The following is a 72,089-nucleotide window of genomic DNA, read 5'->3' on the forward strand; positions in this document are numbered from 1 at the left end:
GGTGCACCTGCAGGGCTGTTGCACAGTGGCTCGGCTCCCTGCTCTACAGTGTATTTTGGCTGTGTTTTTGGGTGGGGGTATGAATTCCAGCATAGATCAGAGTGATGAGGTCATATTAGAGAAAAGGGTTGATGGGACAGCTTGCTCTTGCTAATACTTGACACTACTGAAGATGTCTTAGCTCAGAGCGGAATCCTGCAGTTAGATAACTGGAAGGGATCCTAGGAGAGCAGGTATTGATGCTTTCATAACTGCATTTATCAGAAAAGTTTTCTTCCTCTGCAGTAAAGGTCATAAAATGAGACATGCAAGTACCATTACATCTTGTAATTTACACTAGATATTGTAATTTTAGACTGATTTATATTTATTATTTATAGTAAATAGTGCTAGCACCTTCACCTGAGGGCTAGACTTCTCTTCCTATGGGTAGTCTGACTGGAACAAGGAGATTTGAAAAAACATTTTCTCTTTGTATTCCTTTTCCATGTAAAGGAAATGTCTTCAGAATTGGCAATATTTATGTGTTTTTCCTATATCAGAGAATCTAATAAAACAAATAAAAGAAGATATGAAGATATTGCATCAAGCTATAGAATTAGATGGTGCATATACTGGTTTGATATTAAAACATGTTTTCATGACTGAATTTTAGATAAATAAAGAACCATTTTTTATTAATATCAGGTCTTAAAAATTGTCATTAAAACCACAGGCTTGGTGCTCTTTCTTCAGGTTCTGAAGGTAAATGACAACGGCAGATATTCAACTAATTGATTTTGAACTTTAACACCCTGCAGAAACAGCCACTGATAAATTTGTGGAAAAAATAACTCCTGCTTCCTGCTTTAGTTTTATTGGAAAGCAAGAAAGACATGCTTTGCTATAGAGGCATGCAGAATGGTGTGCTCTAAAGATTTTATGAGTTTGAGCTTTGGAATACTGTCTTACTCATGAGTGGTGAAGTCATGAGTAAATCATGGGTGAGATTCCATTCTTCCAGGAAATACAGAAACCTGGTACTCAGCAGTATCTGATGGAATCAGATCCCAGTGCCTTTAGAAATTTTGCCGATCACATGTTCAATATTTACAACACACACTGACACACACATAAATATATTATCAGTCATATATTTATATACAGATATATGAGAATATATGAATGAGCAATCATATATGCTTATATGGTATGCACTTTTAACTGCCTGAATTAATAGAATGTATATCTCTTAATTAACAGAAATGGGTTTGTGTCTATCACATGTTTGAGAGGGGGAAACATATAGACAATATACTATATATTGTTTTATATATTAAATAGATAATATACTATATAACTATATATCATAGAATACAAATATCTATATTATATATCAGGCATATACATATACATGAACCTACATACATTTATGTAGACAGTGTGTATTCTTTTAACTCTCCAGTTTAACAGTTTTGCTCTTAGTGTGAACAGAATGATGTCTTTCAGATATGTGGTAGAAGCACACTTCCTGCATTTAGTGATGGCAAAATGCACATATTCATACGTACATGTACATATGTAAAAATCACCTTAATTATACATATATGTATACATATACATATACATCCACATCCACATCCACATCCACATGCACGCATATATAATATAATTATATATTATAATACAAACGATAATATATAAAAGTATACCTATATGTTACATATATGATAAATAATACATATTGTTTAGCCATTTTAGATTATATACACTATATAGTATAAACAATATGCTATACAGTATATACTGTATGGTGTTGTCATAGGTTAGTACAGTTTATTTTTTGAGTTATAAAAGAATGTAAAATACATACTTATATTACATTACATTACATTATATTATATTATATATAATATAATATATAAATAATATATATTATAGCATAAGTTATAGTATGTGTATTATGTATATGTATTATTATTATACACACATTTGCACGTACGCGTATAGATGCACATGCATACCTACAGTCCCTAAATTGCTTTTAGATACATGTATTTAGAGACTATATATATGCATCCACAGGTGTATCCATATAGAGTGTGCTAAGATTTAGATTAGTTTATATAAATATAGACGTATCTATTTATATGACGGCATATATTACTCTAAGAGAGTAATCTGCAGTTAAAGGAACTCCGCCCGGCTCTGCCTCCACCTGTGCAGCCGCGTTCATCCCCGCAGGTGCTGGGGGGCAGGAGCTGCGGCGGGCGCAGCCCTCGCGGCGGCCGGACCTGGAACCCAGGAGCAGGCTCTCTCGCGGGCGCTGCCCCGTCGGCCGGCCGGACCCGGGGGCGGCGGGGGCGGCTGCGGCGGGGCCGCCCGCAGCTTGGCCCCGCGGGGGCGGCCCCGGGGGCGGCCCGGGGGGAGCGGAGCGCGGCGGGCGGCCGGGACCGGCCCAGTCGCCGGGGAGGAGGCGGGGCCGGCGGGCCGGCGCGGCGGCAGGTGCCCGCGGCGCGGGGATGGTGGCGGCGGCGGCGGCCGGCGCGGGGCTGTAGGGCGGCGCAGCGGGGACGCCATGGGCGGCCGCGGCGGCTCCCCGCGCCCCGCCGCGCCTCTGCGGCCGCTGCCCGCGCTGCTGCCCGTGCTGGCGGCGCTGGCGGCCGGCGCGGCGGAGGCGCGGGCCACCTCGGAAGGGCAGCTGCCCGGCGCCGCGGCGATGGGCACCGGCACCCCTCCGAGCCCCAGCGGCACCGCTTTCGAGGAGACGCGGCTCCACGTCTTCACCCTGGACTACCCCCACGTGCAAATCCCCTTCGAGATCACTCTCTGGATCCTGCTGGCCTCCCTCGCCAAGATCGGTGAGCGGGGCCGCGGGGCGACGCTCCCTCCCCGCCGGTCCCTGGGGCGGTCCGTGCCCGGCGCGGGGGGCGCGGGGCGGACGGAGCGGGGCTGATGCTCCTCCGCCGAGCGGGATGACCGGGCGGGATTTGGCTGGAAGAAGTCGGGGTCCTCGCGGTTAGGAAAGGTGCGGAGGAGAAAAGAGGCCGGTAAAGCCCGGGCTAGGAGGACCGTAAAACCCCGGGTGCGCCCGGTGCATGACTGACTTTTTCTTGATCGCTCTGCTGTCATTTGAGCGCGGTCTTCTTTTTCTTAAAATAACGCCGCGTATAATGACAGTCTCGAAGCAGGACAACGGATCGATGAAAAGCAAATATTTATGAGGGTAGAGTATGCGTCCTCCTTACTCTGCTTTTCCACCATTCACTTACGTCCTGAGAAAAACATAAAAGACGGCACTGTAAGAGTAAGAAAGGGCACCTCTTCCCTCATGTGGAAAACATTTGCATTGCATAGTTGCACTGAGTTTTGTGCAGCTTATATGTCGTGATTTTAGTTAGCGTCTGTATCCCAAACAGAGTACAGCATCGTAATCTAAAGAATGTCAGGTAATGGTGTGCTAGATAGCTATTTAAAATCCAGTAAATCTCTATGAATTACGAATTTTGTATCTTTTTACCTAGAAGATAATGTAAGGAATAAAGCTCTGGGAAGAAAATAAGTAAGTTTACCCACACTACAGTTGTTTCATTCAGAACTCTGACTTTGCAGCACAGATTATCAATAAAAAACCCATCACGTTCATTCTGATAAAACATTTTTATCAAAACTTTTAACCTCCACTTGTGACATTTAAATAGATTGTGTCCCAATCTGGGTAGTGATCAGGTAATTAGGATTCTGAAAAAACCAAAAATTTGTACTCACCTCCTGCCCTGTATAACACTGTAGATGGAGCTTGACCCAAGTAACTTGGTCTGCTGCCATTACATCCTGCAGAAATACTGTGTTGCCGGCATCAGGCTTGCATCCTGATGCATGTGTCTTCATGCATTAAAGGTGCATGCTTAGTCCTAAGTATGCATTTAGGTGTTTGCAGAATCAGGACAGAGTTCAAATATATTACACTCAAATATATTGTGAACTGTAATAACCAAGATATAGGGAGTTTGGTAGAGAATTTAGCCTGTAGAATATTGAGAATTACTCTGGCTTCTGAGTTTAGATAAAGCAAAAAACTCTTGAATAAGCTAAAACTATTGAAAAACTTTCTTTTTTATTAAAGGTTTTTATTAAAAGGGAAGACATTTGAAACATGCAAATACACATACAGACACAAAAATATATAATTTCTTTAAATCTATGCATTCTAACCATCATGGCATTTTGCTAGTACATAGGCATCTAAAAAGTTTTTTTTTTTTAAAAAAAAGTTGCCTGACTGATTTATTTTTCCAGTCTGATTTTAGTAAGTAAGCAAGCAAGCAGCATAAGTGAAGAAAAACACATCTAATTTTAAAATCCTTTCAGTTACACCAAATGAATGCAAGGGTGGCTAATCTAGGGCATGCTGTTGTCAGTGTGTGTGCACGGAGCAATGAGGGCCAGATCCAGGAGTGGCCCTAGGTGTGGCAGTGCTCAGCTTCACCACACCTATCTGCAGGCACCCTGACTCCAGGACTGGAATTAGGAACATCCAGTTCTTGCTCCTGGAGCTCTGTCTGTGCTTCCTTATCCAGTGAGTGCATCAGGTAAACCTTCCCAGGTCAGGCTCCCATCGCTCCTAAATAACATTCCGCATCAAATTTTCACTGGTTTATGCCTTCTTTTCTCTTGAAGGCAGCCCAGACAGGGAGTTTTGAACCACCAAGATACCTAAAGAATGCTCTGCCATGTTCTGCTGGTTACTAGGAGTGTTTCGATTCCAGAGGATGGAGATGGGTTTCCCAGCCCACCTCACTGCCTGTGGCTCTGAGAGGGGCCCTCTGAGAGTGGAGGCTCTCTGATGCATTCCTCTCCTCATCATTTCCTGCTGGGCAGCACAGGCATCTTGCCCCTGACATGCCAGGCAGCGCGAAATCCACCTCGAGACTCCCGCACTGCCCAGGAAACTTCAGTGCTTAATCTGGCATCACAAATTCCTTTCTGGGGCTAGGCACTGAATGCTTACATTTGGCACTGCCGAGTATCAAACCTTTATGAGCAGATCCCTAAGGTCTTTTCAGCTGTGAGGAGCTCAGAAGATAGGGTCTTGTGTAATAGCAGCTCTCTCAGTGTGTGAAAGATCCCAAGGAATACTCAACTGCAGCACTGAGTTATGAATCTCTTAACAAATATATTTCACAGAAGTGCAGTTCACCAGAGCTGAAATGTTCCAACGTTTGCTAATTTATATAGTGAATTTGCCTGAAGGGTTTGTCTGATCCTGCCTGTGATCATGTCACTGTAAGCTTGGTTTAGAGGGAGCAAGAAAGGCAGCATAAGAAAGGAAAGCCTGAGGCTGTCAAGCAGAACTTGAACATTTTGACAAAATATATTTTCACAAGAACATTAGGAACATGGTGCTTTTTATTCCGGTATAGGACACGAGCACAATTTGAAACCTAATAAATTGCCCTGAATGGAATTATTTTATGACTGCCTCTACCTACTTCTTATTTTGTGTGTTGATACCAGAGGTATGTTACTCACATGCTGATGGACTCCATGAGTATATTGGATAGGACCATTGCACCTGAATATGCTGGAGTCTCTAAGCAGTGATACTAGTCTACATACTCCCCAGTTTTGCTTAATTTTTATGCTATGAAACCTACAAAATATTCTGTAACTGATCCAGATTCCTGATATTTCTATGTTTAATCACAAATGTGCAATGGGAAGTGCTTCTTCTGGCAACTGAGCTTTATACCCTTCCAACCCTGCTCTCCTGAAAGAAGGTTTAGGCTCTTCAGAGGTACGCATCTCAGTGGCATTTCCAGCATCAGAAAGCACTGGAATTCCCCCCCCAAAAAGGAGGAAACTGGGATTCTAAGGGTTTTAATCTTGAAATATGAACTTGACTTTAGATAAGTGTCCTACTGACATTTTTGCCATGATATATGGAGGATGCTTACTCAATAAACACCTTCCCTGCTGTTGGAGCTGAGTTGCTGCATAACCTGAAGCCCAAGAACACGGTCAGAGTAGAGGAAGGTAGCTGAAGTCTTGCATTCAGTATGAAAGCCTGAGTGTTCCTGTACTGCAGGGGATCTCCTCCCAGGATAATCCTGACCCTGTGGCTGTGAATCCATCAGAGCAGGGAAGATGTCCCTCATTGGGCAGGGCATCTGCCACTGACTTGATAGGCACTGCATTCTAAATCCTCACTCCCTGCCTTCAGATCAGGAGCCATAGCCTGTCCCTTAGCACCCTTGAATATTTTTCAAGTAGGCAGGAAGTCTTCCAGGAGTTTTGATGCTGTTTACATGAATAAAAAGCATTTTTAACTTAGTGGGAGGCTTTCCATTACCTTTAAGAATGAGGTGGAATCCCAGATCTCTGAGAGGCTATGAACTTTCCAGAGTGAATTGTAAAAAAAGAAAAGAATTTTAGAAGATTTTTTTTTTTAATTGACAGTAGGCATGTCAATGCCATTATATTATGACTGCTTGGGATTTTTTTTTTTGTTTTTGTCAAATGCTGCATTTACAAGATTTCCCTTCTCTTGAATTTTTGTTGAGGAAATGATTTAAAATTTACTTTTGAAGGGTTTAAAAAAAACTTTTGGCAAAACCCACTTACTCAGGGGAAACTTCCTGACTATTGTATTGGAATTGTATTTCTTCCACTGAAGAAATGAAGATGAATCATAAAATGTTTATGTGGAAACAGCTGAAAGAAGAAGAGTCAAGTCTCCAACTGCAAATTCTTGATTTTTGCAGGATCATTACCTGTTCTGCCAAAATAGGTCATTGGCAATTCTGGTTTTGAAGAATGGCAATGAATTTGGCAGTCCTTCTACTCAGTCACATAGTCTGTGTTTCTAATTATTTAAAGCGGTCTGTGTTCATTCAAAAAGGGAATGCTTGAAGAAAAGAGCTGCTTGCTTTTAAAAATAGCTTTAGTAGTTACAGAATATGTAAGTAAAAAGTACATAGATTAAAACAACTTTGGTTTTGCTCCCTCTTAACCATTTGGTTTTCCTAATTATAAGTTCAGGCTTTCTTGTAATTGGTAAAGAAGAATCCAAGGTGAAGGGAAGATTAACAAAATAGGTGTTACAAGACACATAACCCTGAAACTGGGAAACTGGATGTAAACTATAGCAAGATTGCAGTAATTTAACTGTTTCGACTACAGGTGTGATTTTTACTGAAATAGTTTTACTGAAATAGACGCCCGTTATTACCACACCCAGTGTTTCCGTGCAGCTCGCATTTAAAATAATTAAAATGCTTTTTAGTTAGGCAGGGATTGTGGGATCTTGTGGGTGTGGATCAATTTCTATATAATTATATGGGCCAAATATAGATAAGGAGGAGTCTGGAAAAGATTGGCGTCGCTGGGACCTGGAATGTGACCTTGGTGCATGAGGTTGATCATTCCATTAGATTGGCCAGACTAAGCTCCTTCAAAACTTTTCCCATTACCAGAATTATCCTTAAAACAGCCAACTTCTATATGTAATTGGAATCTTTAAATCAAAACTACATGGCTTTGAGAGTTTTAGAAGGCTAGGTAACATTCAACTTCTAAGTCCTCATTCAGAACCTTTAAAAATTAATTTCTTCAGTACTTTGCAGATTTTTATGAGAGAATCCTGACTTTTCTACAATTCATATGATACAGAAAAATTAACATTATAATACAGGGTACAACTTATTGTCACTATATGGAAAACATGTCTATTCTTATGAAATTAATTTGGAGGCCCCTCTAAAAATAATAATTATATCTGTAAATGCTTCCTCCTGGTGGTAAGGGAAGTGATCGTGGGTGACTGGGTGGAGGTCACATGTGCTAGTTCCCCTCACTAGCTTTGAGACTCTAAAAGTAAAAATTAAATTAAAGTACTCTTTAAACTCCTTTGTGAAGCTGTCCAGAGAGGAAGCAGTGGTTAGTATGATGTTTTTTTTCCCTCTATCTAGATGTAATCTACCCTAGAGAAGTGTTTGGATTGTGTTTCTGGAGGATTCCATATTTAAAAAAAAACAACCCACAGTTTCACAGAGAACCCTTGCACACAGTTGCTCCATCCAGCCTAGCTGTTGAGTGGAATGTCTAGCTATTAATTTGTCTCTCCACCAAATCAGTTGAATTGACTATGCTAACCAACATATTTGCCTTGATCCATTGTGGATGTCCAGTTCAGTCTTTGCAATGAAAATCAATTTGCTATTTGTTTAGTATAGAACTGACAATAACAGAATCCAGAATAATCTTATGGGTTTTGTACGAGTAACCATTTCCCTTTCTTCTGTTTGAATTTTCTTTGAAGGCTTTCATCTCTATCACAAGTTGCCCTCAATAGTACCTGAAAGCTGTCTCCTTATTCTGGTTGGATTGCTTCTTGGTGGGATTATTTTTGGAGCAGAGGAGAAGTCCCCACCTGTAATGAACAGTGATGTGTTTTTCTTGTATCTGTTACCGCCTATTGTACTCGACGCTGGATATTTTATGCCAACTCGTCTGTTCTTTGAGAACTTTGGTACCATATTCTGGTATGCTGTGGTGGGCACGCTCTGGAATGCCATCGGCATTGGGATTTCCCTGTATGGAATTTGCCAGATCAGTGCATTCGGTTTGACTGATATCACTTTGCTGCAGAATTTGCTCTTTGGCAGCCTCATTTCAGCTGTGGATCCTGTGGCTGTGCTAGCCGTTTTTGAAAATATCCATGTCAATGAGCAGCTTTATATCCTGGTGTTTGGAGAGTCTTTGCTGAATGATGCTATAACTGTGGTAAGTTACTTGATGAATGATTAATTGATAAAAATGGTGAATTGTTGTTTACATGCCACTCCATTGTATCTCTTTGTATCTGGTTATTATAGTTTGCTACTAGATGGAAGTCAAGGAGTGCTAGTGTGTCTATCTAATTGTTTAAACTTTAGATTTAGAAACCACAGTTGTCTTACTATGTGAGAGTAAGGGTAGCATATTTACAGTAGGGTTTTTACTACTGATCACTCTAGTTTCTGTATCTTTGTAATTCTCTTCTGTAATCTGAAACTGTAGGTTTTCCTCACCTGCAGAAATGTTGCTGGACAGGAAAGGGAAAGGGCCAGTGTGCAGTGTTGTAGTGTGTTAATGGGGAGGATGGCAAATCAGGGAGATGGCACAGGACCTTGCTGAGGTTAACTTTTTTGCATATGCCTACCCACTTAGAACTGCCCTGAAACCACCAATACGTGTATCCCAGGCTACAGATGAGTTATGACAGCCACCTGGAGGCAATAATTTCTAATCATTAACTAGCTGAACTGGGGTTGTGGTGCTGACCTGAGGACAGCAAGTTCCATTTTTCCCCCCAGTGTCCCTCATTTGCACCTGATGACTCTGTCTGGGGCATTACTCCCATTTATCCACGCCTTGAAATCCTGCCCATGCCAACCATGTCCAGCAAGCTTCCTGTTTTGTGAGACGTAGAAGTCCAGTTTTTCATATGCGGGAAGGATCAGAAAGATTCATGAACTGGGTCTGCACTTTCCTGTCTCTGTCTTCTTATTCCACTCCCATTCTATGCAAAATTGTCCTGTTTTCCCCTTTTCTTGGACTTTGCCTTAGGTATTTTTCACTTTTCATGGACTTTCTGCCTCCCTCACATACATATGTCATAATTTATTCTGAGCCTTGATATCGATAAATTCTTCTGTGTCTGTGGGAATCCTATATTATTTTTTCACTTATACTGCATGCTTTACCTGAATCTGTTGCTATCCAGTCAGCTGAATCACGTCTCCTCTTACAGGCTTGCCTTAAAGCCTAGCTTTTCTCATTAGCTTACAGCTGGAACTGCCTGACAATGCTAAACCGGTACTTTAATCCAGTCCTGTAAATAAATAGGTGTACATACTGAGTTGCAAAAGGCTTAGGAGTTCAGCCATGGCGGGGTCTGTCGCTAGTCTCTCTAATGGCCACTCGTGTGACAGATGCCTATTCATACAATTTGGTTTTTTTTCTGGGGGAAAAGGATCTGGTTATTTAGAACTTGTTGTTTGGTGGATTTTTCCAACCAAAATCACTTTTCTCAATGACAAAGTCAGTCACTGGGGCAGCAGTTAATACAACATGATTTGCTAGGAAAACTCTGAATCCTGATCAAAGGCATATTCATATGGCAAATTTCCCTGAACAACCATTTCTATAGGGGCTGGCATGACAATTCAATGCAGGCATCATTATTGCCTTCTCTGGAGGTTTCCTTATGGCCTGCCTCCCCAGATGCCCTAACAGAGGGAAGATAATCTAAGGAGTCTCTAGGGACAGTCCAGTAATGCACTGGCCTTACATATATTTATGAAGGAGTGAAAGGAACGTAGAGCACCTTTGGTCTTACTTGCTATCGCTTAAAGGTAGCATTTGGACAGAGATCAAGTTGTTGCTAATGGTTCCTTGTTATGTTTTTGCACACCTGCAATCATGTGATTATACGTAAAATGTGACCCAGGCCATCACATGGATTCTTGGGGCTGCCCTTAGAGGACCTTGCCTTCCCTACCTGCAGCAGATGCTGCTGGAGCAGCCCTTGCCAGGCTCCTCAGCCCTGTGCTTGGAGGAGGTGATGTCTTGTACTCTCCCTTCCTCTGTTTAATGGAGAGCTGACAAGACCAGCAGAGCTCAGAAGCTTTCAGCTTTCGTCTTCTGGAGCCCTTGAGTCCCACCTGCCCTGGCAGGATCCTTCGGTGGGATGTAGGGATGAAGTAGGAAGGGAGTTGAATGTAGGTTGGCCATCCATGGAGGCTGCCTAATTCTTATGGCCACTGCAATATCAGAAAACCAGGGGCTACGCAGATAGGCAGTGCATAAGAGAGTGGCTTTATCAAATGTGCTTCTATTAGAATAGCAGTGTCATCTATGCTTTCCTTTCCAGACAACATATTCCCACACCTTCATTTTGTATACAAAGAAAGCCACGTTTTCTCAGGAGTATCAGTCCTGCTGCATTTTTCAGGTGGTCTTCCATGCCTAATAGCTTTTTGCGATATGTCTGTGCATCTGAATGTTCTTTTTCGCCCACTGGTGGAATTTTGGAACTTGAATTTGGCAGAGGACAATGTTTGACAATTGGATTCTTGATCAGAGCTGATGCTTTATCTAAAATCTGAGTCAGACATAATGAGCAAGGTGATAATAAACGATAAGATTGCAGCTGAGTGTTAGCAGTTCAAACTCCAACTCTTGGCTTAAAATCAGAAAGAAGGAGCCAGTGTCATTATAATAATATTATTTCCATGTTAGAAAACATTACAGCAGTATTTTTGTATTCTGTATCTCCTGAAAACATTATTTTAGAGTGCTTTAATGTAATTTTAGAATTAAAAACCAAATAACTGAGAGCTGATGAAAATAAGCAATTAAAGTTTCAGAGATACTCTGAGACATGATTAAAAAATGATCAGTGACTGATATTATTTGGTGAGACCTTCAGTGAGTTTAGCTGAAGGCTATTGAGTAAATGAAAATCTTGAACTTCAAAAAATCCCCCTGTTCTCACATCAAATGCACTAAAAATGTGACCGGATGCACGTGGAAGTTAAGAGAAAGCTCAGTAAAACTGAACTGCTGCAGAGTAAAAGGGAAGCAAACCTGATTTTGATCTCATTTGCAACAGTGTAAATAAAACACAATAGGAATGAGGTTAAAATCCTGTTCACGACGTTCCATGGTTATAGCTGCTGCCTTAACCATGGCTGAGGTACAAAGAAGAAAGTTGTTTTTCTTCTTCCAAATAATTTATGGCATAAGACTTAAGATTTATAAGGATGTCTCCATGTGAAGCAGCAGGCTCCATTCTATTTGCAGGGTGAATACTTTGCTGTAACATGAAGTGACATTATGGAAAGGCTTGGATAGATCAAAATTCTCTGCTTCTTTACAAGAACCTTACAGCTCTCTTACTTCAGAGATTTAGCCTTATATATATTTATATAGTTACTTTTTAAAATATAAGAAATGCTACTTAAAACTCCAAATAAATAAAATAATCAGCTTCCCTAATATGTACCAAGAGAGTATTCTGCCAGGTCAAATTCTGTAAGTGTCTTCAGAGAAAAACACAACTCTGGGATCATCCCAAGTTTCAACAAGTGACTCAGGGAAACTCTTTGTGCACAACATGAGTCAACAGTATTCTTCAGTCTGTGATTAATGGAGTCCTGGGAGTCTGTGGGATGAGAGGTCCACTGTAAAGTGACCAGCAAAGGCACTCCTACTCTCAGTAGGTTTAATTTTGGTATACTTCTCTCCATGCAAATCCATAAGGTCTGCAAATCAAAACAGATGGAAAAACTGTGGAGCATATGACATTGCTTTCTTGTTTGGCACAGTACATAGTAACAAGGAATGGGGAAAAAAGGCTGGAAGTCTGCTTCAGAGCAGTAAGGGGTTTGTCCAGGTGAAAAAGGACACTTCTCCCAAGTGGACTCATCCTGAGAGCATCATTGCCACCAAATAAATAGTTCATGATCCTGCTCTTACTGTGTTTGCTGCTTTGTAATGAAAATTACTGGTGACCATTCTGGGTTTGATTTAACCTTCTATTTTCATGCTGGCTCTGGAATGTATTTTCTCTTTTCTATTTCACTTCTTTCCTTTCACTTAGCCCAAAGGACCCACAATAAGCCACCTCTTTGCATTTAACTTTTAGTTCTGTAAGACTTACCCAGTTTTGACTAAGAGAGGCTTAACAGCTTGTGTTCTGTCCTGTGAGAGAGAACAAGACTGCAAACATGAGAAATCCTTCCACAGCCACTACTCAAACACCTACTTTGTTGGCACAAAGCAAATACTGATAAAACATTGTTCTCTCAAATAGAAACCTGTTTGGTGTGCTGAGAAGTCCAGAAAGAAAGCAGAGATTTAACTCCTGTGAGCTGTCTAAGATGAATGGTCTTCACTGGCTTAGTCTGTGAGCCCACTGGGATAGGAATAGGTGCCTGTGACCGAAGTTAGCTCTGTACAAGGGGACAGTGTAGGCACCCTGGTACTGCAGGACTGGGAGCATGCATGCCACACCAGGGAGTGGTTAAGTCTCCCAACTGAATCTGATGATGGGGCAACCCTCTAAAGTTTCTTTAAGAGTAACTGATTCCACTGGTTTCTGTTTTGGAGAAACTAAAATACTAGATATTAGAGAAATGTGGACTTTAGGTCGTTCTGTTTCCTGTATAAAACAAAACGGGTCTCTGGCTAAGAAAATGTCTTAATCCCATTGATCTGGTTTGTTTTGGAGGATGGTTATAAATACTTTGAAAATTGAACTGGGTAAACACATGGCAACAGGTTTTTTAATGGCAATGAAATCCAAATCTCTAGAAATACTTGACATTTTGAACAGTCTTTAAACCATTGGATTCCTAATGGTCAATAATTTTGAGAAAGAGCACTGGCTTAATGAACACCATGTTTCTTTTACTCCTTGAGGTGGTCACTGTCCATCCCCAGCTGCCTCTACGTCCCCTTATACCCCAGCACTTTAGATGAATCCATGGTCTAGTTCAGTACTCTACCTCTCAGTGTCATGTAGATCAAACAGATTTGAAAATAACCTGATTTTTCACTGGTTAGGAAACTTTTTTTTTTTTCTTTCCTCCTTCTGTTTTATTTCTGTTAGTCTGGGGAAAATCTGAAATGGACATTTGTGGTGAAATTAGAAGATCTTTGAATAAATAATTTTAAAGAAGAATTAGATAGATTTATGCTCCTGGCCCCCAGAGTGGCACAGATTAAGAAATCTGTCCCATTTGCAAAAATGAGAGTAATTATATATATCTATCTTTGTGTATCTCCCTGGTATATATGGATGAAAAATAATATGCCAGACATAAATAACAGCATATGTAAAAAGCAAATTCAAGGTAGATAGAGAAATTCAAAGTTAAACATTTAAGCAGAAGAACATAATGACATGAAGGGAAATTAGGAATAGTTCAAAAAGATAATGTGCTTTCTTTTTCCTCATAGGTCCTGTACAATTTGTTCAAGTCTTTCTGCCAGATGCGCACAATTAAGGTTATTGACATATTCGCTGGGATTGCTAACTTCTTTATAGTGGGGATCGGTGGAGTATTGATTGGAATCCTTTTGGGATTTGTAGCAGCCTTTACCACCCGTTTCACCCATAAAATCCGAGTGATTGAGCCACTCTTTGTCTTCCTGTACAGTTACTTGTCATACATAACTGCTGAAATGTTTCATCTGTCGGGCATCATGGCGTAAGTATCCCAAACTTCAGTAATCATAGCATCCAAGTAAGAATGCCAAAGGAAATTGGAGAGAGGATCAGATTTTGCAAACCTTGCCATGTGGCATTGTTCCACGGTGCATGGCAGAGTTGCTGGCTTGAGGATTTCCGGCCTCTTCCCTCCCGCTTCCACCCCATTCTCTCAGCTTGCCACTGCACCAGCTGTGTCACTAAAACTGCTCATGGCATCACATCATAAGCCATATCTTTGAAACGTTCCAAGTTAAAAATATTCACTTGTATTTTCAGTGGGCTTATTTTTAACCCAGGTCACTTTGGTGACCTGTGTCCTGATGTGACCCTTCAACTAGGCATAGGGCGTGGATGAGGAGTGGCCCACGGTGATGTAGGGGCAATGGTGGCAGGGAGGGAGTGGCAGTGGTAGCAGGGAACTTCACGAGCTGCCTTCACTTTTGATGCCAATATATTGTGAAACCGTGTTTAACAGTTAGTGGTGTGAGCAGCCAGCAAGTACCATTCAATGCAGACAATGTATATATCATTAAGGCAAACTTCTGCTGGGTTTCAGGCACAATGAGGATTGGGTGAATGTAAAATTTGCAGTCCAATGGTAATGTAATCCTATAGTTTAGTATCTTGATACGTGTGCCTGTGTGTTACAGTGTTTTCTGTATACATCCTTACGTATAAAATAATATTTTTCTTTCCACTTCCAACAGATAGAAGTATTTTCACTTCTGGTTTTCCACTCCTTGTCTTCAGTAAAAAAAAGAGCACAGCCTCTCTCTTCACTTTGTTTATACTGTAACAATTTCAACATTAAAAAGATCCTCGATGACATTTGATATAATTAAATGTTTTGCTCTGGTTCCAAGTAATATTTTTAAAGTCAACTTTCCTGAAAGACTTTTTGTTGTTCTAGTGGCAAATGTGAGTCATTCAGGCATGGGGAGCAGAGCTTTTTGTGTAAGCTCAGATGTTACTGCTGAGTGTCACTAATACTCGATAATACCTCATCTGATTATTATCTTCTAGGCAACTGAAGATAGGTTTAATATCATAGGCATGCCAGTATAAGCTTTTCTGAGGCTGGGAAGCAATTTACAAGGAAACTTACAGGTGATGATTTCAGTAGTATAAAAATAGGAATATGCCATGAAACCACAGAAGTTGGAAGTTTAATGTAAGTAAAGAGCTAAAGATTGCATGGGTTTCTTTCTCTGATATGAGCCTAAATAAAGCAACATATGCATCCACTTTGACCGAGTTCATAAATGTGCCATCTCTTTTCATAGCTTCTATTCATAGCATTTGTGTGGTTTCTAGTTTCCTCCACCTCTTAAGCCAAATGTCCTTGACATCCTATGATCAAATACTTAAAGGGTTTCTAAACCAAAAACGTGTGGCTAAACTGTACATGGAAAAAATTGTGGCAGTGTTTATGAAAATACTGATTTGGACCTGCTGCACCCAGGACACGATGGAAAGGGCATGGTGGGTCTGCTGGTGGGTCAGGGGACCCACCACATGCCAGTGCCTGCCGCCAGCCCACCAGTGCCTCCCACAGCACTAACAACCTATTCATTTTCGTTTGTGCAGTGGCCCCTGAATGGGTGCAGAACAGAGGAGGAAACACAAAGTATTTTTGCTCTCAAAGAGCACGATAGAAAATGAGTTATCTTTAAAATGTTCTGGCTGTTTTTGTCTCTGAGCATACTTTGTAATAGCTGACAGAACTGTGTACAGCAGTAACTTCCCAGCTGGGACAGAAGGGCTCTCTGCTGCCCTGTAGGGGCTCAGCTGCTATAAGCCATAAAGCTTGTCCCCGCTCAGCACTGCTGCTGACAGCCTTGGAGCTCCTGCAATCTCTGCATCCTCTTGGAGAAAATCTACCCTGTTCTTGTCACATTTCTTTGGCCTTTGAACTACAGAAAGTAAATTGCTCTGTGTCACAGTGCAGAAACACACACTGGTGTTGAGTTCCCTGTCGTTTTCTGCAGCGACTGACGCACGTACAGACTGCTTGGGGCTGATTTAAAAGTCAGCCCTCCTCTGAGCAGGTAGTTGGAGCAAATGACTTTGGAATGTCCCTTACAACCGAGATTGTTTATTTATTATTTGCTTCTGTGGCTATTTACAGTTCAGCCTAATTGCCTGGTCTCTCCTTTTCCACCCATATCCACATGAGTCTGTTAAACTCCCGATTCTTTCATAACCAGGTTTATAAAGATACTCCGTGAGACCTTGTGGTTACATGCTGTACCATACTTCAGGGGAAGGACGTGAGCAGGAACGTACAGTGTTCCCAAATAAATAAGATACTTACACAGATTGCCTCATTCCTGGGCAAGTAGGAATTCACTGGCAGAGGGATAGAAGGGAATGAAAGGCATTTGTCCCTCTTCTGATAAGTTTGTGTACTAATTCTAAGGACAAATGATTCTTGAGATGTCCGTATATAACCCCTGCACCAGGTTACTTGGCTGAAATAGTGAAGGGACTGAACCATGTCCCTGTGAGCTGCAGTGAGAAAATCCTCGTCAGAAGGAGAGGAAAGAGTTTCTACTGTAACTAGAGCTGGGCATGAATGAGGATCACAGATGTAAAACATACAGGTCCAAATCTGAACTTTATTTGCTTGCTTCGATTTCTAATTATAAGGCTGCATTTTCTGCTTACTAATGTCTCATAAAGGCTGTGAAGCAGCCTTTAATTTTTTTTTTTTTTTTTTTTTTAAACAATGAATTAGCAGGCTGAAAGGAGCAAACATTGAAACTACTGTAAATTTAGTAGGTCAAGGAAACTTGAGGATTGAACCCAGTGGCCTAGTTTATTGCCGTCCTGACAGAAACAGTACTGTTTATACAGTGAGACTTTTATTCTTCAGAAGTACAGAATGTTGCAGGTTAATTGCAATGAAGTGCTTTTCCCTTCCCCTTCTTGACCAGGGCAACTGCTCAGGTCACAGAATTGGAAGCCAGAATTAGTGTATGTGGATAAGAAATGTAAAATAAAACACATCAAGCTTTGGCTTTGATTATTGTCACAGTGAAAACTCAGTTTGTGAATAGCTTATTATAATAATGTACATAAAATCATGCATAAAGGCATTGATTTTATATTAAATTCTAACACTATATCCCCACACAATTTTCAAATGAAGGAGACTTCAACAATTTTTTCTAATGTAAATAAATAATTTAAAAAGATACCTGATTCAAAGTGAGCAGTGATTAGCTGTGGAATATTACTCACCTCAAGAGTAACTTTTCATATGCATCTCTCATAATATTGAACCAACTCCTCAACTGCTTGACACATTGAATGAATGCAAAACGTGACTGAAAATAAGAGTGTTTTCCCTTTAAATTCTAGTAGTTAAGCATGGTAGGTGTTTTAAGTTACAGCTTGCAAGGATTCTGATTAATCTGGTGACAGATTCTTATCAGACATCTATTTACAGTGTCTCCATTACCTCAGGTTCCAAAAACAAGCCATGTCCAGAGCATGATTCCTTGCCCCCCATGCTGCAGGGCTTTCCTAAATTACTATAATCCTGAAAATGATTTATTTTAAGAAGGTAATAAATAGTAGTGCATGTTTCGTTGTGCCTTTGATGCAGACCTGACAGCCCTAATGCTTCAGGGCACTAAGCTGCTGCTTTGGGACCCTAAAATGACTGTGGGCCTAGAAATGGCTGTTTCCCAGCCCACCCACTGCCTTCTTGCTCTGTTGCACTTGCTGCCCCTGGCCTTGCCAGCTCCACTGAGTGTGCCAGGGCTGGAGTAGCTGGGCTGCATCAGACTTGTTACACATGTGCAGATAAGCAGTGTACACACAGGAGAGCAGTCACAACCCACGGCATCGCCTGAGGTCTCTGTCGCTGTGTCAGTGCAGTGAAGAGCTGGTTTTCCACTCAGTACGAGACTCTTGGAGGGTCAAAGTGTAAAATAGATTTGAGAAGATCTGTGCATGTACTTCTGATCATCAGAACTGTGTGCAAACTGAGGAACCTGGGAGTGTTTGACAGCTTCTGGGCTTGAGTGTATGTCCTGACCAAGTAGCTGCTTGTCAGGACAAAATCCATGTGTGTGCCAGGTACTCTCCCGCTTCCTTGCTCGGGCACATAATGTGGGATCTGTTGTAAGACCCCAGTCTGGGCAAATGTAAGATCAGAACAAGGAGGAAAGCTGTGAAATGCATCATCAGTTTGTCAGTATTGGCCAAAAAGTCAGGACCTCTGTTATCCTAACCACATATTCAAACTAGAAATGTTACCTTAACTACTGAGTGTTTCAGGGAGAAAGCTTGTATGCTTATGAAATCTACATTGTATCTTCCACAGTGGACCCTGTGTAACCAGGATGAGCTCTGCTTCCCAGGCAGCATGCTACTTGTGGATCACATAGGATCTTTCTGTTCAGGACCATGGTGAAATCAGCTGACAGTGAGGAGAGGGCTGACAATTACATCGATGCTAAATATAGGTGGGGGGTCTGGGGTAGTCTTAGTGAGGCTTTCCTCCTTCTTAGACTTGCAGTTTACTTAGGGTTGGAGCTAGTCTTTGCATGTCAATGGACATCTTATTTTGATCCTTCTCCATCACCAAGTATAGGTGGACAAAAATGCTGGGTGAAGACCAGGTTAGGTGCACAATTCTGCCTGTATTTGTGAGACACAATCTGCCCCATCAGGCTGCATCTGTGCCCATATCACCTCTTCTTCCTCAGGTTTTATTCACTCACATACATTCAGGGCCTCTGCTGCTTGTGAGAGGTTAACAGAGTACACTGTGTCCTCCTCTGTGTCCACATGTCCAGGCTTGTTCCTCAGAAGTATTGTTGCCCAGCCACTTTGGGGATGTAGATGTGGCTCCATGTAAGAGAACAAAACTTCTGGACAAACTAACTTTAAATAATCAGGAGAAATGTGTTCAGTCTGCCAGTAGCTACAACCTGAGATGCTGCTACAGACTCCCTCCTGCAAAATGCAAAGTTCACTGTATTGAAGGTCCTTTTTGAAGTAACTGCTGCCTCTGGGATTCCTCCTTCTTTGACAATTTTTTTTTAAAATCCCTTATTTAGAGGAAAGAACCCAGATGTGTATTCATAATATCAGTGAGTTTTTTCTAGCTCTGCCCTAGTCTGCCTTTTCATTTACATTCACATTCAGGGATGTTTGGTTCAGAGAGGTTCAGAGATGGGGCTCTTGGCTTATCGGCAGGACATGCTTAACAGAAGAGTGTCTGCAGTGAAATCTCCACAAAACTTGGGAGATTTCAAGAGAAATTTTCATCAAGAGATGCTAGCAAACCTGCACTCTTTCCCCATGAGAGAGGGAAGTGTAGAGATTCCAGTATGAAGAAATATCCCCTACATTAGCAAATAATTGTATCTGAAAACCTGGTGTAACTGGAATAAATAACTGTTACAAGTTGGCTATACTCAGAAAGACAGTGTAAATACATCTCTCTTTCTTTGTTTAGATTTAGTGTGCAAGGTTTGACTGAGAACCCATACATGGGTGTGTATAATGTTTTTAACTGGGAAATCAGAGCAGATGTTGTTGCCCTAGACAGTAAAATCAGGAAGACAGCTGTTGCACAATGTATCTTTTCTTAGTTGTCCTCCCTGATAATTATTAGTCACCTCAGACTGTCCTTCCCTACACTGAGACACTCTGCTAACTATCCTTAAACTGGTAAATGTGTAGCTGAGTGGTCCTCAGCCATCCCTGTACTGTGGACAGCCACACTGAGGAAGTGATGTACAACCAGTAATGCCATTCCTTGCTTTTCCTGAGGATTAACAAACTCTGTTTACTAGCACAGAAAATGGACTTGTAAATGCAGTTACAGTCATTGCTTTCTTTTCTCTCGTGTATCAGCTGAGATACTTGTTTCGTTCATTTGTAGAAGCTTTAAATGTGCAGCAGCACCTGTGTGGTTTCTGGTGGTGTTTTTCTCCTATTCACCCCTGTGTGCAGGCAGATCAGGCTTAACCTGGTGAAGGATGACAAATTGTCTGTAGCCTTGCTGCTTACTTTGTTGGAAAGAAGAGCTGGCTACTGTCACTGCCATTGAGGTGGGGCAGCTGCTGGTAGAGAAGGAGGAAAGTTCTGCCTTGCCCCAGGATATGCAGTTGTCCTATCTGATGTCTCTCAGCAGCAAAAGATGAAGCAACTCCTGTTTTCCAAGGCTGTTCCTGTCTCTCGTCATCTCTGCCCTTTTCAAAACAGAGTTGGAGTGACCCCTGCACAGATCATGTGCATTTAGCATGTGAAAAAACTCTCCATACACTGATATCGTCTCAAAAACCTCCCCACTGCAGGGAAAAAAAAAAAAAAAAAGGTGCCCAAAATTGTAGGTTCACCAAGCCTGTAAATTTGAGATTGGTTATGGAATAAGTTGTGCTTTGCATTTTAAAGAGAACTATGGAAGATGAATAATATTATATACATATAACAGATGCTAAAAGTATATATATAAAGCCAATGAAATATGGGATAACGTTTGCCTTTCAGGATTACAGCTTGTGCCATGACCATGAATAAATACGTGGAGGAAAATGTTTCTCAGAAATCCTACACAACGATAAAATATTTCATGAAGATGCTGAGCAGTGTCAGTGAGACTTTAATCTTCATCTTCATGGGTGTGTCTACAGTTGGGAAGAACCATGAGTGGAACTGGGCCTTTGTTAGCTTCACCCTCCTCTTCTGTTTAATCTGGAGGGCACTGGGTAAGCAAGTCTCAGACTATGGGTCAGTATTCTTTGCAGGTGAAATGTTTTATCTCTTGTCAAGTAGAAAATGCCAAAACTTAGACAGAGACCCATCAGTTTGTAGAATGGTTTTTGTATTAGTGATATGCCCTATATCACAAGGTCAGCTTCCACCTTTCCCTAAAATGGAACCTAAAAATCAGTTTTGCCCTGATCCTGCTCACCTAAAGTGAGAGGCAGTCTGCTTGTTAATCACAATATATGTTTTTATGTAAATATCCATTTACAAATAAACAAATTGTACTAAAAAGAATTAGCAGTCATACAGCAGTTAAAAAGATTGCAGGGGGGATTTGTTTGTTTGTGGGTGTTTTCTTTTGGTTGTTGTTTTTTTCCTTTGTTTTTAGATTTGTTTTGTTTTGGTTTTAATTTATGTTTACTAGCTTTGAGGTTTTCACAGTCATTGACATAAATAGTTTCAAACCAGGAAATGCTGTGATTCAAGTGTAAAGAAAAACTCCTGTAAGAAATGATCCCTCTTGAATTTACAGTACTAGATCTTTGTTCTTTTACCTGGAGAGCTAAGTGCAGAGCAGGCTGGTAGGTCTTAAACCTGCTCATCTCCCCAGCTTCATCTCTAATGATTCAGTCCCTGTATGTGTAAAGGTGGGTCATGCTCTAATCTGTAACCTTACGTCCAGCCCCCAAGTCTCTTTCCAGAGCAGAAACCTGGACTATTTTCCTACTGCACCTGCAACCCCACAGTCAATACTTTATGCTGAAAAGCAGCCAAACAGCCTGATTGCCACCCAGCTCCTGCTCTCTGTCCTTGCTCCCTTCACACCTGCCTTTTTACCTTTACTCCAATCTGCCACATCCCTGGAACCTTTCTCCAAGGTGTACCAGCATGCACTGGCATCATCTTCCCCCATCCCCAGTCCTGCATCCTTCCTGTCTGTGTGGGTAAAACTGAGCGAACAGGAGTTGGCAGAGTTCAAAGCACAGATTGATGGAGGGGACAAACGGGTTTTCAAAATCACCTCAAATTCTGTTAAAAAGCAATCAGGAGTCTTGGTCTATATTGACACAAAGAATTATTGCTGTTCTAGAGGTGTAGACAGCAGACAGCTGTCTTGTGGACATCTATTAGTTGCTTCAGGTCCTTAATCCAGCTGACCTGAGGTGTTTAGCTCACTAAATATGTTCCAAATGATGTTCCTTAGGCTTTTTAATTTAATATTATGGAAATTCAAGCTGCTAAGTAATGTTTCATTTCTTCAATAATACATATTGAAGAAGCAAATAAAAGGTAAGAAGCAAATAGAAGTGTTTTTTAGCAAATATTAGCATCATGGGCTAGTTCTGTGTAATTTAAGTTTCCTTTTTTCCCCTCCTCTCTGTATTTGTGTGTTTTTTTTCCCCTCAGGTGTTTTTGTTCTGACTCAGATCATTAATGTATTCCGGACAATACCTCTCACTTTTAAGGACCAATTTATTATCGCCTATGGAGGTCTCCGAGGAGCAATTTGTTTTTCACTTGTATTTCTGCTTCCTCCTGCTGTGTTTCCCAGGAAGAAATTGTTCATCACTGCTGTTATCGTGGTGATATTCTTTACTGTTTTCATTCAGGTAGTACTGAATTTCTTCTCTTGAACATCTTCTTTCTCAGGCAGGTTGTAAATAAACCATGGGTAGAAAAACAAAAGTTCTGACTTACTGTAAGGAACATACTTGCAGGTACTCGCCATAGTCATAGTAGAAAAAATGCTATGCATACCACAGGCAGGTAGCAAAAGCATGCCAGGTATTAAATACTTATGCTAACAAATAAGTAGCATTAAGTATTTAAGACTGGTGAGGTTGGAGTAGAGACAAAAGATAATCTGGGTACAGCTTCAGCGCTAGTTCCTTTTTGTAGAACGTTTAAATTTGTTTGTTTTCTCAGGAGTTCAGTGTTAGATATAGTGCACAGTGAGCTAAAGACCCTGAGTGCCCAGACAGGTGAACTGGAGTCTGGGTGTTAGGAAGCGATGCTGCAAACCAGCTGGATGTCTCTAAAAAAGCACCAGGTATGTTACAGGACATGAAGAACTTGTGTCTGATGACCACCTTGCCATGGAGACCTGGTCAAGGGCAACCAAGGGACTGAAACCTGCAAAATGTAGAGGAGGCCAAGCCCATCAAGTAAACATATCAGACTAGTCATTATCTAGAGCAGTGAGAGAGATGTGAGTGGCTATTAATGAAATTTCAAGTCTGTGAAAAAAAAAAAATAGAACTTTGTTACTCTGCCTTTTACCGGGATAAAGGTGCTGTGGGAAGCAAGTGTCTGAGCTCATGCTTGGGAAAAGGGGCAAGGTGGAGGTCAGTTAGTTGACTTTAACTGTGAAAACTAATTTTGAAAGACTAATTTTGAAGGAATAATTTAAAATATGGAGATAAGTGGAATGTGCTATGAGATGCAATGTGATTTATTATCATTCTTTCATAAGTCTATTTTCTAGAGTAATCTCATTTAACTGGACTATTGTAAAATATTTGGGGAGGGGGCTACAGGGGAGCTTGTTAGTGTAACTACTCATTAAACTGAGGTTTAGACTGACATTAGGATCACTGTAAAATGAATGAGGAATGAGCTTACAGTTCCTCCTTTAAATGGAAATAGAAGCAAATTGTTCTGTGGGAGAGAAAGGATCTCTGGGGGTCTCTAGTCCAACCCTGTGCTCAAAGCAAGGCCACCCTCAAGTTAGATCCTGTTACTCAGGGCCATGTCAAGCTGAGTTCTGAATATATTGATGGAGATACCCCAGCCTCTCTGGGCACCTGCCCTGGCCAGATAATAGGCTGATGAGATATTATTAAAAGAATTCCTCAGGGATAAGTTAATGCACGTGTTAATTGACCATGGCACATAAATGTAGGAGCTTTTGTTGCTGATGTTTCTTGATGACAGATTTTGCAAAGTGTTCTCAGGGTGACAGTGAGATAGAATATCTTGTAGAAAGAACTGAGGGCCAATATGAAAGGAACAGAATGAAATTGAGCAGTAATGTGTGCAAACATGTTCTTGCAAGGAATTTCTCTTGTGCAATGGGAACCTTTGATTTGGAAAAAAATAGGGAAAAAAGATGCAGGTGTACTAGTTGGTAATGGGGTAGATTTTAAGTCAACAATACAGTGGGGAGAAAAGAAAGGCAAATCTGATCTTGGGACACCCTGAGACAGGTATTTCCATTAGAGCATGGTGGCATGTTCTGGAGTGATCACAGGACTGGTAAGCCTGTTGTGTGAAAGGAGACCAGGATGCCTTGGCCTTAGCAAGATGAAGGAGAAGAGGGACTATAATTACTGTTTATATGAGGGAGTGAACACTGTTTAAACTAAAAAGACAAATGTTGGCACAAGAGCAAAGTGGTACACAGTGACCATGATGCAATTAAGAAGCAGCTTTCTAATTATCAGAACAATAAGGTTCAAGATGAGTGTTCCATTATGAGCAATGGGGCAAAGAAACCTAACGACTTTTAAGATAAAGCTTGATTCATTTACGAAAAGAAATGTGACCTGGATGTCTGGGATAGGAGGGACTGATCTCGACACCACAGGAGATTCATTCCTCTCCCCAGTGCCAATGTGTCTGTACAAGTACACAAATTATCTTAATTCTTCCACAAATAATTGTTGAAAACCATTATATCATTCAGGGATAGGCAAAACTTTTTGTTCTTTCTCTGAGAATGGTCAGGCAAGGATACATATTTACAAAAAACTCTTAGTTTCATGATCTTAGATATCAATAATAGTACTGCTTACATATCTTTGAATACCTATTTGGGAAGTAATCACTAAAAAAAGAAGACTTTACATGTTCATTTTGAAATTACAGGGAATCAGTTTATTAATTCATGTTTTTCTAACACATAACAAAATTGAAAAAAATGTTTAAAATTACTATGGATGGGATAGGTGATGTATTCCTGATAGGTCCTATTAAGCTGACCCTCTTGGAGCTCTCAGTTCTAGGGTGCCACTTTCTTCCCCCTGTGGCATTAATGGAGAACTTCATAGCTAAGTGCAAAACCTGCTAATCAAAAGAATGAATTCACTTTTATAATTATTATGTTCTTTTTTCCTTCACAGGGAATAACAATTCGCCCACTAGTGGAGTTTCTTGATGTCAAAAGGTCAAATAAAAAGCAGCCTGCTGTCAGTGAAGAGATTTATAACAGGGTATGTTGCAGCCTCAGTATCACGGGTGAAACCCTGGTAGAGATGAAATTCCTAGTCATGTTCACACAGACAAGCATTCAGCATCAGTATTACGGAGAGGTTGTACTAGGTTTCTTTTTGATAACTGTTATAAGCACAATAATTGTAAAACTTACATTTAACTTTTGGCAATTACCGAAATTATTGTTACGTATCGTTATTTTGGAATCTCTCGCTTTCTTAATTGTTCAGATCTAGAAGTAAATTAACTTTCTGTAGTTTATTTCACACATGAGATACATGTTATTTTATAGTTTGGCTGCATCAGGAAACCTCTGGCTTTATTTAATTACATTATACTGCATTTGATTTAATCTAACTAAGCCAATGCAAGCTTCTCTTAAACACACTCTTAAACTTACTTAACTCTTACATCATCAGCCTCTTTATGGAAATATGCTTGGTACATGTGTGTTTCCAGTTGTTACATGTTACTAGCCATACATTTTCTTGAACGTCTCCTTGCAGCATACCTGAGGCAAGTGGTTTGAAATTTCAAAAGTGAGGAATAGTAAGGGCCACATTTAGGAAAGAAGCCAGTCTAGAAAAGAAGTCTGTCCTTTTAGAGCTTATCCTTTGGACATGTCTACCAGGGTTTTTCCCTGAGACGGAGAGACCCCTACGATAGTTCCCGAACTAAAAGCAAACATGCTGCCTCTGGGATCAAGTGAGACCTTAGCTGAACAGGTTCAGTTTTTCATAATTGATAATAGACTCAGGAAGAGTGTGTTTCTAATATTAGGTGGACAGGATGCTTTAAGATGATACAAATTCCTAAAATAGGAGCTCAGGACCTAATGCTGGCTCTCAGTTCTGCCTGTGCATCCTGAGGGGCTGGTGCTGATGTAGGGAGCTTCTGTCCACTGAGATTCTCTTCTCCACAAAGTCATACTTGCCTCACTGTCAGGCCTGGGTAAGTTCCAGGCATAGCAGCGAGTGGTTAGGGAATTTAAAATAAATGAAAATATGGGAAAAAAACCTTTATTTCAGGCAGGAGCTGAGGAAGCTGGACATCGAAGAAATTAGCAACTGTGCTTTTGTGGCTGTGAGATAAGGAAGATTCAGGGGGAAAGAAACAGATTCTGTCTTTGAGCTTGGTTTGGACTGCTTTTAGTAGAACTGAAGCATTGTCTTGAGTTGTGACTAGATGTTCCTGTTTTAAAGTAAAGTGGAAACTAATAATGTCTAATGTTTTCCTTTAGTTCTTTGATCACGTGAAGACTGGAATTGAAGATGTGTGTGGACACTGGGGTCACAACTTTTGGAGAGATAAGTAAGAGTGGCACTTGAAACTCTGTTAAACAGGAGAGGCTGAAATGGCTCTGCAGCAACAAACAAAGGCTGTTTGGCATCATATTTAGTTTTCAGCATTTATTCTTGAAAGTGTAGGGTTGTTTTTAGAACATGTGGGTTTCAAAGGGGAAGAAGCAAAACAATGTCTTTTACTAAACCACAAGCAAGTAGAATAGAATCTCTAGCTGGGAAGAAAGGCAGCCCTCTGATCCCAGGGTGAAGTATGGTACCTTCTGAGGGTGCATGTTTCTGAGTGTTGCAGAGCATTTCCTGTATGTCTGCAGAGCCTTTCATCCCACCCAGCTGTCTTCCTGCACACTGTATTTCTTAGGGCAGTTAAGTGATGGGTTAGTTTCCCATTTGATGGTAAACATACAAAAGCTATTGGATTTCTTCTAGAAAAGATCAAAGCAGAAGCTGGCATGAGATACATGAGAGATCCTAATGGCAGGCAGCTCCACAGTTCTTGATGGTATTACTTAAGACTTAGTATCACTTAAGAAGATTACCCCTGGCAATACCTGAATAATTCTTTTTTTTTTTTTTACTTTATCTGCTGAGTCATCATTATCCACATTAGGCTGGATCTAATTCCTTTTACGCCCAAATTCTTTAGGTCCAAAGAATGGGCGCTGCTCATCACCCTCTAGTCTCTGCTCCAAGAAGAATTTAAGTGTTTTATATAAAGAGAGAATAGCACCAGCAGGAATGGTGGGAGAGGCTTCTCCAAATGACTTGGGGACAACACAGTGAGGACACTTTTCCTGATAGATGTGTGACATGGGTAAAGCTTTTCTCAGCCTGGTTCTCCTCCAGACTATTCAAGATCTTTAATGAAAAGATTGCAGAGCAAAGGAGAGTCCCACCTCTTCGTGACCTTCACACCCAAATTCAAGAATAATTTCAGAATGTGTGGAGGGCAAAATATTTTCCGACGAGCAAAATCAACACCAGCTGTAATCCATATTTTTTCACAAAGCATCCAAGAGGGTGCAGTTGCTTAAGAGAAAGGAAGAACTTCTAAAGTTTTATAAAAGCAGGCTAAAATTTCAAAGAAAAAGCAGTTGATGAAAATGTTGGCCTTTTAGTTGTTATTACAGTAAATATTTAATGTTCTCTTTGTCTTGATGAAAACAGAGAATTAAAAATAATATTTTCTAATAACATAGAATACCTAAAAGTTCAAAGTTGCTTCTAGGGAGACTGCCCATTAACACATTAACAAAAACACAGCTTAAGACTCTATCTGAGGTAAAGTTGAAATTGACCCTTTCTTAGGTTACTCAGCATTAGGTTGTTAACATGAATAGACACATTCCCAGACAATAAAGTCCTTTAAAATTTCATTAACTGCAATATATTGGCTTTCCTTACCTATGCACAGCAAAAATTAACTGGTTGGGCTGGTTTGCCTCATGTACAGGTTTAAAAAGTTCGACAATAAATACCTGCGAAGACTTCTAATCCGTGAGAACCAGCCCAAATCCAGCATTGTTTCTTTATACAAGAAGCTAGAAATCAAGCATGCTATTGAGATGGCGGAGAGTGGAATGATAAGCAAGGTCCCATCATCGGTGTCTCTCAGGTAAGCAAGCGATGCCGGCATGGCCAAGCATCTCAGCTGGGTCACACAATTTATTTGACAGCCCAGACTGTAGGCGGGATAATCACTTTGACTTAGGATATTTTGTGTCCTAATGTCACCAGAACAGTAAGAGGACAGTGAGAGGATGTGAAACAAGAGCCTTTTGCCTGTAGGCTCACCTGAAATGCCGTGTTCTTCCGGGGTGTGCAGTTTTACTGGGACAGCTGCCCACTGGAACATCGATCTGCCGTAGAGTGGAGGTGGACGTGGACATGTGCCTGCCTGTCTGCTGAGAATAGCTACAAGGATAGCCTGAGGGGCATTCTGAACAGTACCTAAAGACTGTCATTTTTATCACATTTTGTGTCTTACCGCCGATTCAAATGAAATCAAGATTTCTTTTCTACGTGTTACATTTTCGCCTATTACTTGGTTGTTTTGGAATGTTGTTTCTACCTCTAACAAAGGAAATAATTCAAATGTTATTCCTGACCATAAAAATAAAAACATCCTCTCTCTCTCTCCTTCCCTCTCTCTGTCTCCCCCTCTAAAATTTTCATTTTTTTTCATTCTTCCACAGTGACTATCATGAAGGAAAGATAAAGCCTCTTTCTCCCACTGAAATGGAAAACATGCGAGAAATATTAACAAAGAATCTCTACCAAATACGACATCGAGTAAGGATGAACTTTTGCCTACATAAATATCCCACTGCTCTTCTAATATACTGATTATCTTCCTAACACATCTTTGAGCTAGTACATCTGCTCTATCATATAATAACAAATAATGCTCTTACTTACTTCTGTTGCCTTGAATCCATATCCTGTCATATGTACGGTAGCATATTCACATTCCTTTGTGTACTTGATCTTACACTATTGATAAGGCTTAATATTTTTGTCTTATTACCTCTGACGTACCTACAGTAATAAAGTAGGATTGTAGGTGCCAATTCAACCCAACACTGTCTACTTGTATCAGTATATTGCTCACTTCATGATATGGGATTAGATTTCATATTTGCCTCCAGTTATAAAGTTGTTTCTATTAAGACCAGAGATGATGAACTGAAAAAATAGTGAAATAAAAGCAAAAGGACATTTCACATTTATCCTCCTGTGGCTAAGTAGTTTGAATGCCTGAGCCCTTGGAAAACATTCAAAAATTGAGCAAGCTTCAGCTTGTTGGAAGTAAAAATGACTTACCTCTAGGGGACTCATCACTTTCAAATATGTGTCCTCTACTGACATACTGACCAAGCCACTAAAGTATGGGGGTAAACACAGTATTAAGCCAGCTTCTCCCATTTTGTCTTTCATTATAAATATCAGCAGGTTAAAAAAAATAAATGAACCAAAACCAACAAAAAAAAAACAAACAACAACAAACCAGGTGGTTGTGAAGCAGATGAATAAAAACATTCTCAGCGTAATTATTGTTCTTGCTCTTAATCATCTGCAATACAATCCTGTTCATGAGGATTTATGATGCTTATTAAAGCAAAAAGCCTGTTTTTCCCTGTTCATATAGCCCAACACATTTGACATCATGCTTTCCAGGCTGTGATCACTGCTTTTATATTTCAGACAATGTCCTACAACCGACATAGCCTGGCTGCAGATGCAAGTGAAAAGCAGGCCAAAGAAATTCTGATCCGTCGCCGGCACAGCCTTAGGGAGAGCCTGAGGAAAACAAACAGCCTGTCAAGAGAAAGACCGGTACTTGCTTTTTTTTTTTTTTTTTTTTAATTTTTTTTGGTATGTTCTTTTTTTTTTTAATTTAAATTTTTAATTGAAAGCAGCTCTTTGTAGCTAACTGTCGTGCAGAAAAACAATCTTCTGACATGCAGGGAAAAATCCTGAATTTGGAAGACAACTGCACATGTAATATCACACATACACATGTGAGCCCCTTAAGGTTGATACCTTCAGCAAAGCTTCAGTCTTGTAGAATGTGACATGGGAGTGGGATCTGCTGCCATAATTTTACCTCAGAGAAGCTGGACAGGCTCTGTACACAATGTAGTTATGGTCAGTATTCTCCATCAGTATTTTGATGAAGTGTGGATGATTAAAGGTTAAAAATTACTTTGAGATAGAAAAGCTACTTACAATAAGCTCCAAAATATAGGAGAGTACTTTTGACCACATCAGTCAAAGCAAGCTCTTCACTTGAAAAATACTGTATGCTCTTTAGTATTCATAAAATGTAGTCAGGCCTTCAGATTTTGACACCAGTTAGGAAAACTCCTTCCACTTGAAAGGATTGCAGTGGCATGGTAATATTTGGGTCTCTGAGGCAATCCTGCAATTGTAAACTTTCAACCATATTGGAATGGAACACGGTAATTAGGCAGGAGAACTGATCCTTTGGGTCATATGAGGTATCAAGGAAATTAACCATCCTGTGAATATGTATTTTCATGTTACAGGAATACTTAGTGGCTGTTGTCTTCACTGATACAGTTGTCCTTCAGCAGTTGAGGCTGGAATAATGTCTCCAAAAGGGCTGTGTCTCATAGGTGATCATTACCAGTCCTACTGTGGTCTTAATTATGACAATAAGACTGTTCCTGAATGATATTTTTTCCTCTCAGCTGCAGTTACACATTATCTTTTTTCATACAGTTAAATTATTTACTGTGTGAAATAGTGAGGAGACTCAGCAGAACTTTTGGGGCAGGGAGAGAAAAAGGATGTCTGATAACTTTTTAAAACACACTGGCTATAATTTTAAGAATAATTATCTTTGGATAAATCCTCCACAGAGGGAAGAGGAGAAAGAGAAAAAAATAAAAATCCAAAGAGGAAAAATCTCTAAGGGAAAATAAATTTCCTTTCAAGTTCCCTTTGAGTTTGCCACAAGTAATGGTATGAGCAGAGGAGAGCTGGTAGACTGTAAAGATTTTAAAAATCTTTGTAGCAAACGCAAGAAAGGATGTACTTGAGAAATTTTGGAATTTAAAAAAAAAAAGTAATTGTCCTTCAAAGTACCTCTTAGGTTCCAGGAAGTATGAAGTATGGTCTGTTCCCATGTTCCCAGAGCCTTTAAATCTTAGTCTGGGGAAAACAAGGATTTTATGCCCTGAACTGGTAAATGATCATGCTGGTGCCTAACTTCCTCATCAACTTCAGTGTGACTAGTCAACTGTATAAAGTCATTTATATGTATAAAGCGCTTGCAGGATCAGAATACAGATTAGCTCTTGAGCCCAAGCTTCACTTTCACCCAAATATTTGCAGCTGACTAATAAAAAGTTTTAAACAAGTTTTAAACAAGGAGCTGCATGAAGTGCCAGCGTTTGCCTTTCTTAGGAAAACCTGTGCAGGCAAGGTTGAGGTTAGGGACCACACATTTATTAACTCTGATCTCAGAGGGCATATCACTAGGCTTTCATTTGATTAAACTGCTTGAGATTATTCAGTCTTTACCTTAGTTAGCACAGACTTCAGCCAGCAATTAGCACTGAGTATGTAGTAAAAGATTACATATTAGCTAATTCAAAACTACTCTCCAGCCCTTTAGCTACATAAACCCGTTCAAGCCTCAGCTGTGTATCTTAACATGCATTATGCAGGTACACTAGGCTGCAGTGAGTTAAAATGTTTTGGTTTTCTTTGCATGCAGGCTGCAGCAAATACAAAAAGATTCCTTTCACTTCCTAAAAACACTAAACTCCCAGAGAAACTACGAGTGAGAAATAAAACATCTTCCAGAGGTAACGAAATTTTTCTGCTTTTCTCTTACTGTGCTGCAGTCATTTTGCTTACTTAGAAGGAGGGTTTTTCTAGGGATGTTGTAGAGAAATCAGCATATTGGAGCCTTTAAAGCAGTGTGTCCTAAAGCAGAAATGTGAGTGTAGAGAAATGCCCTGGATCAGCAGGGTTTTGTGGGGCTTCCTCACTTCCTCTTCCATACTGGCATAGTTCCTCCCATCACATCTCCTCATGTCAGCAAGCAGCAGCCTGCTGCTCTTTTGCACCAGGAACACTGCCATGGCTCATTCTCCTCATCTTTCTATCCCTCATATCCCTCCTGGATTATGAGCCCATTTGGTTCTTTTCTCTCTGGCGTCAGGGTAGACGACACTGCTCTGAGAACCAAACCAGAGAGGGTGATGAGGACATTGGATCTAGTTTATTGTTCTTATGCTCAAAATGCTGTGGTTTACAACCAATTTGCTATTTTTTTCCCCCCTGCCTAAACTGACAAAGATTTTATATTGTAGTTCTAACAACAAAAACAACAACAACAAAAAAATTTTAAAAATCTGTTGGAGCACAAATATTTGATGTGAAAACTTTGCCCAATTCTATATAGTATTTTTGATTGTTACTGGTTTCATTACCATGCTAATACCATACTCAGGAGCATTTTCTTTCATGACAAGCTGTCATCAAGATCTTTTGCTGGGAAGAAGAAGTCTCTGCAGAGTTGCTAAAATTTCCTGATCTCAATCACAGTTAGTCTTCCACTATTCCCAATTAATTTAACAATTGACTGTTTTTGTCTGTTAATAATGATATTTTTGCTCTCCTGAGTGTAGGATGCCTTTTATTCTGTAGTTAATCTGCAGAGGTCACCTACTGTCACCTAGAATTAAAGAGAAAATATGCCTCCAGGTTATTCAATTGTCAAAAATTATATTATTTGACATATTTAGAAGGGAAAAAGCCCGAAAACACAGTCTGATGAAGACCTTCCTTGATATATAATTATCTGGGTGAATGGACAATTACATGGTGATATGTTTTGTTGACCTCTTCCTCATCTTTTTACAAGAAATAACATGAAGGCTACTAATCCACGTTGTTCCTATGACAGTTACACAATACACTTGTTTACTTTGATATATTTAAAACACCATATCTGATTTAATTCTAAGAACAAATCTGAGGCATTCACAAACTATTGGTAAAATTATTGCCAGATGACTCAAGTGTGCAAGTTTTCATGAAGAAGTTAATTCTTTTTAAAGAAGTCTTCTGGGGAAAAAAATATATCCTCATGTGCACATCCAGACAATCTCCAGCTTGGTTTAACTGGCAATGATCATTTAAGGGCATTCCCTGAACAATTATGCCAGCTTTCCCTCGAGCATATTCTACTCTTCTGTGAGTGGGAGGAAATCTGCAGCACTTGAACCTATAAGATTTGCCCTGTTGATTTTATTTCGTGTCTTACATTCAGCCTTGTTAAAGATGGGATATTTCCACCCATCTGCACATTGACCTTGAGAGATTCTTTGCCTGGTACTGATGCTCCTTTTCCAAAGTCAAGTTTCCAGAACCCCTGTACATGTTGTGCTCTGGAAATGCCTCTCGGTTTAGATTACATGAGATGCGAGGCTGAGAAATCTAATTTTGGTATCCTGCTTGGTTGTAAGCATGGACTAGACCCTAAGCTCAGAGAGAGGCAATTTTTTTTTTCTGTCCAGAGAACTGGAAATTTCCCAGCGCTGGGGAAATGCTACTTCAATCAAGGGAGCACTTGGCAATCAAGAAGCAGCTGAGTGAGGCCTTTCTAAAAATCACACATTAAGCTAGGGATGTTTTAAAGTCAAATCGATCCCCTCTTTTGGCAGAGTTAAGAGGCTGTTTCTGTGTCTAATCAGAAAGCACTGAATATAGAAAAACATGGGGAAACTTTATTATATGGCTGCAGGGGCTCAGTGTGGTGTTACCCAAATATTCCCGAAACAATTATATTCTACACCTAAAACTATACTTTTTGTTTCCAATTAACAGTGGGTGACAGCAGTGACTCTGAGTTGGATGCTGCTACCACAGTGCTCAATCTAAGGCCCAGAGCAGGGAAAATCTTGAGAGACCAGAGACTGAGACAGCAGAGGCCACTACCTGAGTTTAGGGTGGAGTGGAAGAACGAAGTTGACGGGAGCCAGGACGGCCGAGGAGAGCAGCAGGACCCAAGCACCTTGCCTCAGCCGTCCATCGGGTTCAGGCAGCCGCTGCTGACGAGACCAAGATTTGGCACTTTGAGCAGGGAAGATCTGACTGCAGACCACGGGTCAGCAAGACCTATGCCACCACCACGGTTAGTTAGGCAGGCGTCGCAAGGGGACAGGCAGAGAAATAAGCCTGAGAACCAGCTGTACTGAACATAGCCAAAGGAGAACTATTGACAATATGCCATGGACGTGTTGAATTAGGATTCTAAACTATCTAATCAGACTATGGGATCCATCAATATAACAAAACAAGCCTCAGTCTGGGTCTAACCACTTCCATTTGGGTTACGTCAACTCCATTAACTAAGTGAAAGGAATACTGGAGCAATTGCAATGTTAAAGACATAAAAAAAATTATATATTTTATAAATAACTTGTGGCAATGCTTTAATTTAATTACATTATTTCCACTGTTAAAATAGTATGGAAATGTGCCTTATCACATCATCTCTCATGGAGCCAAGTCACGAAGGTTCAATACCCAGTTTTCCATTGAAATCATTGTTGAAAGTCCAGTGATGAATGGATTCTTAAAAAATATCCCCCAACTTGTGTATCATTTCAGATTTTATTTATAATCAATAGCAGTTGTTTTAACCAGAGCTTCAGTATGAATAACACTGAAAATTGCACAATGCACCTATCATATAGACTTCTAAAGAAGAATAAATATATTCCCAAAGCCTAGTTTGTTCAAAGACCTCTGATGCAGAAAAAGAGGAAGAAGAGCAGAAACAAGCTGTAGGGGCAGAATTGCAAATACGGCTTATAAAATGGACTTGCAACAAAGACCTGAATAGCTTGAATTTTTACTTTCTGAATTTTTGGCAATATGATACCTTCAAAAGGTACTGAGTATCACCAAAGAAAAACTGAATTACCTTGGCTTTCACTTACGTCAGCAAGAACTGAGAACACTTAGCAGGACACCTTTAGAAGGCCTAAAACCAGAAAACTTCAAGTGGATAAATATTGTTCTGAATCAAATTTGCTTTTTTGCACCTTAGTTACTTGGTTGCAATGTAACGCAAACACAGCAGTAGGATAGTTGCAGAGCACTGCGCGTAGACAAAGCGAGCAGTCTCTTGTTTGAGTCAGGGACCACTGAGACTCAAGAAAGCTCATTCAACTCATGCTTGTGACCCTGGTTAATTTTTGTTTCCTCCTCTGTAAAAGGGGAAAGATAATATTTTCTTTGTCTGAGCTATGCACTCCAAGGAGAAAAATTGTTCCATCTAATTTGTTTTTACAGAAAAGTAGCACAGTGGGGCCCTGGAATTAGCTGAAGTCACTGTGCACCTTAATAACATGGACTTCCTGATCCTAGCATCCAATGGTTGCCATTTGAGAGCGTATGGGAAAGGAGGATGCATTAAAATAAATGCTTAACTGTAGCTCTCAGGAATTTGCACTTTCTGTCCCACTTAAGTACTGAGCTTGCTTTAGCACAGATACACATTTCATTACAATGCAGAAATAATTTTCTTTCTACTTGTTACAAAATTGATAACTTTCATTGAAGAATGTACACTGTGAAATCATAACTTTTCTCTTTCATTAGCACATTTCTAAATCTGTGGGCAATAAGATTAATTTTTTTTTTTTATTTAAGCTTGTTTTGAAAGAACTATTAAAAATCAGAGTTTCCTTTTAAAATCACAAAGTAGATTTCTTTCAAATGTTCATGGGTTGGGGTTTATAAATGTGGATTCATTCTTCTAACAGCATTTCCAAAATATTTATTTCATGTATGTATTTGAAATATCAAATCTTCCTAAACTCTTTCCTTAGCACAGGTCCTTTAGTGTTTTTCCTCTGTTCCAGCTATGGAAAATTCTGCTGAGTGGCAAATGCACAGTCTAAGCTGCAGAGGAATGGCTCTGTGAACCCTATAAACCTCAGTTAAATGTTCATGGCTATTCTCAACAAATGATTACTGCGAAAATCAAGACTTAGCTGTCCTCTAATGTTCATCTCCTATTAGGGGAAAAAAAAAAAAGGGTTCAAACAAAGCCAGCAAGTTTTGAAAACATATTTAAATTTGTCTTTAAAGAGGAAAGTACTTTCATCTCTAAGATTGTCAGGGAATGCTATGTCACTGCATAATTTGGATCATGTTTGAATAAGAAAGAAGCCTCGAGTTTTGATTTCAGTTTTGAGACATCTTTCTTACAGATCAGGCTGTTTAGATTAGCTGTTTTATATTAGGCCAACCTGAAATCTGACCAAAATAAATAAATAGGAAATGTTGCACGTCAACATTTAGTTTACTCTCTGTGGAGTTTTCTTGTTTGCGTGCTGGTAATGACCAAGCACTTGGCTTCTGTCTGGGGAGAGCTGCCTTTCTTTTTTTTTTCCAAACAGTTGTTATTTTTTATGGCACAATTTTAAATAATGAATGCAGGTTTCAGGAACCTTACTGGTATGCTGGTTGCCCATTAATGCAGGGCATGCTCACATTATTTGTGCCTAAAGTGGTGCCCCATAGTACAAGCACATCGAATTGAAGGTCATTTTTATGAAATATGGTCTTTAGCTCTTGGTGCTCCAAAACACGATAGCATGTTTTTACCTTTCCAAAGCACTTTGAAATTCACGAAATACCACAGAATATTCACACTGTGAAGTAGAATTGCAAATCTCCTGGGATTTTGTGCCCTTGAGAGTACCCTCTCCTTCCTCACTTCTGCTCTTCATACCCACTTCAGGCTCTTTTCCACTACTGCTGCATCAGATCCTTGCCATGTCTGGGAACTGATTTCTGGGTACTCTCCTTTTCAGCAGCAATGACAGCAACAGGTGACACAGGTGTTGTTCCAGTTAGCCCTTATAATTCAACTCTTACTCTGGTTTGGGTCAGAGCTTTATCTTTATCTTTTATATATATATATATATATATATATTTTTTTTTTTTTCCTGGAAAGGAAAAACACATGAGCACTTTTTTTTTTTGAGCCTGCAGAGGAGACACATCCTTCTTGTTGTAGCAGTTTGTCTGCTGGAGAATGAAATGCCCAATCAATCTGTACTCGAGCACCATCTGATGGGGAAAGTCATGTATTGACTGAGGACGATGTTTCTTCCTTTTTCAAGGAAACCAGATCTTCAGCAGTGACTGGGAAACTTGCCAAAGCCACATGCAAATGTTTTGTTTCCAGATGGACTCCCCAGTTACACTCTGTAGTATAGATATTTTAATGCATTTTTTGATTTAGAAAGTCCAGTTTTAGGGACAGTGGGAAAATACCATTCCACTCTGAATAAGGGTTTTCAGGATTTCCCCTTCAGCTCCTGAGAAGCCTATAAATTGAAGTAGGATAAGAAAGCAGGTAGATGGCCTAGAAGGCCTAGATGAGAGACACCCAGTTACCTTTTTTAGGCAGATAACTTGAAAAAAAACCCCAAGAATAATTTGCTGAAAGAGCTAGAATTTTAAGGGCTGTCCTACTTTGTACTAAAGTATAATGCAAATTCCACTGAAACCAGTTCAACAAAAGAAAACCCTGCTGCATAACAATTTTAAATTTTGAAATATCCTTCTGTACTAAAGCCACATAGAAATCACATGGAAAAAGAAAGTTATTTTTTTTTTGCCAAAATAACATGCCTGCTGTTATGAAGGGTATCTTGGGCTCTCTGGAAGGAAACACACTGCACCCCACACTAAATTTTCAAGAGCTGCCCAATCTACCAATTCCAGACATCAGCTCACACTCCAAGAAATGCTTTAGCAGGTCACCATTTCCAAAACTGTCCAAGTTCTGTCAACATCCCCCAGCCCCTGCAGAAAAGATGAAAGATTTTGAAATTGGATGTCAGAATGCTTTTTGTACCAGAAGAGCTCTGATCCGATAAAAATATCCTTGTTAATGTGCATAAATATGGCACCCTAATTACCACAGGTTTTGTTTCAAAAAGTAATTTTTTTTGCCACAAAAGAAAATTTTGAATATTTCAGCTTACTTCATTTTTTCTTTGCTGAGACCTCCTATTTATTAGATATTTGACAGAATGGAAGACTGATTCTTACTGTGTAGCACATCTCAAAAAATAGTTCCTTGGTGCTGAGATTTAAAATAATTAAAAATTTGAATTATTTTCTCTTTGTAAATTAAAACAGACGTTTTTCAAGACATCCCTTAAAAATAAGCTGTATACTAAAAGCAGTCTGACCTCCATTCACAATCATTTGATTCTCAAAGTTCAGGCTCCGGTACACTCCTGCAAGATTCATGATCTTACAAGATTCATGATCAGCTCTTCGTGGATTAGTCTTCAATATTATAGCAATAACAGCACAGGCAAGTCTTGGGTTTTCAAATGCCAAAGTGCCAGGCTAGAAAGGATCATTCACCCAAGGGTATCCTGCAACACTCATAACCAAATTGGCACTGGCAGCACTCACAGAGGTTCCCAGCAGCAGGAATGTAATGGCACTACAGAGAACCTGAAGTAATGAGCAAGCCATATCATAAACAGTGCTTGTCTTATTTTGTTGCTGCATTATCTGCTCAATAATCAACTTGTTCTTCAAAGATGAGAATGGTACTGACCACTGTGATAGTGCTGCAGTGTGTAAATTCAGAAGAAAGAAAACTGGACAAGAAATGGAAGTCTGCTGAACTGGTGTATTGGGTTTGCATGGTGAGGTTTTGGTATCAGAGGGGGATACAGTGGTGGCTTCTCTGAGGAGCTGCAGAAGCTTTCCTTTTACCTGAGTGAGCCAATGCCAGCTGGCTCCAAGGTGGACCCACCACTGGCCAAGGCCAAGACAATCAGTATCTAGTAACATATTAAAAAAGGAAAAAAGAAGTTACTTCATAGAAGCAGTAGCGACCAAAGTGAGGAGTGAGAGAAACAACCCTGCAGACGACGAGGTCCGTGCAGGAGGGGAGGAAGTGCTCCAGACTGCAGGAGATGCCCCTGCAGGCTCTGCTGAAGACCATGATAAGGCAGCTGTGCCCCTGCAGTCCTTGGAGGTCCACAGGGAGCAGATATCCACCTGCAGCCTCTGGAGGACCCCGTCACAGCAGATGGATGCCCAAAAGAGGCTGTGACCTCATGGTAAGCCCACACAGGAGCAGGTTTCTGGCAGGACCTGTCGGCGCATGGAGAGAGGAGCCCACGGTAGAGCAGCTTTGCTGGCAGGACCCGTGGGTCTGTGGGGTCTCACACTGGAGCAGTCTGCTGCTGAAGGACTGCATCCTGTGGAAAGGGACCCACGCTGGAGTGGTTAGTGAAGAACTGTAGGGAAGAGCTGTGAGTCACTACGGGAAGGACGCACATTGTAGAAATCCCTGGAAGACTATCGCCTTTGGGAGGGACGCCACACTGGAGCAGGGGAAGGATTCTTCTCTCCAAGCAGCATAACAATGTGTGACGAACTGACCATCTCACTCGTCGTCCTCCTGTGCTGCAGCAGGGGAGCAGGTGGAGCCCAGGAAGGAGGGAGGGGTGGCAGGAAGGCGTTTTTAAGATTTATCTTACTTCTCATTAACCCGCTCTGATTTTGATTGGTAATAAATTCAATTATTTCCCTGAGTTGAGCCTATTTTTCTCACAATAATCAGTGAGTGATCTCTCCCTGTTCTTAACCTATAAGTCTTTTGTTATATCTCCTCTCCCCTGTCCAGTTCCAGAGGGGAGAGGCTTTGGTGGGTACCTGGTGTCCAGCCAGGGTCAACCCCCAACTGGTATGTTTATAGAAGATCTCTTCAAAAGTACATAGCCAAACCCAATAGGAAAAAAAAACCCCAAAACTTACCTTTGCTTCATCATTTAAAAGCAACAAAATCAGTATGTATACACAGCCTCTTCAACATGAACTGATCAAAATCATCAGAAAAGTCACTTACCAAAGGGAAAATTTTGAAGGGCTAAGACCAAAAAAACCCAAAAAACTAAACCAAACCCCAACACTTCCTACAGGCCCAAGAAAACCGACCCAGAATAAAGAACAGCAAGCAAGAGAAAAATCTTAATTTGCAGTGGTTTGCTGGTAGAAAATGTTTTCCTTTAGTCCATATTCAGATCTGGTTTGTTACTGTCTTCTAGAGAAGACACTACAACTAAATTCAAGGAACAGCTGAGTAATTCAGTAGTTTGCCCACTAGACTGTGCCCAAAATCAGCTGCAACTGCTCTTCCTTCAACTTAAAATGGGAAATCACATCTCTGTATCAGCAGGAATGTAATTTAATCTTCACTCTCTGCATTTGCATGGTTATGGCAACTAAGAGGCAACACAAGGGGTGCAAATGTGGTCTCCAGGCACAAGGAACCGTAGCTTTAAGGACTTCATCTCAAAATTGCACAGTTCTCCATTTTATTTTATTTCTTCTTTTTCATCCACTGCCATGCCACTTCTTGGTTGAATCCTTGGTTCCTGTGCCCTTTATGAGAAATGTAGACAGGTTCAAATAATTTTAACCATAGCTTGAGGAAAAAAAAAGAAAGCATCCACACTTCGTATTGACTTGAACACTTCTATTTTGTGCTGTAGCTTCAGCAGAGGAAGATGGGAAAAAAACCACAGTGACATAATGACACATGAGGAATGTGTCAGAAAAGAAATCTTTCTGTGACACTTCAGGAGTCATTTTGGCCTAAAAGTCAAAAAACTTATGTAAAATGTATTGCAACATGACCACAAGACCACAGGCTTCTATAGATTTCTCAACTGTGAGGCTTCTATAACCAATATTCAGTAGGATATGTATTAGGATAGATGTTCAGAGGTCAGATTAAATCAGTGCAGCAATTTAGAAGGCTAAATGTTACATTACATCACATAATCAACAAATACTGGAAAAATTACTAAATAACTAATATATATTAATTTTTAAGCTTTTTTTCAACCCTTTTCCTTAATCCCTTGCTAGAGATGCAAAACAGAATTCCCTTACTTACATAAGGGTGGTTTTAGGTGAAGAAAAACAAATTAAAAGACGGAAAGAAAGAAAATAGGAAATTTAGAGCAATAATGTTTTGGGCATCTACCAAGAAAAGCAAGAGAAGGTAAGAGACCTGAAAATACCTCAAGTTCCTAGGGAGAAATGAAACACATATTACTGTGATCAAGAACTCTGAGGATATGTACTGAAACCACAGTAAGAATAAGACACTGATTATGTCAATAAATAGAATTAAAACAATTCAGAGTTCCATACAGGAATTCCTATGTTGCTGCCACTGGTATCACTAAGGTTTCAAAAATATTTGAATGCTAGTAGGCAGTGGAAGAGGTAAAGAAGAAAATGAAAATAAAAAATGCAAGCACCATCCATGACTCACCTGAAGCAGGAAGAGTGTCTGCACTTATGTGTTCAAGGAGATAACTCAATTGCATAATTCCCCCCCCAACCAACCACTTACATAGTTGACTTCGTACTTTCATCAGGCAATATAGCGAAGATCATAGAGAACATTATCAGAGCAAAATACATTTTTTCCATGTTTCATATGAAATACAAACAATGGTGACTGGCAAGTAATGAGCTTGAACAATAAATAGCACAGGAATGCTAGAACTCTGTACAGCTCTGAGCGTAACTTCTCTTCAGTTAAGCCATGCACACAAATGAGGACTAAAATAGCAACAAAATTGTGTTTCTCTTGTCATCAAGATGTCACTTATGCCTGAGATGAGACATATGAGATGAGGATGCATTAATCTGGAACCATGAACTACTGCTAGATGCTAACACCTTTACAGTCATTTGAGAGAATGAAGAAGGAAATTTATTCTTAAAATGAAGGTAGAAAAATTGCACAGGAAATATAAATAAAGAAATTCTGACAAAGTTCCTCAGTAGAAGTTATTACTAAACAGAAGCCACCAGTTCAAATGTCAATAACACTTAAATTCAGCCTCAGTTTCATTTTGAATGGCCTTGTATTATTCTAACATTAGGTATTCTAGTACATGAAGTTAGCATATACCCAGTTCTGTTACTTGGGAAAGAGCAGGGGTTGCATGATTACCCCAAAGTGCCTAACCATGGTCTGCAGAAAGTTTTGTGGACAAAATACGCTACACAAATATCACATAAACAAACATCCTGTTGTATATAACTGTCTTAACAGACAAAAGGAAACAGACTACAGCATAAGAAATTAAGGCCAAACATATTGCAAATTCTCCTTCTGATTAAATAACAAAAATTCACCTTTGATTCACCTTTTTTAACCATATTTCAATCGAAACACTATTTCAAAAATGAGCTACAAGCAGGATTTGTGCGTTTCCTGACATTCTTTTTTTCCCCTCCAAAAAGGTTAAAAATCCATTTAAAAAATCACAGCCAGTACAACATAACAATACCTGCCCGTCTTAGAAATGTCCTGTTAGAACAACATCTGTCTAGACTCAACATCCCTGCAGCAGAAATACGTGTATATATACTTGCTTCCATGGGAACATTATGTGCTCTCTTTAAAAATCATGTAATTACTGTACAAGCCTGGCAGGTGAAGACACATCTGTGCAGCCCAAAATTGTGACTACTGATTTTTTAACTTCACACTTCCGTGACCACGGTATTTTTGTTTGTTTGCGTTCATTATCACAATAGCAACTAATGCTAGTCCCACGGCTAGACTTGGAGGGCCACAAGGACTGAACTCCTGAGCAATTCCAGAAAGGAGTGGGGCAATAATACGTCCCACTGATGTCACCGACTGTCCAACACCTAGGAGTGTACCGCTGGCCTCGCTCCCGCCAACGGTCAGTTCCAGGTCAATGATACACGTACGGCCTATGGTAGTGGAGAAGGCCAGGAAGGTGGAGGACAAAATGACCATCCATATGCTCAGTGCTGACGCATAGAGCAGAATCAGCGTGCAGGTAAAAGTGCTGGAGTGCAACAAAAGTCTGTAAGTGTTGTGCCGATAGAGTCTTGTTATTGGTCCGAGCAGACAACCAGCGAGGACTCCGAGCGCGCTGCTGTAGCTCATTAGGTATCCGGCAAACAAGGGTTTCACCCCAAATCTCTCCTCCAAGGCCAGAGTAAAATTACTGTAGTACAGCAGTATAGCAACAGACATCAGGAACCGCACCAAAAATACATCCCACAAATTAGAGCACGCAATTCCTTTAATCTTCTTCAGCACTGCTCCAACTTGGATCCATGGAGACTGGAAAAAACTACTGTTTTTCACAGCTCTGTTAGTTGCTGATTTCAAGTGAAGGTCATGATTTGACTTTGCTGAGAAACTGTTTGTTCCTTTGTCTTGGCAATGGTCCCTATTGCTAGTGTTTTCTTCACTCCAGGGTAACATCCAGACAAGACCTATACAGATCATGAAATTAGCTGCATCAACTTTATGTGGAAGACATTAGTTTGATTGTAACAACTTAAAAAAAAATACTTCAACAATACTTGTCGTTAAAAAAATTGCAAATATTAAGTCTAGTGTTATCTATAGTAATGGATCAATTTTAAATGCAGTGAAAGCAAAAAAGGAAAGCACTGAAATGCCACACTCACACCATACAGACAAATCTAATGGCTAAAGCCAAAATTCTGATTTCTAGTCTTCACTTTTAGGCACATCAAAAACTCCCATTTGTGTCTGAGTATAAAAGAGATATGGGAAAAACAAAGGAGAAGCACCTGAAGGATAACAGTTTCAAAATTCCCACCCTTCCGCACAAGTTCAAATTCAAACAGTAGAGTTGGCATACAAAATATTTATGCCTTAGATGATAACTACACTTTGAATTCAAGGACTTACAGATGGCCTAGAAGGACAAAATGAGGAATGAAGAGACCCAAGATGTAAAATGTGATATGCAACTTACCACCATTCAGAAGGAAGATAGAGGCACAGATGAAGGATGTTTGGTAAAAGCCACCTTCGAACTCTGCAAGGTAGCCACCAACGACAGGTCCCAGAATGAAGCCCACACTGGAGGCTGCATTGAAGCGCCCCATTACTAAAGGGCGATCCCTCTCCGAAACCAGGTCAGACAGCAGAGCTTTAGAGATGGAAAGTGTGTGTTTGAAAATACCTGCAACAAAATACAAGCAAATCAATAAACATGTATTTCTTGGTCCAAAAAAACCCCAGAAGCTATCTCAAGTAACAATGGTCCAAATTTGTATGATTCGTATTTTTAAAATTCCACTCATCACAAATTCTTCAGTTCTAGAGTAAACAGCTTTGTGGGGATTAGATGCCTGGTGGGTTAAGCCTCAACATTTCAAATTATTTTCAGGAAAAACACATGAAAATTCTTGTTTTGTAGAGCCTTTTCCAATACTAAGGTTCAGTTGGTGCTACTGGTTGGTGATGCTATGCAGCTATCCTTATATGATGATTTCTCCCGCAGTAATTGTCAAGCAGAGACTACATAGAATTTAAACTGCAAAAAGCCAAGTTTTTACTCACCTACAGGGACTCTAGAAATAGCAAACAGGAACACTGTGGTGGAATTTCCAAGAAGGAAGTAGCCCATTGCACTGAGAAGAATACAAGCAAGCAGGGAATACCGTCTTCCGACTATATCACTCCAGCAGCCCTTTCACAAAGCAGGAAAGAAAGATTAGCTTTTTATAACACTAGGCTATGCGCAATGGTCAATCAGTACTTCTAAATTAAATTGAGAAAAGAGATCAAAGGCCTGTCAAAGAAAGCCTAATAAGCTTATTACAGAACACTCCTAAGTGCTCAAAATCTGGAAGTCACGAGCAGAGTTCTGCCCTGCTGGCAGGCTACCTGCCAAAACTATGATTCCATTTAATGCTGTATACAGAGCTTTTTTTTACAAAAAAAAAAATCTCCCTTTTAAAAGACAGTCCTGCAATAATTACCACAAAATATTATCAGCAGAAGCCTTCTGAAAATCTTACCATAACCAACCACAAATATTTGCTTGCATCAGTCAGGTTGCTATGCATTAGACACTTGTTGAACATCCTAAAAGCAATGAACTTGGCTATGAAGAAATTGTCATCTGAGCACAGACAAGTAAGACGTAGTTTGCAGAGGGCAAACAGAAAACTTGCATTTATCATACTTATAAATCAGCTTGATTCCCAAGAGGAAATAGTTTTTTTAAGAAAGTAGACAATGGTCTTGCACTTCCAAGAAAATGCCACAAAATTATAGCAGGAAATTATCCTGGATAGGTATCCTGCATAACAAACTCTGAACCAGTTCTTTACATTCTCATAATCTGTCCTCTTCAAAACTAGAGAACTAGCACCAGGGTAATATTAGGATATAAAAAAAAAATCAATAGCTGATGCAAACAAAACAAATGGCAAAGATGCAGCAAAGATTAATTTAGACCATACAGTGAATTACAGGACACTGCTCATTAAGCAGAGAAAGCAAACTAGAAGAAATGACTCGTGAGACTACTTTTTGAATAGGCTACTGCCCTGAAGGAAACTGCTCTACTAGCACCAACACTAGAGGAGAAAACCCTGTGCAACTGTGACCTGCTGAATAATGTGTCTGAGCCCAACTCTGTATTCTAGCTTTTGTCTAAAAACTGTATTCTGTTTGGGTCTGAAGAACCTCGTAATTCCCCATAAAAAACCCCGCCATTTCTCATGCAAACTGAAAACTAGTCACTCCAACCAAAATGCTTATATGAACTCTTTATGCATTTTCAAAATGTCAAGAAATGCTATCATTAACTCTACCCTTTTTCTCCCTACAATCTAGAGGAATACCAATATGCTCTGGAATGCAGGGTCAGAACTCACCACAAATGTGCTGGAAAATAGCTGCATTACACCATAGAGAGATCCTGAAACAAACAAAATACTACTGTTAAAAATTAAGGAGTTTTTTTAATGAAAATGGCACAAATTTTTAAATTATTAAAAATGGGAAATCATGGGAATAGTTTACTAGAAGAATGGCAAGAGGGAGGAGGACAAACCAAGGATGGAGTTTTGCATTTAATAAAGGAAATAGTTTCAGGGAATGGAAAAATAAAAAAGAAAAAAGTGCTGAAAAGTTGTAAAACTATGTAAAGTAAAATGATGTTGCATTGTATGGTTTTTGTATTAAACAAAACAGATCTTGGCATTTATAATTGCTTTCTCAGAATCAGGAGAGAATTTCCCTACTGGAAAGGACTTTCCACTTGGTGCTTCAGTCTACTGCAAGGCATCACAGAAGCCCTAAATAATACACGGACCCTCCTTTCTCATTTGGAGGCTAGGAGTTTAGCAGCATTTAGCATTTAGAAGAGAAGGAACAAAGAGAAGGAGAGAGAAACATCTGCCAGACTCTTTCATTTACAAGGATACACCTCAAACCTATTTTTTTTCTAATGTTAAAAATCAAAGCAGACTGTTGAAATGAAAACATATTTTTGACTAGTTGCTGCTTAAAATAATACTGTCAACTCAGTGTAGAAGCAGAATTATTTCATACGAAGTATTAAATAAAAAAGCAAAGTAATAAAACTGAATAACAGGTCCCATGTCTGGGAATAAAGAACATATTGCATCACTCCAAACCATAAACAATACCATAAAAAGTACTTTAAACCCACAGAACTTACCTTAGCACTAAACACTTTAAGATAAAATTCCAAGTCTTCAGAATTTATCTGTTAACACTCCTAAAAATGAATAAGTATTTTGCCAAGATAGCTGTAAGGGTTTTAATCAAACTAGGAGCACTCATGGACTTGGAAAGCTTTGGAGAACCAGCTGCAGAAGTTATCATTTTCAAAGTGTAAATAACAATAAAACTATAAGCAACACCTCTGGCTCCCTAAATTGCTAAGCTGTAAATTCTTGGATGCTGGAAAAGTAGCTGTACAAATGCTACTGCAACACTTCCTTTCCAGTTCTTTCCAATTGTGCTCTTTCCCAAGCATGTACTTCTGGCTACTGTCAGTGCACGAGTTTGGACAGGTCTCTAGGTCTAACACAGTATGGCTGCCCTTACAGTTTTACTTGGAAATTGTTTTTATTTTTTATTATGCTATGAGCAAGAAAGAATTATGTTACAATGTCCAATTTGCAATAAGGCAAAATCCAGGCCTTATCTTACTCAAATCAAGTACTGCAACTCACCTATGATTCCAGCAACTGTATGACTTGCTCCTAGAGATTTGATATGCAGATTCATTAAAGGAACAACCATGCTCACCCCAAATAAGTCCTGAAAAGAAGGCAGGAAAAGTTTTAGTAACTTTCACAAAGACAACAGCAACCTGGCTTAATAACAGTCAACATTAGAAAAATAAATTAAAAAAGGTAAATTATCTCCATATCAACACAAGGTTGAAAGAAAAATTTTCATGTTACAAAACACATAAACTGAAAGATAAAGGCTTGCCTCACAGAGGAGTTAAACCTATGAAAACATCAATTCTCTCCCCCCATTCTAGATACAATCCTTCTGAAGATATATATTGAAACATTAAATACTCCATTAACATATATTAAACTTTACCTGTTTAACAAGAGAAGTACTTTGTACCAGTGCTTTAAATTGAAAATGGTCTAATTTCAATCACCTAAAAATACTTTTTATTTGTGCAAAGAACATATATTTTGAAAAACAGTATTTTAACCCAACCACAATGGGAAAGAAGCTACAACAGATCTAAGCCTACTTACAGACTGCCTTTGTGTATAGCTTAAGAAATGTGACAAGACGGAAATTCGAAAAAAGAAAAAAAAAAAAAAGAATAAAGGCAAAGCATAATTGAAAAACATTTTGTAAGAGGAGGGTAAAGGACATTGCCCATCCTGAGAAGTACAAGGATCCCCTACTCGTTCCTTTTGCTTTATTACTTTTTGTTAAGCTCACCACGTTGACCCAACAGCTCTTTCAGTACTTTACAATCTGGCACAGCATTCAGTGTCCCTTGGAGATCTATTGGAGCAAGATCACCTTTCATCACTGACTGCCTGAACTGAACTAGACTGCCTCGAAGACTGATTAACTGTACCAAGGTGTGTCACTAAGTGAATTCTCACAGTCTGTCATAAATTATTTTTTGAAGGCTGAAATTGAGGCTTACAAGGTTAGCATCATTAAATACATTAGTGTGAACAAACAGAGCACATCACTAACGAACATCTTCAGTAATACAATCTTAGGTGTCATCTGTGAACCTGAAGAGAGGTTCAGCGACCAACAGAGACATAAAAAAGTACACGTTTCAGACTGTACCCTGGCAGTACAGGACTGCCACAGGCATGCAGGTAGAGCAAGACCCACTAACCACTCTGACAGGGTATTTAGCTCTCATTCCACGTCTAATTCCTTTTGTGGGGTGATAGGTACGCTGTACTTATTTGTCTGGCTACAGGAAGTTTGCATCACCACACCCTCTAAAAGGACATTCACTTGGTTGATTTTCTTGTGTGCTCCAGCTCAGTGTCAACAAGCTATTTCAGGGCTGGAGAACCACGGTGTTTAAAAGTCAGTAAAAAGGAGCAAAGTTCTAATGCACGTTTTCCTGGGATATTTACTCCAGGACACAATCCAACTGGGTTGTTACTATTGCTCAGCCTAAAAGGAGATAATTATCTTGACATTTCACAGTGCAAACTCATGCTCATTTTGTATTCATTTTCCAAATCGTCGCTTTTAATTTCGAATTAATTAAATGGCACTTTCCTGAGGCTCGGGAATCGCTAAAGAATACGAACCTTCGTTAAAGTCTGTTCTTTCAATGAGGGGCTTTATTTATTTTTTTCGTCAGAAAAACATATTTTTAGGGGTTTGGGGGGGGGGGGCGGGGATAAAGTTGCAGGAACCACGGGCATTTTAAGGAAACAGCTGCTTTCTTATAAGCACCAAGGCAAGACTCAGCTTTTCGGGTGCTGCGCTATTCCATGGCATTCACAGGATAAAAATCCGAGCTGTGTATCGAACTGCGCGGCTGTTTGCACGGGTAAAACAGCACAGCCGCTACACACCGCCAGCGCTACAAGCACCGGCGTTCCCCAGGAGCAGCTGCAGCGATGCCCCCCACAAGCCAGCAGCCTTGGCCTGGAAAGGAGCAGATTCCCGTTCCCGGGCGCGGCCGCCCGCCGCAGGCCGCTCCGGGCAGGCCCCATGGCTTACCAGGAATCCCACCGCGTAGAGGCACCGCACGAAGCGGGCGGACGCGGCCCGGCCGCCCGCGTCCCCCCGGCCTCCGCCACCCTCATCCTCCTCCTCCTCCATGCGGGCGGCGGCGCCGGGCCTGCGCAGTGCCCGCGGCGCGGCGGAAACGGAGCGGCGGCGGGGCCGGGGCGCGGGAGAGCCTCGGGTGGTGTTTCGGTTTGAGCGTGTCCTGCTCGTGTCCTCGTTTTCGGGCGAAGATGAGGAAGAGTAAGGCTCCCCGCTGGCCTCGGGAGCCGTCGGGATCCCTGCCTCCACTCTCCCGCACGCACCTCTGTAAGACTTTGCCCTTCCTGCCTCTTGCGTGTTTGCAAGAAAAATTTTGCAACGCGTCCCCTCGGGGCCTGAGGCACTGTGGAAGGCAGGAAGAGCCTCGGTGGAACCGAGGGGCTTTGGAAACAAATATGCCATAGGAGCATGGTGATGGATGCCCTGCACAGTTGTCGTGGTTGCTGTAGAAAGATGACTTTTTGGCCCTTGCACCTGCGATCGTACCTACCCCCTGTAAAGGGGCTGTGTCCCGGCGCTGCTGCTGTTCCTCGGCCGTCTCTCGGGCCCAGCCCGGTGCCTGCATCAAGTGTTTCTGGCAGCAGAATGTTTTCGTGTCTTGTTACGTGGCTTATGATGGTAGTACTGAGCCAAGGAAAAAGGGCATTCCTCTTTCTGCTTAGCACGTTCACTGCTGTGCTGCGTTTTTTGCTAAAAGTCGGGGATAGCTGGAATTGTTGACCATTAGTATGTTATAATGCATTTGCATCCGAAGCAGTGAAGTTTCATAAATCTTTCAGATGCGTTGGTGAAAACGATTGTTACATGCAAAATGTGACCACCCAACTTTTTTGGAGTCAGAGGTGCTCTCTTAAGTAGTTGTTTGTCCAGGGATCAGTAAGCCTGCCGCAGTTCTACATACTTTTAAAAATGCACAAGGGAACAGGAGATGCTTTGTTTTTAATTACCAGTAAGAGGAACATTTGAAAAATGTTGATGACCCTTATGTTTTAAAAGTTAGTATGAGTTATAAAGTTTGAGAAAGATCATTCAATAACTGACAATAGCATAACTTCAGTTTTATTTTCATGTTTTCAGAAGAAATAAATATCACAGGGTTGAGGATCTTTTACAGATTTAGGTCTCAAGAAAAAAAAAAAAGGAGAGAGGAATGTGGTTTTCTTTATGATTATTAAAAAATAAGCTAAAAAAAACCCAAACCCAAACACCAAAACTGTAAAGAAAGACATATTTCTAGATAGGCAGCTTATTTACAAGATACCAAGGCAAAACTTAGTATCTGCATAGAGAAAAAAAATGTTATCAAAGTCCAGACAAGAATCACTCACTTTAATATCCCAGTAAGCTGTGATGTTTACGTGTTGGGTTAACCAATAGATCCTATTAATTTATCTCTTTGATGCCACTTTGAATAACAAATTATCTCAGTGAGGTTTTTAAAATTCTGGATACAACACTAACAGAGATCAGTTGCACACAATTTCTATGAAATTGACAAAATGGTGACAGGATGCTGAAATATTAGAGCATCCTGGGAATTGCCACTACATTGTCTGCTCAATATTGTGCTAATTTTATCCTTGGTCATTTTAACTGATAGAAGAAATTGAAAGCACCTGAAAATTTATTAGAAAAAAAGTATTAAAGAGGTGGAAGATTAAAAGATGTTGCAAGGCTTTAGGTACTTTCCCTGGGGTCTAAGGAACACAAACACTGAGCCCTACTGAAATTTTTAAGGTTTTATGTGTCAGTCTCTGCCATAAGGCTCTGAAACCAGTTAGCCATTCTGTATTTTTCTCAGGTTCTGAAGATCAGAATGATCAAATTTGATGGGGACAAAGTATTGCAGGCAGGAATACTGTATTCCCGGACAATGAAAACCCATAGGTTTTGTATGTTATTTCAAGCTATCTCCATGCACGATGACTTGTAAAGCAGAGAATAACCACACTTTATGACATCAGTGCAAACTGTTCATGGGAAAAACCCAAGCATTTAGAGAACACGTAGGTGTTGCTTCATTTAATATATCTCTTACTGCTTTTTTCCTGGCAAGCTTGATCATCTTGTTAAAGAATAGTGCATCTTACATACTTAAAAAGTTTATATAATATACAAGAAAAAGGCATTAATAGATAGTAATCGACAAATATCTCTGTTACTTTTGAAATGAGGGCAGATGCTTTCAGCTTCCTCAAGGTTCCCACTCATGTTCTGTAATTGCAATTACAAAATTTAAGATAAAATCTCCCAAATAAAGAAATCTTAGGATAAATGTTCTCAGATAGAGTGGTTTTATGACTGATAAGAGAACTGATGAGCAGTTAAAGGAATGAAATACAATGAAGACCATTTATCAGAGTCCTAAGGAAAATAGGCCTAGTCTAATATCTTTGGGAGTAGAATTGCATAGTTGGTTGATTAAAATGATATTTTCGATATAGTACACTTACATTACTTTAAGGTGTTTGACTTGTTACTGGATGACTCTTAAAAACCGCAGTGTAATAAATACTCAGAAGTAGCCAGCAGCATGTGTGTTCAGAAATGCCTAGATGATCCTCTTATTTCTATCCTTTTATCTGTGGCCTGGTAGTAGCAATTGAATGAAAATTATTGATTTTATCGATAATGCTAGAACCAGGAAGAATATGCAGACTGCTGTCACTACACAGAATGCTCTGTTTCCTTTATATGTAAGTAATGTAAGTGTGAAGTGCATCATGCTGGAAACATAGCACGAGGAGGTGCACCTCTGTTGTGACAGTGATTATGAGATGAACTTGGTAGTCATAGTACTCAGCCAGTGACTGTGTGTTTTTATTGCTATTTTGTGCCCCCTCAAAAAAAGTGCCTATATTTTGAAAAGAAATAGAGAAACCATAAGTAAAAAAGCAGGAATACTTTATTACCTTTGTATCAGTTTTTCAGTTTGTATACTGATGCAACATTGTGTCTAGGTCTGCTGTCCTAACTGGAGCTCAGTTTTGCATAAATGTAGAGGGTTAAAAAAATAAGAGAGAGAGAGAGAGAGAGAGAGAGAGAGAGAGAAATTTTAATGGCAGAAGAGACATTTCTTCCAGTGTTGGGCTGCCAGAGATCAGATTATCCACAGCTTTGTTGGGCTATTCTTGCCTCAAATTAGGAATGGGAGGAGACAGTCTGTGGGAGAATGTCTGAGATTCAGTTTACTCATGAGGGGAATGGGTGAGGAATCTTCAGCCTTTTAATGAAAACATCTACTGTAAATATCTGGTGTCACCTGCCAAGCAAGGGGTTGAGGCAGTCTGTAGCTCCCCTTCCTCAGCCAGCTCTGTGGCTGTGTGTGCTCCAAGCCCTGACATAGTGAAAGTGATGAAATCTAGTAAAATCCTTTTTAAAAAGATCCTCACATTACTTCAAGAGTGGAAAAAAATTTTAAAGCTTATAAATTCTTAAATAAAGTTTGTAAAATACTTCTGTGAGACAGATCTAAGACAACTACCCTGACTTATTCCAGTAAATGGAATATATTCTTGAATTCCTGCATTAGAAATAGATAAGGTCAGGACCCCCAAATGTGCAATTTGTCATCAAATTTAGTGACTCTAACAATGACTTATTTCATTCTGGTTTACCTCTTCAGATCATTAGGGTAACTTCAATAGTCATTTCAACATATAGAAATTGAGCAAAGTGGAAAAAGTTCCAATCCAGTGGTCCAGGACATTTTACGAGGTACTTGTAACTGAATTTGAGTTTGGAATCTGCTGTTAATCTTAAAGACATTTAAAGCGTAATCTGTCTGAAAAGATCTGCAAATTTAAGAAATGCGGAAAGAAACTTTTTAATTGATGCCACCCTCAAAGCTGTAAATGAATCAGGTTGGTACGTCAAAGAGACTTAGAAAGCATTTATGAAACAGAGTGTTAAAGGAAGGAATTATTGCAGGCTTTTAGTCTACATCTTCCCTTCTGGAGTTTTTCATGGCAGCATAACTGAGGCTGCATGGCTTTTTGTGTTTCTTTCAATTAATGCTTAACAGATAAAATTAATACATCGGGAATGATTTAGATACTATTGAACCTTCTCTGGAGCAGAAGGTGGCTGGGATGACTCCTGTTGACCTCAGTCTCTTTTCTGGTATATTTGAGTACCTTTACATCACACATGTCAGTCCCCACTCTCCATGGTGGATCCCCACAATCCCTCACTGAGTCTATGATTCTATTTTTTAATTATTTATTTTAAGGTCCGTGGCTCTGTAGAAGCTGGAAGGGCACAGAAAGTCCTAGAGGCTAGTTCCTCAGGCTTCCTGCATAAATAAATTAAAAAAAATAAATTAAAAAGTGTCTATGCAGTAACTGGAAGGTGTTACAGGCTCAGAGTGAGATTCATAATAGCATCCTGCTGTGGAAGGACCCATGTAGTGCAGCTACAAGAATGGTAAAGAAGACTCCAGCTTTTAATTTCTGACTATTTATGCATGACTACTTTCATAGGAAACTTTCTGGAATAGCACCTAGAATTAGGCAACTCGTTCATTTCTGTGAAAATTGCACATGTGATGTGTCATGATTTTAAAGTATTGCAGGAAACATTAATGACATTGGCCTGGCTTTCCTATAGTTGTATGAGAAATTTAGAGCACTCACAATGGTGATGTGTTAAACTCAGATGCGCATTCTCATACTTCTGATGATTCTAGTTATCTTGCCCAGTTTGCAGGGACATGGATTCATCACATCTTGAATCAGTGTTATGACACAATTGAAAAAGAAATTATGCTTTGCCATCTTTTTACCTATGTTAGCTAATGTAGATTTACTGCAAGATATAATATAGAATGAGATATATGAAGCAGAGTGATCCACTCAGTCATACAAAAGTTTTGTCTTCCTTTCTGTGGCTGAATAAATCTGTGATGCTTTGTCGTGTCAAAGTCCTGAACACAGAGAGGGTATAAGGCAGGGTCCAAATGGGATGTACACCCTGCAGCTTTGTTCAACAGGGTGATTGCAAGTCTATCACGTGTTCTTGCAGGTGCCTAACAGTGGTTCCTGGATACACAGAGATCTGTAGTAGTAATGCCTCATAAAGAAGATTTTTCTTGTTGGTTTATTAGATTTCCTGTTGAAGCTTTTGCTGACAAATGGGCTGCTTATGTCCCTTTTGTTCTTACTGTCATCTCTGTGCCCTTATTATAGCTCGTGCAGAATGAACGACTCAGTGATACTTGTGTTCAGAATGGCTTGATTTCCTCCTTTTGTGGGGGACTTCAGCACATTTCTGCAATCTCCACTCAGGTTTTACCTGACTGTCTAGGTTTGAAAAGACAGGTATCTGCTAGGGAGAGGTGGGGCCTCTCTAGGAATGGGGAATTCCAATTCCTTCCCTCCAAGTTATAATTTAGAAGATTAAAAAGGCTTTTTCAGTCAGAGCTATAGGGAAAGGAATAACAGTCCTTTACTAGTAAATATAACAGGACAAACAAACAACAACAGCAATAATAATAATAAACATAATGAAGAACCCCGAGGGGCTTTGTCTCACAAGTCCTGGGCAGCCTGATCTCTTGGGACCCCGAGAGCACCAAGCCAAAACGTTTGAAAAAACTTGGGACTGATGGCTGGAAACAGTGGGTTGTCCTGGCGGGCAGGGGGGTGTCCTAGCAGGCGAAGTGAGCAGTGCTGGAGAAGCTGCGACGGCTGGACAGGGGCTGACCCAGCTCCAGCAGGGCAGGTGAGGAGCTCCGAATTCCTGGGTGCTCCGGCAGATGATAGAATTCCCAGGACCGGACCCTCCGTCAACAGTGGACTCCTCACGCAGCCAGCTGTAGCCCGACCATCCTCTCCAAAACCGAGAGCAGAAGAAACCCAGAGCCCCCAGCCTTTCCCTCCCCCCTAAATTAAGTGATCTACTTCTTTGTGTGGGTCAGGCACCCTTCAAGCATCAGTATTTAGTCTCCTTGCAACTTATGGGGGGGAAAAATTCCACAGGAAAACTTAACCCCCAGCACTGACCCAGCCATGCACCCTCACTGCAAAGAAGGTTGATGGTATCCTGGTCTGCGTTAGGCAAAGCATTGCCAGCAAGTTGAGGGAGGTGTTTCTTCCTTTCTACTCCACGCTGGTAAGGTCACACTTGGAGCACTGTGTCCAGCTCTGGGCTTTGCAGTACAAGAGACACATGAACACTCTGGAGGGAGTCAAATGATGGACAACTAAGGTATTGAAGGGCCTGGAGCCTCTCTCCTGTGAGGAAAAGCTGAGAAAACTGGGACTGCTCTGCCTGGGGAAGTTTCAGAGGGAGTTTTATATAAATATCTGATGGAGCCAGGCTCTTTTTAGTGATGGCCATTGACAGGACCAGAGACAGTGGGGACAAGCTGAAACACAGGAGGGTTGCTTTGAACATCAGGAAACACTTTTTATTGTGAAGATGACCAAACACTGGCAGGTTCTGGAGTATACAGACTTAGAGATATTCAAAAGCCACCTGGTCATGGTCCTGTGTCATCAGTTCCAGGTGGTCCTGCTTGAGCAGGGAGGTTAGACAAGATGCCTCTAGAGGTCCCTTCCAACCTCAGTCACTCTGTGATTGTGCGACTCGTGGTCTGATTTACTGTAGTATTAGGAATAAAGCGGTCATATATCAAACTAGTTGTTCGAGACCCTTTCTTGGGCAGTGAAAAAATCAAACCGACAACCAACCAACCACCCAAAGTAATTGTACTTTTAGGGCATGGTTACTTGCACATTGAGGTGGTCATCCAAAAAAAGGTCAGATGGACTGTGCCATAAAAGTGATGTATTGTGGAGTCCCTAAAGCCAATGTATGACTGTAGAGGAAACCTGAAGTGACCAGCTTAAAGGTGAGCTCCAGCCACACATCTAATGGACAAGGTGTGTGCTGCGTAAGATGTCTGGCTGTTTGTCTACGTAGTATTCTGCTGACAGATGATCTTGTCAGTGTGATAGGTAACATCTGCCCAGCTGGGAAAGATGGACAGGATGAGGATTGGAATCAGTGGGTGAGATACTCCCATTACTGTTCAGAACAGTAAATGAGCATTGAGATCTCAGAAGGTCTCAGCTCTGAGGCAGTTGCTGAAATTGTTTCTTGGTATATAGTGAGACATGCATCCAGTTCTAACAGGCTGTTTTTAGATCATGGACATATCTGCCAGCACAGATAAGGGGCTGCCTGCCAATTCCAAACATACGCACCCGACACTTACTCAATCACACACAAACATAAACAAGCAAATAAACAACATCCCCTTCCCATAAATATCTTTTTTTTCCCATTCAGAAGGAAAAGGAAAAAAGAAAGAGCCTGCTATTTTTTAATTTTTTTTTCTATTTTTAAATACAGGGAGGAGCTCAGATACTATGTTGAAGCTGGAAATGTTATATACATAAATAAAAAATGCATATCCAGGACTTAATTTAGCTCTATCTGTTTGGTGAATAAACAGAAAGAAAATCAAAAAAACTTTTGCAGCTTTGTTAAATGAGGCTGGAATCCATTCATTATGTGGATCCTTCAATCTTCACACTATGAGTCAACAAAATCAATGTTGGGCTTAATTAGCCAAATTGATTGAATATTAAAGCTGATTTAATTACTTCATTGTTGTTACAGTAGGGATAAATTTGGCTAAGTCATTTTGGTTTAAAATGACAGTATTTCTGCAGTAATTTAGGAGTTTTGAAAGGAGTTGGGGAATGACTTTAAGATTCAGAATAATGATTATTTTGCCTTGATAAGCTTAGCCCTCTTTTCTCTGCCTTAAAACTTTCTCCTATTGAAGAACCTTCAGAATTTAATTTAATTAAAGAAAAAGTGCCCTGAGACTTTCTTTGAGTATTCAAGTGGTGGATAACATGAATTTTTAAGCTGACATAACAAGTCTTAACATGGCTTCTGATTCATTCTTGACATAGACGGGCGTAATGCTGGTGATGTTAGAGTATTTGGAAGATAACTCTGCCAGAGAATGTGCCATAAATATAAAAGAGAATAATTAAATTAGATCCTCTCAGGATGAACATGCTAAACTGAGGCCAGCGTGCATGTACAGTATATTAAAAATAAATACTTGCACTGCACAGGCAGTAATTCAACTGTCATTTGAATTCAGTGAAACTTTACATGCAAACTGATTTCAATGAAGCTACGCACAAGAGTAAGTTACTTCAAGCAGAAACAGGCTCACAGTCACTGACATTTCTGTCCTGAAGCCAGGTAAGTGCAACATGACTGGAATTAGCGTTTTGATATTTTTGGATTGTTTGTTTTATTAATTGTGGTTCAGTTACTGAGACAGGGGTCTGGATTTCTGGTTTTTTTCTGTTTTAGTGTTGGAAAAGTTCACTGTTGTGATGTTATAAGGTAAGGCCTCCCACTATTTAGCATGAGCTCGAGCTTTAACATGGCATAATGTTGAACAGTGCATCAGAATTAATTTTTAATAGGTATAATGAATAACTTCATATAATGGCTTTTGCGTATGTTGTGACTATCTATATCTTTGAATTTCACTGTATGAAATTCTTGAACTCTGGGCCGATGCTTTCTAAGGCCACCCACACTCCAGCAAAACGGTTGGGAACTCCACTTCACTGAGTAGGATTCCGTTGCAGGTTAACACCTTTGCATTCAGACATCTGAACCCTCAATAAAGCCAAAGGCAGGCATTTTACCCATGACATCTGGGGTTCAATTATTAATTTTGTTAAGGTTCTCTTTAAAGTCTGGTTCATCCTCTCTATCCACCCTGAACTCTGTGGATGCCATGGGGTATGCCATTCCCACTTTATTACCAAGGTTTAAGTTATTTGCTGTAAGATTTTGATGTAAAATGTGTTCCTTTGTCTGAGTCTATCCTATTAACCATTCCATATATGGGAATAATTTGTTCCAAAAGGGTTTTGCACCACATTGGCTGTGGCTCAGACAGTGGGAACAGCTTCTACCCAATGAGTTAGATGGTCTGTTATTACTAAAAAATTTCCACCTCTGTGCTTGGAGAAGTTCAGTAAAGTCCACCTGGATACTTTGAAATGGTCAGGAGTTATCTCCATGTGAAATACGGATCTTTGCTGCAATTAGAGTTGATCGAGGTCTGGCTAAAACTCTCAGCGGTGCCTCCAGGATGGCCTGACAAGCTAATGGAGCCTGGCTTTGGGGGCAGCCTGGATCGCACAGGTGGTGTGAACATGGCCTGTCGTTGTCACTCAAGAAAGGTGTTGGCCTTCTCTAATCCCTTATCATACCTGCCTGCCCAGTGTAGATGCCTTAGACATCCTGGAGCACCCGGCTGTGGGAGATGACAGTAAGGTCACCAGATCCCTCTTTCCAGACACGATTCAGTCACCATTGTGCAGGGTCCTAGAGCCATCCAAGGGGAGAGGGGATACCTAAGATCCTGTGTGGGGCTAGCAGATATTTTAAAACAGAGAGGGAAACAAACTCTTCTGGCATGGCAGCTGAGAGCCAGCAGGATACTCTAGAACTGGCTAGAGCTAAGGGTCTGCCCAAGTGACTGAGCAGAGCCCTGTGAGTCTGATCTAGGCTGTGATGAACTGCCCTCTGGCTCCACTGAGTGTGATCACTATTGATTATGATGGAAAGAGATTTAACTTATATGAAATTGTCTAAACTTGAGCATGTCAGTGCTGAACTGAATCCTACCTTTTTTTTTTTTTTTTTCTTTTTTTGCTTTCTTTTGTTCTTTAGACACATTAGAATAGAATTGAACAGAACAGAATAGAATATTTGCTGGAGGGGACCTACAACAATTATCTAATCTGCCTGGCTGACCAAAAGTTGAAGTATTATTCCAAATTGCAAGTAATATTTTTTATTTTATTTTATAGCACAATCTATGTATCCTTTTTCCTGATTTTTTTTTTTCTTTAATAATGGACAGTAAAACATCACTTTCCAAAATTAGGTTTCCAAGCACCTCTCTTCTGCTTTATCAAAATGAACTGCATGAGTGGCTGTCAGGAAAAGCAAATATGACAAAAAGAGTCTGCTTGAATATTCATTTGCTGCTCTGCATATACTGAAACTCTGAAGTGCAAAAAGGCCACAAAATAATAGATGTGCTTGTGTATGAAATTAGTATCAGGTTTGAATAAAATACAATTCATAACAAATGTGAATATGATTTTGGGCGGATTGTGTAGTGGTATAAAACCACTGAGGACACAACACCAGTTCATCTGTGTAGAAATGAAGGGAGATAGTGGAAACATTGTTTTCCTTGCTGTCCTCAAGCATGCTGATGCACTGTCCAAACCCATACTGGCACATTGAAAGTAGGAGTCCCTTTGGAGTCCTAAGTCTATTGCCGTAAGATGTTGTGACAAATGTTTTCTGGAGTAAACTGGCTTAATTCCTCTCTTGAGCCCAGAACTTCCCAGCACTGATACACAGTATCAATGGAATTTTTCTACTCTGGTGATAAATAATTCCAATAAAATTTTATTGGATAAGGACTGTAGGATCTGGTGCATGTTATAAACTCTATATATTTCTATAGGAGCGTGCCCTGTAAGCCATGAGAGATGATTGGGAAGGCCTGCTTGACATGAAATGAAATTGTTGAAAAAGCCTTTTTCTTGTACAGTGAGTACTTGTAATTTAAATATTTTACCTCATCACTTTCCAGAATGGCCAAAGCATGTGTTTGGGAAAGTGTCTTCTTGTTTTAAAAAGATTGAAGTTGTTTATCAGGCGCTTGAGGGAATTTTCAACTGCATAAATTTTTGATATATGCAAAAAATATGCATCTGTATAATTAAAGCCTTTAAGTGTTTTTGTGTTTGGTGTTGCTGAATTTATTATTTTAAAGGTAGGATGTAAATTTTTAAAGATAACTATATTTTTATTATATAGGATTTTTCAGAGGCATCTCTTCATTTTGGCTACTATATTTTAAAATTCTATAAAAAATCCTCAGCCTTCTTTTTATAATGATTCCAGTGTGTTGCAGGTGTTTCCTTTCCTGCTAGCAGCTAAGGAAACATTCACCCCCAGGCCTGAACTATGGAAGTCCTTGCTACTACTGCGTGCTCTGTAACACTGCTCATGTAGATGGACAGAGCCATTGCAACTCCATCTCCATCTCCAGTGATGTTGATGCACCAGCTGCAATAATATTTCAAGTCAATCTCTGATTAGTTAGGGGAAGGTCAGCTATTTCTGACTGGCCTCGCCCAGACAGCGAAACAGAGCAAAGCTCTGCCATCAGTGTCCTAAAATAGAAAGGCCTTTTCATTTGTCAGACTTGAGTCAGCCACATGGAACACAAATTTGGAGACACAAATTGACTCACAGGGCATTGGGAAGAAGGGCATAGGCAGAAAGTCAACTGAAAAGAAACTTCCTCAGATATGAGCTGTATTCTCCAAACAATTTTTTAGTTACTTTCACAAAAATTTTTTATTTTACTGTTTACCTTTTAAGTATTTAAGGTTAAAAAAAAAAAAAGCAAGCCAAAAACAAACAAACAAACTAAACAACAAAAAACCACCTTCAATAATGAAACTGAGTGTGGGGATATTTTTTGGAGGTTTCTTTGCAGCTCTGGGGGTTTTGCTGTTTTTGGTGGCATTTGGAACTGATTATTGGCTTCTTGCTACAGAAGTAGGAACTTGTTCAGAAGCACCTGAAGGTGCTGAGGTTAGTATGAACTTTTAATTTATAATGAAAATTATATATGTAGAATCCTTAGATGTGTTTATTTTCTAAGAATTTACTTCTGTATAAACTTTTGAATATAGTAATTGTGTTTATTTTCTGAGAATTTACTTCTGTGTATACTTTTGAATATATATTAATTTTGACCTTCTGGAGACTTACAAGCCTGCCTCAAAACCTCTAATAATCTTTTGTAATCAGCTCTAGAATGAATTTTTATTTTGTGATACTGCTTTTGCAATATGATATTCTTTCTTTTCTAAAGAAGAATGACTGTTTATAAATGCTATAGCTGACCTAAATTCAGACAGGTCATGTGTCATTATGATGGTGGTATTTTTTACCTCAACATCTAATTGAACTTAATTCTTTCAGCTGTTCAAAAATCATATGATAATGCTTTCTTTTTGTTTGTATCCTTCCTCTGTAGGGAGAGAAGGCCACTTTCCATCATGAAGGTTTCTTCTGGAGGTGCTGGTTTAGTGGAAATGTAGGAGATAATAATGCCAGCATGTGGAATTTTTGGTATAGTAAGTATTTTTTAACCTTTTACATTATCTACAGTAGTTTGTTCTCAAAATTGTTGGGGTTTGGTGGTTTTGTTTTTTTTTTTTTTTGTTTTGTCTTCTATTTATGAATCATTAGATTTCATATGGCTTCTTTGGGGATCAGGTTCTTCAGCTACCCTAAAATAAATTCTTGACACACACTTTTGTAATCTGTACTATAGGAAACCCCAGGACAAAATGATACAAGTTTAGCTATCAGATTACACTCTGATTGTTATGGATGCCCTGTTAACATGAGTCCATTCTTAGCTACACAGTCTTTTACCACTTCGTGTTAAACAATTGGTTTATTTCTGTTAAGTAAGGAAAAAAGAGCTTAGTGGTTAGCCTGGTCCATCAATTTTTGCTTGGGGAGTTTCTCCGTTTGTACTTAACTGATTACAAGTGAGTTAAGAAGGGAATGGGTAACTCCACAGTGAAAATGGTGTAGGACGCACCATCTTCAGAAAAGTTCCTTTATTACACTCATGGATGATCTGTTGCTTTCTTTCACTACATCCAGGATTCTAAGATAGATAGAATTCCAAAATCAGATAGTGTTTTACAACCAAAGTCTCTCTCTTCTTAAGAAGTCAAGCAAAACTTCTTCTCCAGTCTTTGGCATTCCTCTGAGGTAGGGAGCTCCCTCACCTTATTGCAAGATTTCCATAATCCTTGAAAAAGCAGCTGCCATCATACAAGTTTGACTGCAATAGTCCGTATTTTGCTAAATATATTGCTATGTCTTGGGTGGAAAATGTAATATTCACTGTAGTTAATTTCCCCTTGTTATTTATCTGGAAAAAAAAGGGGTCAGGAATCTGAAATTTAGATGGGGTTTAAGTTATAGTCAGCTTTTGTTTTTTGCCAGGAAGAAGTTGATATTTTTAGAAGTATTTAATATAAAGGGTGAAATTACCCTTTTCTGGAGGATATTAATTCCATAGACTAGACTCATATTAGTAGACATTGTACAAACTTTCTGAAGATGTTTGATATTTTCATTGTTCTTTCACAAAAGAAAAAGTAAGTGCCTGGATTTTGTTTGTTTGGTTGTTTTTTTTTCTGCATATGTAATAATGAGAACATAATTAACTCGCAAATGAGAAAGGTACATATGCATAAAAAGGCATACATATGTATCACATATAAATTGCAGTGTGCTTTCAGCAGGGCTCGTTTACTGTCTCAGAGTACAAATCTGTATTGGTCTTTAAGGAATATTCTTGTTTGCATAACAAGGCTCGTATCTTTTACCAAACCAAATTCACTCTTAGTTGTTGCCTAGGAAAGGACCTGAAATCTTGACCTATGAATCTCAGTTTGCCCATTGGAAGAACAGACACACAATATTGTTAAGGCAGTAAAATATTAATCTTTACCTTTCTTTCATTTTTAGCCAACCAGTCACCTTCTAAGAATTGTACGCATGCTTACCTGTCCCCATTCCCTCTTCTCAGAGATGAACACAACTCAACCTCCTATGACTCTGCAATCAGTAAGTATTGTTTGGTGCAGGTGAATACAATGCCTATAGTTTCAAGAAAACAATTTGTATGCTTCAAAATAAAGCAGCCTTATCACTCCACACAATTTAATAAGCAGAATTTTGGTATTTCATACTTCTCATAAATCTACAACATGCATATTTAAGCCACTGTTTAACAAAGCGCGTAAATAAATGCTTAGCTTTAAGCATGATGGCAGAATGGAGGTAATTCCTGAAAAAAAAAAAAAGACAAAAAAAAAGAAGACATTTCCTTTTCTGTGCTTTTTTCTCCAACGTAGTAAATATCTTCCTTGGGCTGAATGCATTTAACAAGTACTTCTTGTCATGTATTTCAATAAAACTGGTTTTGGTTTTGGTTGGATTTTTTTTTTTTTTTTTTTTTTTTTTTTTTGGTAAATAAATAACCACATATGGAAATGTATTGCATTTTTACTTTATGAGGAAGGAGGAGCAGAGCCTTGATGCTGTCTAAGTTTATTTAACTGACTCAGATATACTTCACTGAGAAACTCTTGTACTGTAACAGATACCTGTAAGTATATACTTATATAAATTTGAAAGATAAATATTGATAGATAACTTTGTGTTTGAAAAGTACCTAGAAAGCTCTGTCTTTACTACACATAGAAACTACTTAAAAATATCAGGTGAATCATCAGATTAAGGCATTTATGTAAACATATTTGAAGTAAATACCTTCTGATACCTATTTTGTATGACTTTTTAAACAACCTGTGATGTGTGCATGCTACGTCTCTGAGCTCACTGAGGGACTTGAGTGATTCCTTCCTGTCCTGAAGCTGTAATTATGCTTTTTCTAACCTTGAAGTGTCTTTAGAATTCAATTTTTATGCTGCAGACATGAAAAAGAAAATAAACTAGAATTATGATGGTTCTGTTAATCTTTAGAAATTATGAACTGTTTGTCCAGGAAGAATTCAGACCTCACCATTCAGAGATCTAATCTATAACTTCACAGCACATCTAGAACAGTTTATCTTTCCATTTGAAAGTGACAGTCATCAGCTCCTAATAGCCTAGACAGAGTTTGTATTCCACCGTTCACTCATACATTCACAAAGGTTCCTCAAATTATATTGCATGATTACACAGAAGTGGACAAACAAAGAAAAAGGAAAGGAGAAGGAATATCATCAAAAGTTTAATTAATTTTAGTTAATGTTTGCCAAAAGAACCACTGCTCAAATATAATTTTCCTATCTATATTTCATATTAGGAGATTAAAAGTAGGCAGAACTGTGCTATAGATGCTGGCCCAGGTAGAGTATATTCAGAGCCATTCCTGCTATATAAATAGATACAGTTGGATTGCTTTTGAGCTCATTAAAACTGAAGAGAGTTTGGGGGTTTTTTATGCCTACATTTCATTTTCAACATCCAAGCTGAGTTATTTACTAGAACAGATATGGTTGTTCAAGAGTCTTTCACAACTTTTTATGAAGAAGGTTATGTCGTCATCTCTTCTGTTAGTTCAAAACTTGTTTCTCCTTTAGTATAGTTTGACAATACTGCCCATGATATTTGGCAAACAAGTTCTAAAAACCTTGCTTCAACTGCCGTTGCTGAATTAAGAAATGCTTGGAAGGTTATCCTTTTCTTCTTGATTCCTAGTGCAGGAAGTGGTTTGCTATAAAGCCAGTGGCAAAAGGCTCCACTCTGGCTTCATGAAGAACAAGATTTCATCTATGATTTGTACATCCAGTTGTCTGCATCTAATACTTTGAATCAACTAAGCATAGAATAAAAGGGCACTATCAAAAAACAGAGGTTATTGTCCCCTTTCTTTGGTTCTGCTACTGTTTCTTGATAAAATATTAACATTTTCATGGCTCATAGCTGCTTTCTCAACATATTCTCTTTTGGGGATGATAAAAAGCCCAAATCTCCTCTCCAGGTTTATCACTGCAATTTTTAGTGAGTCAATCAAGTTCTATTTTAACAAGATATTACAAGATAGCAAGATTTTTTCTGTCATCTTCATTTGCTCTTTCATAGAAAAATAAACAGGTGAATAAAGAGCTTTAAACTTCATTAGAAAAATTAAACATGTACACAACACATTTTCTAAAAATCTCTAACTCTTTTCAGAGCGCTGTTAGTTTCTGAACAAGTAAAGGCATGTGACTTTTTAACAGACTATTTGGCTTAGGAAACTTTTGGATCTTATCAGGAGAATTTGAATTTTCCTTTAGCTCCTTGTGCAGTCCCTTGTGTGGAGACAAACCAAGTGTGGTTTGTTGTTGGAGTGCCATGTCACCATCCAGCTAGAAGAGCTCAGACAAAGATAAGTTGCCTGAGGAACATGAAATCTCTGATGCTTTTTGAGTGCAGTGTCTGGACCAAGTTCTCTGTTGACATAATTCCTTTGGCTTTAGTAGGAATTTGGCTCAGAGCTTTTCTGGGCCAGAATTCAAAACAGGATCACCTATCTTCTGTTGGTTTATTTACATCTTTTTGTATGTTGGGTTTCTGTTTGTGTTATAGTTCCCAAAAATCCTAAAGTACTGAGGGCAGGGAACTCTAGTGTTTCATTGTGCCTTACAAAGCTTTAGACCAAAGGCTTGGTTCATTCTGATTTACAAACCTAAACTATGAGCTCTTGGTGTCAAGGACTACAGCCTTAGATGGAAATGCAAAGATAGAAAAGCCTACAGGGGTGCTTATAGTGGAGGTTTGAATGCATGCTTTAATGTATCAGATATTTTTTAATCATTATTGTTTGATGCATGTTCAGCTTCCAAGGGTTAGATAGCACTGCTTTGAAAGTGCAGTTTGCCATATCTTCTATTCATGGTTACAATGTTTTTGTGCATTCATTGATTTTGTTAAATATCTCGACAGTGTGGGGAGGGCTTCCCCTAGCTGTAGTGTAAGGTATTAGCAAAAGCTGTGTGATCCATCGTTCATAGTTAATGTACTTTAAGAAATTCATAGGCCATGTCATTTATCTTAACCTGAAACAGGTTCTAAATGAACTCAGAGGAAGCCTGACTCTGGAGACTTTCTGTGATGGTACAGAGGTTTACAGTGACAACTTTTATAGTGTGCAGATCTTAAGCAGACTTAGCACCTCATTGTGTTGCTAGCAGATTCATTTTTATGATGATTCACATATATGAGTCCAGTAAACTACAACCTTGGAATAATAAAAACCGTGCAATAGAAATAACACAGCAACAACCTATATATTTTAAAATAAACATATATTTGCATAATCATAAACATATTAGTTGCCCCATCAGGCTATTCTGAAAACATAATAGTTTAGTGCTTTAATATTAATTCATTGCTAGCTAGATTCATGCATAATATCCTGCCGTTAGATTACTTAACACTGATGTTCAAGGGCTATCACACTTTCCTGAAGTTCTTTTACTATAGGGCAATACTGGGCCTCTTTCTGAAAAATGTGCAAAGTTCTTCCTCATGGAAATAGTCCAATTTGCCATAGTGAGATTATTCCTAAGAAAAAGAAGTGAAAAATCTAACACTTAGTCACTAATTCAGTATTTTTATTTTTGAGGGGATTTTTTTCAACTTAATTTGGAAATAAACAATAGTTCCTTAATTGTTGTAAATCAACCCAACACCTTTTGAAAATGACATGAAAGCATTTTAATGGGGCAGCACTAGCACATTAGTTTAATACTCTGATTTGTAGCTGCTAGTATTTTTTTTCCTATTAGTATCTTATTTTGTCCAGTACTGGGCACACTGCCAGCATTTGAAGTAATGCCTAATGGATAATATACAATGTTTATAGGACTGAAGAAAAAATCTGATTCAGCAACTGTTAAATCTAAAATGGTGAGATCAAATTTATTGGCAGGTTTGTTAGTGGGTTGAAATTAACCTATTGTAATCTAGAAAATACCAGCCATGAAATCTGAAAATAGAAGCTGTACAAGTGAAATGTTAGCAGTAGTCTATTTCTAGGGGAAAAAAAATGCTCTTATGTAGAAGTCATATAATTGCCCATGAGAGATTGTAGTACAGTGCTTCTATAAGTGTGATCTCTGTAGACCCCAAAGCAACAATAAGGTAAGAAGCATTTGAAAAAGCAGTGCATCCATCTATCCATCTTGTGAATGTTGTATTTGTTTTACTGTTAAAATAATTTTTGAAAAAAAAGTTATTACTAAGGGGTTGTAAAGAGTGCTGAATGAAGCTGAGAAAAGCCTCTCAAGGTTTACTGTATTGCCAGGTGTGTCTCCGGTGCTGCTGCTGAGATAGGTGATTTCATTTACAGTTGTTTAACTGCAGAGAAGATACTTCTGGTTGAGAGCAGTTCAGAAACTGCACCTTTCTCTGTTATTGGAACTGTGTGGCAATACTCTTGTCAAAAGTATTTCAATATCTCTTACATTGAATAGAGAGGCAAAACCCCACACATTCTAAAATACAATCCTCTGTCAGATCACAGGAAATGTGAGCTCATCCGTGATGGTTCAAAGAAACTTTTCCGAGTCATTTTTGCCTAGCCCTGGAAATTTTTATGTGGCATTGTACTAACACATTTCAAAAGACTTTTCATCCTTATAGTGCTTAATAATTCATATTGATATTAGATTTCAGATTAAGTGGCTGGGGTTTTTATGGTAGACCACAGTACTTGCATGGACTGATGGCTGTGTTTTGAAAACACTTGAAGTCAGCAAGAGCAGTGAAATACATAGTATGCTTTCATGATGCTTTCATGATGCTGATCTCCAATAGTGGAAGAGTGCTGCTTTGTGATGTTAGCTAGGCTGTTCCTGACTAACTATTATGGAGCTCCGGAGGTGTCCGTGACTGCTACACAAGTGTGTATGGTAGGTGACACAGCTCTATAACTTTTCAAATGTATAATTGCTTCTCTTTCTTATCATGCATCAGTAACATCTTAAAATATGAATCTGTAACTTCAGTTTGTAATCAGTGCTGGGATCTACTATACTAGAAAAGAAGGCTTTTGGTAATTTTCGTCCATTTCTCCAAAATTTGGTCCCTTGCACAAATACTTCTAGTATTTGTATATTCCCAGATACTTCTAGTTTTCACATGATGCAAAAGTCTCTGGAGGGACATAAATTAGGATCTTTAGAGAGAAAAACAAGTAGCAAGGGAAAACTACAAGTCATGCAATTTTGGAGGAATATAATGTTTCCATATAGGCCTGACGGTGCAGTTGTGTGTACTCCTGTTTTCCGCTAAGTCTTTTTTATTTTTAGGCCTGCATGCCATTTCCGAGGCAAATGTACCCAACAAAGGGGTGGCTTACATGAGTTGCAAAACCTTCTGTTTAGCCCTCTTGCAACACAAAGCAACGGTATCTAAGATTTTTAACACAACAGATAGGTTTTCTTTGCACTTTGCAATGGTGCTTGTACTTTATTCTTCTGTTGTAGGAAACACTTGGAATAATGTGTGTATTTGAGGAGGGTAACTAACATATCTGAGAAGTACCTGGAAGAGACGAGGGTACTCCTTGTCATCTGGACCAGAACATGGGCTATCGTATGAAATACCTCAGTGAGACTTGAAATTGTGCAATTTCCATTAACACTTTGTATAGATACAGTTTCTGTGGGTTCAATGACCCATTGTTTCTTGAAACACATTTGGATCACAGTGTCAGCCCTTTTCATGGGATGTAAAGAACAGTAATTCAAAGCAGAATCTTCTGTTGTGTTTTATCTATCACTGTGTGTCTCAACCTCAGACCAGCAAAGTCTTTGATTTAAGGACTAATTTCATTCTTAGGAGAATTTAATTTCAGCCAGCTCTTTTGTGTTCATCTGTAGATGACAGCTGAGCTAAATGACAGCAGTAGGTCTGAGTTGTAATTTTGAATGACTAGCCCGGTTGTTGGGGATTAAGTTTTCCTGTGGAATTTTTCCCCCCCATAAGTTGCTAGGAGACTAAATACTGATGCTTAAAGGGTACTTGACCAACACAAAAGGTAGTAGATCCCTTAGTTTAGGGAGGAGGAAAAGGCTGGGGGCTCCGGGAACTGAGGGTGGTTTCTTCTGCCCTCTGTCTCGGAGAGGACGGTCGGGCTACAGCTGGCTGCGTGAGGAGTCCACTGTTGACGGAGGGTCCGGTCCTGGGAATTCTATCATCTGCCAGAGCACCCAGGAATTCGGAGCTCCTCACCTGCCCTGCTGGAGCTGGGTCAGCCCCTGTCCAGCCGTCACAGCTTCTCCAGCACTGCTCACTTCGCCTGCTAGGACACCCCCTGCCTGCCGGGACAACCCACTGTTTCCCGCCATCAGCCTGGAGTTTTTCCACCATTTCTGTTTGGTGCTCTCGGGGTCCCGAGAGATCAGACTGCCCGGGGCTTGTGAGACAAAGCCCCTCGGGGTTCTTGGTTCTGTTTATTATTATTGTAATAAACGTGATAGACCAAATTTAGTAAATCAAAATTTAGAATTTTATTTTGAGACAAAATAACAGTCTCCGATAGCCACAATTAAAAGGTCAGCGTCGAACCCCGGGGTTTCGGCACTGGGTGAACACGGTAACACACTCTGTCAGTATGTCACCCCCCAAGATCACATTTTCGGTCTGAGGCGGTCGATTTTTATACACTGGTTCGCTGAGGAAAAATCGGGACTCCAAGACTCCCCCTTCCGAGGCAGCCTCATTAGATATTCATGGTCGGGCTCTGGTGGGGTTGAAAGGATCTTCTCAGGAGAACAATGTCTTGATTGCTGTGTCCAGATACAGTGTAGAGATGTTAATGTCGGGCGGGGACGGATAAGATATCGATCTGATGTAATCATTCGGTTCTCCGGGTTCTCCATCTCCCTCTTCCGTCGTTTTGTTCTCCTCTAACGATTCCCGGCAGAAGTTTTCTCGTGTCCCTTTTCATGTAATTCTTGGCATACTTTTGTCATGTCCCTCCCTTGCAATCTCTAGCAAAAGAATTCCTCGTGTCCCCCTTCGTGCTGTCTCAGTCCCAGTTAACCCGTGGTATACACGATTAGAAATGAACTTACATCTTACAGAGAATGAATTACATATTATAACATTTAACACGAATTAATTTTAGGACATATATCACATTATTATAATTGCTGTTGTTGTTTGTTTGTCCTGTTATATTTACTAGTAAAAGACTGTTATTCCTTTCCCCATAGCTCTGACTGGAAAATTTTTTTTTTTCTTCCAAATTATAATAACTTAAAGGGAAGGATAATAACTTAATGGGAAATTCCCCATTCCTAGAGAGGCCCCGCCTCTCCCTAGCAGATACCTGTCTTTTCAAACCAAGACATCTGTAGAAATAGATCTTGCCCATCTAGGCAGAGAAGATGGGAAATGTGGTTTAAGCAAAAATGGTCAGATTATAAAATAAGTGAAGCCATCTTTGCAGGAAAATGGAAGATTTTAATTCCCTTACAAAAGTAAAAGTCCAAGTGTTCGTAGGGTGTTTCCTCAGACCTGTGCCACAAATGAACCAAATTACTTTCTACTTGCAGATTAGAGGGGGTAGTATTTTGCTTGAAAAGTCACGGATTTGTAAGCAGACTTTGTACCTGTCAATTGCACTCTATTTTTAATTGATGTTTAATGACTGAATTAGTTTAATAAACAAGTATTAGGATAATCAGACTTTATCCGTGATCCTTTAGAGTACATAACTGTTTTGGAGAAATAGAATGAAAGCTTCTGTCAGGTGATAGCTAGGTGAAATCAGTATTTCACACATAATGCATGAAATAGTTACAGTATTGGAGCAGAGAAACAGCTTTTCTCTTATTACAGAGAGGTTGAAACAAATTTTTATCATTTACATATATACTTCTTTTGTGCTCTGTTTCTAAGAATATTTGAGTATCAAATCAAGATTTTCTCATGAAATTTCACTAAAAGCAGGCTTCAAATCTTCCTGTGTGAAGAACAGATAATGAAAATGGATGTTGGTTTTGTAATGCTGAAGAATTTCATGTCTTCCTCCATTCAGGAAATGGAAACACTGCTCCATGACTGAGGTGACTGACCATAATAATATACAAGAAAGCTTTTTCAAGGTCCATTTTGGCCCTTGTGTCCTATTATGTAGTATGACTTTGAAGTACCTTGGGCCACCCATGTAAAAGAGTTGGGTGGTTATAGATTGATTTAGTGGTATTAGGCTTTAAATGAGGAAGTAATGTCCCATGGACTTGGAGACTGCAATGAAGCTTATCAAAGTAGCCCCAAGAGTAAAATAATATGAAATTGTTTCAGAAACCCAAGACTGAAGGACTTGAGAGATTTACCTTTTTAGGTCTCTATTCATTGTCCATTTGCATTAAGTGAATCATTTAACTATATGTTTAACTTTAAACAGGTGCCTAAATCCCATAAGAGGTATTGTACTTAAAGCAAAATACATTTAACTGCTTTGCTGAGCCATAGCCTTATTTCCTACCTACTATTCCAATAATTTTTTGTTTATGTGGAAACTTGGATATGAACCAAACCACAAATTTAACCCTTCTGCCAGGTACTTTCAGACACATTCATCCTTTTTATGCCCAAATCTGCTGATCAGTGTGGTGGAAAATTATGTCTCTGAATGTTTGCCTGGATTAAAAAGGGTGTTATTTAAAAAGTGTGGCTAATGTAATGTGGCGAGTGTGATCTAGCTAATACATGTACAAGGCTGATGATGTATACTTCTTGAGTTAAGCTGGTCAAGTTAAAAACCATAGAATTTTGGAATACATTAGTGGGCAACATGGGCTGCTAATGCCTAGAGCACCTTCAAATTTCAGATGAGAGCAAACCTGAATTATTATTGAATAGCTGTCTCTAACAAGCTGTATGATTTTGAATCTTTTAGGATATGAACCAGTATAATAGTTGCTTGGTTGTGTTTTTCCATAACAGTAAGTAGGTGCTGTCAAATGATAAGTGGCAGTTTCTTTTGTGATACATTTCTCCTGACTTGCCAGCTGGCTTATATGCTTTCCCTCAGTTGGGTGGAAATGTTTTTCACTGACTGAATTGTCAGTGCTTCAAGATTTTCAGATCTGACGATGAAGATCTTTACAACTCATAATTTTACTAATGGGTTGTGTTAATGTACCAATTTTTAAATTCATGGGAGAAATTTATGTCACTCTTGTAGCATTTGTAAAATGATGACTTTGTTAAATGGATGTGCAATTAACCAGCT

The 72,089-nt window shown here is 39.6% G+C and overlaps 3 protein-coding genes across 3 annotated transcripts in view; 2 read left to right on the forward strand and 1 right to left on the reverse strand.

Annotated features, from left to right (window-relative positions):
- The first annotated feature begins 2,488 nt into the window (after nt 1-2,488).
- On the forward strand, nt 2,489-35,722 carry SLC9A2 (solute carrier family 9 member A2). Its single transcript, XM_040056712.2, has 12 exons — nt 2,489-2,840; nt 8,300-8,763; nt 13,987-14,237; nt 20,750-20,967; nt 22,376-22,578; nt 25,090-25,179; nt 26,421-26,491; nt 27,935-28,096; nt 28,677-28,773; nt 29,686-29,817; nt 31,727-31,817; nt 33,847-35,722. The coding sequence occupies exons 1-12, from the start codon at nt 2,558-2,560 to the stop codon at nt 34,215-34,217; spliced, it is 2,433 nt and encodes an 810-aa protein (XP_039912646.1). The 5' UTR covers nt 2,489-2,557; the 3' UTR covers nt 34,218-35,722.
- Nucleotides 35,723-40,559: 4,837 nt separating this feature from the next.
- MFSD9 (major facilitator superfamily domain containing 9) lies at nt 40,560-49,585 on the reverse strand. The gene is given in 10 exon segments (XM_040056887.2): nt 40,560-43,356; nt 43,869-44,078; nt 44,459-44,588; nt 45,784-45,827; nt 47,113-47,200; nt 49,121-49,290; nt 49,293-49,383; nt 49,386-49,473; nt 49,475-49,533; nt 49,535-49,585. Coding segments are annotated over 10 exon segments (1,704 nt in total). The 5' UTR covers nt 49,571-49,585; the 3' UTR covers nt 40,560-42,568.
- Nucleotides 49,586-60,485: 10,900 nt separating this feature from the next.
- TMEM182 (transmembrane protein 182) overlaps nt 60,486-72,089 on the forward strand; it is a 21,541-nt gene continuing 9,937 nt past the window's right edge. Inside the window, exons 1-3 of the mRNA XM_040055724.2 lie at nt 60,486-60,844; nt 61,293-61,392; nt 62,810-62,908. Coding sequence (XP_039911658.1) covers nt 60,704-60,844; nt 61,293-61,392; nt 62,810-62,908 — 340 coding nt within the window. The 5' untranslated portion in view covers nt 60,486-60,703. The remainder of the gene's footprint in view (nt 60,845-61,292; nt 61,393-62,809; nt 62,909-72,089) is intronic.

The sequence above is a fragment of the Hirundo rustica genome, chromosome 2 (assembly GCF_015227805.2).
Source record: "Hirundo rustica isolate bHirRus1 chromosome 2, bHirRus1.pri.v3, whole genome shotgun sequence".
NCBI lineage: Eukaryota > Metazoa > Chordata > Aves > Passeriformes > Hirundinidae > Hirundo > Hirundo rustica.

Bases quoted from the DNA above. Each gene is read 5' to 3' on its own strand.
- SLC9A2 (XM_040056712.2), top strand. From the start codon at position 2,558: ATGGGCGGCCGCGGCGGCTCCCCGCGCCCCGCCGCGCCTCTGCGGCCG. The intron at 2,841-8,299 runs GTGAGCGGGGCC...TTTTCTTTGAAG, and splicing joins GGCCTCCCTCGCCAAGATCG to GCTTTCATCTCTATCACAAG. The intron at 22,579-25,089 runs GTAGTACTGAAT...TTTCCTTCACAG, and splicing joins TCTTTACTGTTTTCATTCAG to GGAATAACAATTCGCCCACT.